The following is a 72,089-nucleotide window of genomic DNA, read 5'->3' on the forward strand; positions in this document are numbered from 1 at the left end:
GAAAATTACAGGCCTCTTTCATCTTTTTAAGTGGGAGAACTTGCACAATTGATGGCTGACTAAATAATTTTTTGCCCCACTTAGGTTGGAGTCATGAAAACTCATTTTCAAACACTCCACAAGTTTCTTGTTAACAAACTATAGTTTTGGCAAGTCGGTTAGGACATCTACTTTGTGCATGACACAAATAATTGTTCCAACAATTGTTTATAGACAGACTATTACACTTATAATCCACTGTATCACAATTCCAGTGGTTCAGAAGTTTACATACACTAAGTTGACTGTGCCTTTAAACAGCTTGGAAAATTCCAGAAAGTTACGTCATGGCTTTAGAAGCGTCTGATAGGCTAATTGACATAATTTGAGTCAATTGGAGGTGTACCTGTATGTATTTCAAGGCCTACCTTCAAACTCAGTGTCTCTTTGCTTGACATCATGGGAAAATCAAAACAAATCAGCCAAGAACTCAGATAAAAAATTGTAGTCCTCCACAAGTCTGGTTCATCCATTGGAACAATTTCCAAATGCCTGAAAGTACCACATTCATCTGTACAAACAATAGCACGCAAGTATAAACACCATGGGACCACGCAGCTGTCATACCGCTCAGGAAGGAGATGTGTTCTGTCTCCTAGAGATGAATGTACTTTGGTGCGAAAAGTGCGAATCAATCCCAGCACAACAGCAAAAGACCTTGTGAAGATGCTGGAGGAAACAGGTATAAAGTATCTACATCCAAAAACGAGTCCTATACTGACATAACCTGAAAGGCTGCTCAGCAAGGAAGAAAGCACTGCTCCAAAACTGCCGTAACAAAGCTAGAGTACAGTTTGCAACTGCACATGGGAACAAAGATTGTACTTTTTGGAAAAATGTCCTCTGGTCTGATGAAACAAAAATAGAACTGTTTGGCCATAATGACCATCGTTATATTTGGAGGAAAAAGGGGGATGCTTGCAAGACGAATAACACGATCCCAACCATGAAGAACTGGGGTGGCAGCATCATGTTGTGGGGGTGCTTTGCTGCAGGAGGGACAGGTGCACTTCAAAAAATAGATGGCGTCATGAGGACAGAAAATTATGTTGATATATTGAAGCAACATCTCAAGACATCAGTCAGGAAGTCAGGAAGTTAAAGCTTGGTCGCAAATGGGTCTTCCAAATGGACAAGCATACTTCCAAAGCAAAATGGCTTAAGGACAACAAAGTCAAGGTATTGGAGTGGCCATCACAAAGTCCTGACGTCAATCCCATAGAAAATGTGTGGGCAGAACACAAAAAGCGTGTGCGAGCAAGGAGGCCTAATAACCTGACTCAGTTACACCAGCTCTGTCAGGAGGAATGGGCCAAAATTCACACAACTTATTGTGGGAAGCTTGTAGAAGACTACCCGAAACGTTTCACCCAAGTTAAACAATTTAATTTCTTAGTGATAAGGTCTAGTTTCCTGAATTTCCGCCTGACTGACGTGCCCAAAGTAAACTGCCTGTCACTCAACCCTGACGCCAGGATATGTTTATAATTGGTAGCATTGGATAGAAAAAATGGTGAAGTTTCTAAAAGTGTTAAAATAATGTCTGCGACTATAACAAAATTGGTATGGCATATATTACTTTTTTCTATGCAAATCCATCTCCCAGATTGCTATTCCTATGGCGTCCACTAGATGTCAACAGTCTTTCTTCAATGTTTCAGGCTTGGTTTTTGAAAAACAAACAAGTATTTGGAGTTTTTGTGAGAAGAGCACCGGAACAATATCAGAGGGAGAGGGTGCGCTCTTACTAATTTTCCTTTCCTGTTGAACATACTACTTTCCGCATGAAATATAATAGTTCATTTAAATTTTAGAGTACCTGAGGATTAAATAGGATTGAATAGAAATTTGTTTGACTTGTTTGGACAAAGTTTAGAGGTAGCTTTTTGGACGAGTGGATTACTGAATTACTGATTACTGATTACTGAAATCGATGGTGCCATCGAAATCGATGGTGCCATCTCAACAGACTCAACAGAATTTGCAGGCTCACCCACTGAAGAACTAGTCCCAGCCAATCAGAATTAGTTTTTCCCCACAAAACAGCTTTATTACAGACAGGAACTGCCTAGTGGTTAAGACTAACCGAAAGGTGACGATGTCAGAGTTCCCAAGTGGCACAGCAGTCTAAGGCAATGTATATCAGTGCGAAAGGCATCACTATAGTTACTGGTTCAAATCCAGGCTGTATCACATCTAGCTGTGCTTGGGAGTCCCATAGGACAGGGCACAACGTGGCCCAGCGTCATCTGAGTTTTCTTGGGTTATGCTGTCATTGTAAATAAGAATTTGTTCTTAACTGACTTGCCTAGTTAAATAAATAAAAATAGTTTTAAATGACACATCACCCTTTTTTGTTCCTTGCTGGCTGAAGACTTGGCTAGTCAGTAACTGGCTAACACCACTAGCTAACACCACTAGCTAACACCACTAGCTAACACCACTAGCTAACACCACACATGTGAAAGTATCTTTGCCATAGATTACAGTTTTTCTCATTTGCTAAAACACTAAAACCCATAATTGGCTGAACAAAGTTCTGTTGCCTGGACTCATTTAGCTAATTATGCAGTATGTTGTCAATACCTTAAACCATTTCACATGGTAAAACACAATTTGCAGATCTCACTTAGACTTTTCAGCAAAACTCTAAACACATTCTCATTCTCAAAACACATTCTGCACTCTAATGCACATGTCATCCATACTGGTAAACACAAGTGGCAGCACAAATAGAGAACACATGTCATTGATTGAACACAACCACTCAAAATGGATTTAACCTGTTTCAAATGATGCGACACAACCAATATAAGCCAGTTCAGAGAGAAAACAGGTTGTTGAAGGTGGGAAGGAGAAAGTCTGAGAATGGATAGAAGAAACCATGTGAGAGGACGATGACGTATGCGAGGTGGGCGATGAGGAGGAAGAGGAGGAGGGGGGAAAGAAAGAGGAAGAGGAAGACAAAGAGTGGAAATATCTGATGCAATTCGAGCAACAGTTATAGACCATGTTCTTGTCCATGGGCTGACAATGAGGGAAGCAGGATTTAGAGTGGAACCCAATTTGAGCCGATTTTCTGTGTCCACCATAGTAAGGACATTCAGAGAAGAGAACAGGTACAGTTTACTACTGTATTTTTGTAATTGCAAATTTACTGTATTACACTATATGCAGCTGTTTCAATAGACATTTGTATGTATTGTACTGCATGAATATGTTTTGTAACTGCACAACTACTTTTTGTAGAATTGCAAGGCTGCCACATGCAGGTGGAAGGACAGCTGTATTCACTCGGGAGCAAGAGGCCGTTATAGTTGGCCTGGTCCTTCAAGATAATGCAATACGACTCAGAGAAATCCAGGAACGAGTGATACAAGAGAACACACACTTCCAGGGAATCGACAGTGTGAGCATTTCCATTGACCGTGTCCTCCATCGTAACAGGATGCGAATGAAACAAGTATACAGAGTACCTTTTGAGCGCAACTCACCAAGGGTGAAAGAACTGCGAGCTCAGTATGTGCAAGTAAATGTACATTCAGAAACATTTACTGTAATTCAGATTGTCTACAGTACCAACACATACTAAGTGAATGACATTACTCTTCAGTACATACAATGTATGTGAATCAGAAGCCTAATTGTACTCTACATTATAGCACTGTCTCTGTTCGACTTACAAAATCCTACATACAGTATATTGTATTTCTACACAGACAATATTTGACTTGGAATCCTTGGACAGACCCCATGAGTTCATCTTTGTCCATGAAACAGGCTTCAATCTATCAAAGAGGAGACGGAGAGGCCGAAACATGATTGGACAGCGTGCCACTGTTGAAGTCCCTGGTCAACGAGGTGGCAATGTCACAATCTGTGCTGCTATCAGCAACCATGGTGTTCTACATCACCATGTTACACTCGGGCCATTTAACACACAGCACCTTCTAAGATTTATTGCCAATCTAAGAGATATTTTATTTGAGCAGCAGGTTCAAGAGCAGCAGGGTCAAGAGCTAGATGAGAATCTCATTCCCGCCTATGTGATAGTGTGGGACAATGTCAGTTTCCACCGAGCTGCTCAGGTAAGGGAATGGTTTAACATCAATGGGCAGTTTATGAACTTGTACCTCCCTCCATACTCGCCTTTCCTGAATCCGATTGAGGAGTTTTTCTCCTCTTGGAGATGGAAAGTATATGATGAACTGTACACCAGAGTAAATCTGCTGCAAGCCATGGATTTAGCCTGTGGTGATATAGGTGGGGAATCATGTCAGGGCTGGATACCGCATGGATATGGATACGGATTCTTCCCCCGTTGCCTCAGGAGGGACAATATTGCTTGTGATGTCGACTAAGTGCTCTGGCCTGACCCAGCCCAAAGACAAGAAGAAGCACATTGATCACATGTTTACTCCTTTGATTTTTGTCCCTTTTAGTATTGTATACTGTAGTACAGTGCATTGTAGGCTGTATACTGTAGTACAGTGCATTGTAGGCTGTATACTGTAGTACAGTGCATTGTAGGCTGTATACTGTAGTACAGTGCATTGTAGGCTGTATACTGTAGTACAGTGCATTGTAGGCTGTATACTGTAGTACAGTGCATTGTAGGCTGTATACTGTAGTACAGTGCATTGTAGGCTGTATACTGTAGTACAGTGCATTGTAGGCTGTATACTGTAGTACAGTGCATTGTAGGCTGTATACTGTAGTACAGTGCATTGTAGGCTGTATACTGTAGTACAGTGCATTGTAGGCTGTATACTGTAGTACAGTGCATTGTAGGCTGTATACTGTAGTACAGTGCATTGTAGGCTGTATACTGTAGTACAGTGCATTGTAGGCTGTATACTGTACAATGGACACATTGTATGGCCCTGAACATTGTGCTTTCCATTTATTAACAGTACTGACTGCTCAATAGATTTTCACTGGTTGCAGGTTCATATCAACAAAGAACAAGATCTACAGTATCACAGAGACAAAGGACAAGTTTGTGAGATGCAGGGTACAGTACTGTAAAAATAGGGGTACAAGGAGGAGGAAGAACAAAAAACTAAAATTGCAAAGAGCAAAGCAGTGTAGTAATTTCTGATCAATTTTGAGCTACTATGATAGAACACGTTTTCGTTCATCAAAAGACAATGACGGAAAAATATGAATATTTTTTTAGATTAAAAATGTATGTTTTGAACAATGTGTTTTCTATTTTTCGGTGTATTGTTTACTGACTGCTTAAGAGTGTATATCATTTTGATCACTTTGTTTATGATTTGAGAGCAGTGTTTGACTTTGAACTTTGAACCGGTAAAACGGTTTTGAGGCGAATGTTTCATTTTGCGAGAGGAGTCAGAGGTTATGTAAATAGTGCTTGAAGATGAGGTTTTGTGTTTAATGTTTTCAGGAAATGGAGCAAGGTTTCAGAAATTGTGTTTTAGCAATTGAGAAAAACTGTAATAGTGTAAACTTGTAATTATATTTGCTCACACCCAACGGTCAAATTTTGACACCCTTAGAGTAGCTATCTAGCTACAGTATAACCCCCCTATATGCAAATATGCCTTCTCCGGTGTTGGTTACAAGGCGGTACTTATTTAAATTAGGTAAGAGAATATCATGTTACCATTGGTGTATTTTAAATTAGAGTTAGAGTGATGTCACCCCATCCCTTAATAATTCCGCCTCCAGAATCCAAGTAATAATAATAATAATATATGATATAATAATATAATATAATAATAATATAATATATGCCATTTAGCTGACGCTTTTATCCAAAGCGACTTACAGTCATGTGTGCATACATTCTACGTATGGGTGGTCCCGGGAATCGAACCCACTACCCTGGCGTTACAAGCGCCATGCTCTACCAACTGAGCCACAGAAGGCACCATCTCAAACAAGTGTTTGAGATGGTGCCAGTAACATTATAATCAAACTTCATCAATGTAGCAACAGTCATTTTTCATAACTTGGTCATTCATACTTTGATCTGGTTTCATCCAAATCTCATCCAAATTCATGATTTTGTCTGTTCATGACACTGAAAAGTGTGAACCCATATAGACAAAGGACCAGTGTTAAATTTAACTCTGTCAGTGTTGATTTAACACTGAGAGATTTGAAAAATAAATATATGGCAAATAGAAATCAAAACTGGATGGTCTTCATAGATAGATGGGAGGGGTTGAGGTGAAGGATGGGACTAAAAACACATAACAGATAACTATTGTAAAATACACTGTGTCTGTGAAATGTATATAGTATGTACAGTACCAGTCAAAATTTGGACACACCTACTCATTCAAGGTTGCTTACCACCGTGAAGTATGGAGGAGGAGGTGTGATGGTGTGGGGGTGCCTTGCTGGTGACACTGTCTATGATTTATTTAGAATTCAAGGCACACTTAACCAGCATGGCTACCACAGCATTCTGCAGCGATACGCCATCCCATCTGGTTTGCAGTCATTTGTTTTTCAACAAGACAATGACCCAAAATGCACCTCTAGGCTGTGTAAGGGCTATTTGACAAAGAAAGAGAGTGATGGAGTTCTGCATCAGGTGACCTGGTTTCCACAATCACCTGACCTCAACCAAATTGAGATGGTGTGGGATGAGTTGAACCGCAGAGTGAAGGAAAAGCAGCCAACAAGTGCTCAGCATATGTGGGAACTCCTTTTGGAAAAGCATTCCTCATGAAGCTGGTTGAGAGAATGCAAAGAGTGTGCAAAGCTGTCATCAAGGCAAAGGGTGGCTACTTTGAAGAATTAAAAATATATAAAATATATTTTGATTTGTTTAACCCTTTTTTGCTTAACACATGATTCCATGTGTTATCTCATAGTTTGTATGTCTTCACAATTATTGTACAATATAGAAAATAGTAAAAATAAGGAAAATACCTTGAATGAGTAGGTGTGTCCAAACTTTTTACTGGTACTGTATACAGTTGAAGTCAGAAGTTTACATCCACCTTAGCCAAATATATTTTAACTGTTTTTCACAATTCCTGACATTTAATCCTAGAAAGAAATCCCCTGTTTTAGGTAAATTAGGATCACCACTTTATTTTAAGAATGTGAAATGTCAGAATAATAGTAGAGAGAATTATTTATTTCAGCTTTTATTTCTTTCATCACATTCCCAGTGGGTCAGAAATTTACATAAACTCAATTGGTATTTGGTAGAATTGCCTTTAAATTGTTTAACTTGGGTCAAATGTTTCAGGTAGCCTTCCACAAACTTCCCACAATAAGTTGAGTGAATTTTGGCCCATTCCTCCTGAAAGAGCTGGTGTAACTGAGTCAGGTTTGTAGGCTTCCTTGCTCGCACAGGCCTTTTCAGTTCTGCCCACACATTTTCTGTAAGTGTGAGGTCAGGGCTTTGTGATGGCCACTCCAATACCTTGACTTTGTTGTCCTTAAGCCAGTTTACCACAACTTTGGAAGCATGCTTGGGGTCACTGTCCATTTGGAAGAACCATTTGCGACCAAGCTTTAACTTCCTGACTGATGTCTTGAAATGTTGCTTGAATATATCCACATCATTTTCGTCCTCACGATGCCATCTATTTTGTGAAGTGCACCAGACTCTCCTGCAGCAAAGCACCCCCACAACATGATCCTTCTGTAGCTCAGTTGGTAGAGCATGGCGCTTGTAACGCCAGGGTAGTGGGTTCGATTCCCGGGACCACCCATACTTAGAATGTATGCACACATGACTGTAAGTCGCTTTGGATAAAAGCGTCTGCTAAATGGCATATATTATTATTATTATTATGCTGCCACCCCTGTGCTTCATGGTTGGGATGGTGTTCTTTGGCTTGTAAGCCTCCCCCTGTTCCCTCCAAACATAATGATGGTCATTATGGCCATCATGGTGGTGTGGGGGCTGTGCTTTGGCAAAGTGGGTGGGGTTATATCCTTCCTGTTTGGCCCTGTCCGGGGGTGTCCTCGGATGGGGCCACAGTGTCTCCTGTCCCCTCCTGTCTCAGCCTCCAGTATTTATGCTGCAGTAGTTTGTGTCGGGGGGCTAGGGTCAGTTTGTTATATCTGGAGTACTTCTCCTGTCCTAATTCGGTGTCCTGTGTGAATCTAAGTGTGCGTTCTCTAATTCTCTCCTTCTTTCTTTCTCTCTTTCGGAGGACCTGAGCCCTAGGACCATGCCCCAGGACTACCTGACATGATGACTCCTTGCTGTCCCCAGTCCACCTGGCCATGCTGCTGCTCCAGTTTCAACTGACCTGAGCCCTAGGACCATGCCCCAGGACTACCTGACATGATGACTCCTTGCTGTCCCCGGTCCACTTGACTGTGCTGCTGCTCCAGTTTCAACTGTTCTGCCTTGTTATTATTCGACCATGCTGGTCATTTATGAACATTTGAACATCTTGGCCATGTTCTGTTATAATCTCCACCCGGCACAGCCAGAAGAGAACGGGCCACCCCACATATGCTCTCTCTAATTCTCTCTTTCTTTCTTTCTCTCTCTCGGAGGACCTGAGCCGTAGGACCGTGCCCCAGGACTACCTGACATGATGACTCCTTGCTGTCCCCGGTCCACTTGACTGTGCTGCTGCTCCAGTTTCAACTGTTCTGCCTTGTTATTATTCGACCATGCTGGTCATTTATGAACATTTGAACATCTTGGCCATGTTCTGTTATAATCTCCACCCGGCACAGCCAGAAGAGAACGGGCCACCCCACATATGCTCTCTCTAATTCTCTCTTTCTTTCTTTCTCTCTCTCGGAGGACCTGAGCCGTAGGACCGTGCCCCAGGACTACCTGACATGATGACTCCTTGCTGTCCCCGGTCCACTTGACTGTGCTGCTGCTCCAGTTTCAACTGTTCTGCCTTGTTATTATTCGACCATGCTGGTCATTTATGAACATTTGAACATCTTGGCCATGTTCTGTTATAATCTCCACCCGGCACAGCCAGAAGAGGACTGGCCACCCCACATAGCCTGGTTCCTCTCTAGGTTTCTTCCTAGGTTTTGGCCTTTCTAGGGAGTTTTTCCTAGCCACCGTGCTTCTACACCTGCATTGCTTGCTGTTTGGGGTTTTAGGCTGGGTTTCTGTACAGCACTTTGAGATATCAGCTGATGTACGAAGGGCTATATAAATAAATTTGATTTGATTTGATTTGATGGCCAAATAGTTCTATTTTTGTTTCATCAGACCAGAGGACATTTTTCCAAACGGTATGACCTTTATCCCCATGTGCAGTTGCAAACCAAAGTCTGCCTTTTTTTAATGGCGGTCTTGGAGCCGTGGCTTCTTCCTTGCTGAGCGGCCTTTCAAGTTATGTCAATATAGGACTTGTTTTACCTCCAGCATCTTCACAAGGTCCTTTGCTGTTGTTCTGGGATTTGCACTTGATTTGCACTTTTCGCACCAAAATACGTTCCATCTCTCAGAGACAGAATGCGTCTCCTTCCTGAGCGGTATGACGGCTGCGTGGTCCCATGGTGTTTATACATGAGTACTATTGTTTGTACAGATGAATGTGGTACCTTCAGGCATTTGGAAATTGCTCCAAAGGATGAATCAGACTTGTGGAGGACTACAATTTCCCTTCTGAGGTCTTGGCTGATTTCTTTTGATTTTGCCATGATTTTGCCATGATTTCAAGCAAAGAGGCACTGAGTTTGAAGGTAGGCCTTGAAATACATGTACACCTCAAATTGACTCAAATGATGTCAATTAGCCTATCAGACGCTTCTAAAGCCATGACATAATTTTCTGGAATTTTCAAAGCTGTTTAAAGGCACAGTCAACTTAGTGTATGTAAACTACTGACCCACTGGAATTGGGATACAGAGAATTATAAGGGAAATAATCTGTCTGTAAACAACTGTTGGAACAATTTCTTGTGTCATGCACAAAGTAGATGTCCTAACCAACATGCCAAAACTATAGTTTGTTAACAAGAAACTTGTGGAGTGGTTAAAAAACAAGTTTTAATGACTCCAATCTAAGTGTATGTAAACTTCTGACTTCAACTGTGTGTATATATATATATATATATATATATATATATATATATATATATATATATATATATATATATATATATATGTGATCGTTTATTTTGTATTTTAACGGCCTGGTTGGTTGGTGGGTGATTTTATTTGCACTAGTCGCATTAGGCCTTATGCCATGGAGACCTTGACATCCATCCTCTTCTACATTCCAGGCCTATGCAAGAAACATAGCATGACTCAAAAAAATGTTTAATTAATTGGATTTTATAAGAAATTTCTTTTCAATCTGCCTTTGATATAATTAGGTCTCAAGACGGTTCTACCAACTCCTGATCCCACTGGTTGACCCTCAGCTCACATGCCATCAGACCTTTTCATGTTTCATATTACCTTTTTTTAACTAGGCAAGTCAGTTACGATCAAATTCTTATTTTCAATGACAGCCTTGTTCAGGGGCAGAACGACAGATTTTTACCTTGTCTGCTCGTGCATTTGATCTTGCAACCTTTTGGCTACTAGTCCAATGTTCTAACCACTAGGCTACCTGCCAGCCCTACATTCTAACCACTAGGCTACCTGCCAGCCCTACATTCTAACCACTAGGCTACCTGCCAGCCCTACAATCTAACCACTAGGCTACCTGCCATCCCTACATTCTAACCACTAGGCTACCTGCCAGCCCTACATTCTAACCACTAGGCTACCTGCCAGCCCTACATTCTAACCACTAGGCTACCTGTCAGCCCTACATTCTAACCATTAGGCTACCTGCCAACCCTACATTCTAACCACTAGGCTACCTGCCAACCCTACATTCTAACCACTAGGCTACCTGCCAGTCCTACATTCTAACCACTAGGCTACCTGCCAGCCCTACATTCTAACCACTAGGCTACCTGACACCCCTACATTCTAACCACTAGGCTACCTGACACCCCTACATTCTAACCACTAGGCTACCTGCCAGCCCACATTCTAACCACTAGGCTACCTGCCAGTCCTACATTCTAACCACTAGGCTACCTGCCAGCCCTACATTCTAACCACTAGGCTACCTGACAACCCTACATTCTAACCACTAGGCTACCTGCCAGCCCTACATTCTAACCACTAGGCTACCTGCCAGCACTACATTCTAACCACTAGGCTACCTGCCAACCCTACATTCTAACCACTAGGCTACCTGACACCCCTACATTCTAACCACTAGGCTGCCTGCCAGCCCTACATTCTAACCACTAGGCTACCTGCCAGCCCTACATTCTAACCACGAGGCTACCTGACACCCGTACATTCTAACCACTAGGCTACCTGCCACCCCTACATTCTAACCACTAGGCTACCTGCCAACCCTACATTCTAACCACTAGGCTACCTGACACCCCTACATTCTAACCACTAGGCTGCCTGCCAGCCCTACATTCTAACCACTAGGCTACCTGCCAGCCCTACATTCTAACCACGAGGCTACCTGACACCCGTACATTCTAACCACTAGGCTACCTGCCAGCCCTACATTCTAACCACTAGGCTACCTGCCAACCCTACATTCTCACCACTAAGCTACCTGCCAGCCCTACATTCTAACCACTAGGCTACCTGCCAGCCCTTCATTCTAACCACTAGGCTACCTGACACCCCTACATTCTTACCACTAGGCTACCTGCCAGCCCTACATTCTAACCACTAGGCTACCTGACACCCCAACATTCTAACCACTAGGCTACCTGCCACCCCTACATTCTAACCACTAGGCTACCTGCCAGCCCTACATTCTTACCACTAGGCTACCTGCCACCCCTACATTCTAACCACTAGGCTACCTGCCACCCCTACATTCTAACCATTAGGCTACCTGCCTCTAACCACTAAGCTACCTGCCTCTAACCACTAGGCTACCTGCCACCCCTACATTCTAACCACTAGGCTACCTGACACCCCTACATTCTAACCACTAGGCTACCTGCCACACAGGTACATTATATATGCTTTATGAGTTCCATCTGTAGAATTATTAATGAATATGATTTGTTTGTGGAGGATTCCTGACAATGTATACAGTTTTTTGTGTATATTTTTGTACATCTCTGATTGTGACTTTTCCTCTGGTTGCTGTACAATATGATATAGTTTGTTAACAGAAAATATTGAAAACGAATTATTTCCATTTGATGACAGTGAATGTGTGTGCTTATGATTATATCAAAGTTAATGATTTCGCAAAAGTATATCTGGAGAGGAGAGGAGTTGACCAACACTGGCCTCAGAATAACTGGCCTGCTCAGCGCAACATGAAGAAAATATAAACAATGCTGCCACCAGTTGGTCAAATAGTGCATTACAGCTCACCTACACTCATTTACAGACCTGTCCAGCGGTTGAACCGGGATCTCGACAAAAAGCTAGGGTTAGGGTTAGGGTTGAGGCTAGGGTTAGGGTTAGGGTTGAGGCTAGGGTTAGGGTTAGGGTTGAGGCTAGGGTTAGGGTTGAGGCTAGGGTTAGGGTTAGGGTTGCTCGTACATTTGTCTCTTACAAATGTCTCTTTAATTCTTTATGCCACTCTGCACTGTCAGAGAAAAAAATCTCTTATAATATTTTTTGTGGCACTGCATTTTCAGAGAATCTGCCAAACACAACTTCAGCACTTCGCTTGTAAACACAGGACCATTTTACTCCAATAGAAAAAGATTAGGGCTAATTCAGTGAATTAAATCGAATAGTTCTTCAGATCTACTTGTAGGAAAAGTACAACATGGTCAACTCCATCACCACCAAAACCCATAGACAGTGATATCTCCCTGAGGGATGTGGTCAATAACAGGCTAGAGACTGCTGAGTCTGGTGTCAGCCATTTTAGCAGCTATCGTTCTCCATGCATTTGTGCTGCGCTGGGGAGCTGCCACATCTGCTCATTACCCTTACACACTAATCTATTCTCATGACTTATTTACACTCTATTCAGTCTACCCCCGAGGGTAAAAGCTTTAGAAATCACATATCTTCATCAGAGAGAGAGGGAGAGAGACAGAGAGAGACAGAGACAGAGAGAGAGAGAGAGAGAGAGAGAGAGAGAGAGAGAGAGAGAGAGAGAGAGAGAGAGAGAGAGAGAGAGAGAGAGAGAGAGAGAGAGAGAGAGAGAGAGAGAGAGAGAGAGAGAGATCTGTCTACAGCAGCACCTAGATCTTATGCACAGATTCTGTCAGACCTGGGCCCTGACAGTAAATCTCAGTAAGACCAAAATAATGGTGTTCCAAAAAAGGTCCAGTCACCAGGACCACAAATACAAATTCCATCTAGACACTGTTGCCCTAGAGCACACACCTACATACCTTGGCCTAAACATCAGCGCCACAGATAACTTCCACAAAGCTGTGAACGATCTGAGAGACAAGGCAAGAAGGGCATTCTATGCCATCAAAAGAACCATACATTTCAACATACCAATTAGGATTTGGCTAAGAATACTTGAATCAGTCATATAGAGCCCATTGCCCTTTATGGTTGTGAGGTCTGGGGTCCGCTCACCAACCAAGACTTCACAAAATGGGACAAACACCAAATTGAGACTCTGCACGCAGAATTCTGCAAAAATATCCTCCGTGTACAACGTAAAACACCAAATAATGCATGCAGAGCAGAATTAGGCCGATACCCACTAATTATCAAAATCCAGAAAAGAGCCATTAAATTCTACAACCACCTAAAAGGAAGCGATTCACAAACCTTCCATAACAAAGCCATCACCTACAGAGAGATGAACCTGGAGAAGAGTCCCTAAGCAAGCTGGTCCTGGGGCTCTGTTCACAAACACAAACACACCCTACAGAGCCCCAGGACAACAGCACAATTAGACCCAACCAAATCATGAGAAAACAAAAAGATAATTACTTAACACATTGGAAAGAATTAACAAAAAAACAGAGCAAACTAGAATGCTATTTGGCCCTACACAGAGAGTACACAGCGGCAGAATACCTGACCACTGTGACTGACCCAAAATTAAGGAAAGCTTTGACTATGTACAGACTCAGTGAGCATAGCCTTGCTATTGAGAAAGGCCGCCGTAGGCAGACATTGTTCTCAAGAGAAGACAGGCTATGTGCTCACTACCCACAAAATGAGGTGGAAACTGAGCTGCACTTCCTAACCTCCTGCCCAATGTATGACCATATTAGAGAGACTTATTTCCCTCAGATTACACAGATCCACAAAGAATTCGAAAACAAATCCAATTTTGAAAAACTCCCATATCTACTGGGTGAAATTCCACAGTGTGCCATCACAGCAGCAATATTTTTGACCTGTTGCCACGAGAAAAGGGCAACCAGTGAAGAACAAACACCATTGTAAATACAACCCATATTTATGCTTATTTATTTTATCTTGTGTCCTTTAACCATTTGTACATTGTTAAAACACTGTATATATATATAATATGACATTTGTAATGTCTTTACTGTTTTGAAAGTTCTGTATGTGTCATGTTTACTGTTAATTTTTGTTGTTTTTCACTTTATATATTCACTTTGTATGTTGTCTACCTCACTTGCTTTGGCAATGTTAACACATGTTTCCCATGCCAATAAAGCCCTTGAATTGAATTGAATTGAATTGAATTGAATTGAGACAGAGAGAGAGAACAGGTACGTACATGGACAGGAGGTGTGCTGGGGTTGAGCCAGGACAGAACAGGCAATTGGCCAGTGTAAAACTCAGAGCTGCTACACCAAACACCGCCACACGATGGCAGCAGACCACCTCTGCATTTAAAAAATATATATATATATTTCACCTTTATTTAACCAGGTAGGCTAGTTGAGAACAAGTTCTCATTTGCAACTGCGCCCTGGCCAAGATAAAGCATAGCAGTGTGAACAGACAACACAGAGTTACACATGGAGTAAACAATTAACAAGTCAATAATACAGTAGAAAAAAGTAGTCTATATACTTTGTGTGCAAAAGGCATGAGGAGGTAGGCAAATAATTACAATTTTGCAGATTAACACTGGAGTGATAAATTATCAGATGGTCATGTACAGGTAGAGATATTGGTGTGCAAAAGAGCAGAAAATAAAATAAATAAAAACAGTATGGGAATGAGGTAGGTAAAAATGGGTGGGCTATGGCACTGTGATAAACTGCATCCAGTTTAGAGTAGAGTGTTGGAAGCAATTTTGTAGATGACATCGCCGAAGTCGAGGATCGGTAGGATAGTCAGTTTTACTAGGGTAAGTTTGGCGGCGTGAGTGAAGGAGGCTTTGTTGCGGAATAGAAAGCCGACTCTTGATTTGATTTTCGATTGGAGATGTTTGATATGAGTCTGGAAGGAGAGTTTACAGTCTAGCCAGACACCTAGGTGCTTATAGATGTCCACATATTCAAGGTCGGAACCATCCAGGGTGGTGATGCTAGTCAGGCGTGCGGGTGCAGGCAGCGATCGGTTGAAAAGCATGCATTTGGTTTTACTAGCGTTTAAGAGCAGTTGGAGGCCACGGAAGGAGTGTTGTATGGCATTAAAGCTCGTTTGGAGGTTAGATAGCACAGTGTCCAAGGACGGGCCGGAAGTATATAGAATGGTGTTGTCTGCGTAGAGGTGGATCAGGGAATCGCCCGCAGCAAGAGCAACATCATTGATATATACAGAGAAAATAACCAGGAGCTGTAAAAATCACTGACGTCTGAAACCCATCTCTGAATGTACTACGTACTATTTAGAACATACTGTTTAGTAAAATGGCATGCAGGTAGAAACAAATATCAACATACTACTTAATCATCCATACTGTTCCCCAACATGTGTTCATTTGTGTAGAGCACGTCCCCATTCCGCTGTTGTCAAACACAGGTGGGTCGCGTCTTTCTTTTTCCCAACGCAGTTAAGCCAAAACCACGCCGTTATTCATAGGGGCGTTCTACTACGATCCCATTGGCTAGCTTTGTGTCACTCACAGGCGATCAGCGCTTCTAGTCAGCTGTTGGCTCGCGAAAGCTATTGCCTCACAGCCTGTTAAAGAGAGACGTGGCTGAACACACACCACTGATGTAATGCAGGCTTACTATTAACATGGTAACATTTGCACATGTATTTATTTTCAGAGTTTCAATGAGTTGTAAAAATGTCTCAGAGAACTCTGCCTAATTCCCCCAATTTGAAGGTCAACTAAGTTAACCTAGGGGTTGCAACAATTTCGGCAGATAGTTTTAGAAAGAAAGGGTCCAGATTGTCTAACCCGGCTGATTTGTAGGGGTCCAGATTTTGCAGCTCTTTCAGAACATCAGCTGACTGGATTTGGGAGAAGGAGAAATGGGGAAGGCTTGGGCGAGTTGCTAGGGGTTGTGGTGCTGTTTACCAGGGTAGAGGTAGCCAGGTGGAAAGAATGGCCAGCCGTAGAAAAATGCTTATTGAAATTCTCAATTATAGTGGATTTATCGGTTGTGACAGAGTTTCCTATTCTCAGTGCAGTGGGCAGCTGGGAGGAGGTGTTCTTATTCGTCTTGGACTTTGCATTGTCCCAGAACATTTTTGAGTTTGTGTTGCTGGAAGCAAATTTCTGCTTGAAAAAGCTGGGCTTGGCTTTTCTAACTGCCTGTGTATATTGGTTTCTAACTTCCCTCAAAAGTTGCATATCACAGGGGCTGTTCGATGCTAATGCAGAACGCCATAGGATGTTTTTGTGTTGGTTATTAAAGGCAGTCAGGTCTGGAGAGAACTATATCTGTTCCTGGTTCTACATTTCTTGAATGGGGCATGCTTATTTAAGATGGTGAGGAAGGCATTTTTTTTTAATAACCAGGCATCCTCTACTGGCGGGATGAGGTCAATATCCTTCCAGGATACCCGGGCCAGGTCAATTAGAAAGGCCTGCTCGCTGAAGTGTTTCAGGGAGCGTTTGACAGTGATGAGGGGTGGTTGATATGGAGGTCCATTACGGATGCATGCTTGTTATTCATAATTTCTCAAATATTTATTGGCTAATCGTTTCTATAAAAAATGGTTTAAGTTGCTCTGACTATAGCACACAACACATCAAGTTACATTTGTTTTCCTATTTAGAGTTGGCTATCCCCTTGGTCGCAAATATCCTATTTGTTCACTTGTGGAGAGACCTACCCAGAGAGACCACTCAACTTTTGAATTGAGTCTACACCAAAGAGTGAATTCTGTTGAGGAGTTTCAACAGTGACTAAAGACTCTGGAGACAGCGGGGCGGCGTAACAAGACCCAGGAAAGGACATACTATTATTTTCAAGGTACTGCTTAAAGTGGGAAAAATTATATTTTGTCTGTGAGAGAGAGAAAAGGTAAGGCATGCAGATAATAAATACAATACCCCTTCTGTTTAGGCTGGATACAGGTGCCGACACAAGATGTCCAGTAGATCCACCCCACTGCGGACAACAAGGGAACATCAAAAAACCCTGGCTGTCCATCTAAAATATGTATGACTCTGATACGCTGTGTCACCGGAAAAGGGAGGCTGAGCAGGTGTGTGATTGGTTTATTTACATCTACAAGCCTGCCCATTGTGATGAATCATTCTCTAACTTTGATCCAAGCGAAGACGATCAAATGATTGTTCTAGGAGCAAGGACCAACATCTTCCTACGTATCCAGCAGTGGTGCGTTTGTCCCCATTGTCCACAACCATAATCTCTTTGTGGCTGATGCACTTAAACACCGGAGATGTTGGGGCCAAAGCCACAGAGACTTTGTCAAGGCTATTTGAGATTGGGCCACTTCCCCTTCATCAGATTTGGACGCGCTAACCAGTGATCTGCAGATGGAACACGGGGAGAATTTGTAACGGTTTTCTAGGTGTGGTGAAGGAGAGTCGGACCAAACTGCAGGGTGTAGATTGCGATCCATGTTTAATGAACAAAAAACGTAACACGACTCTAAAACACAAACACTACAAAACAAAGAACGTAACGAAAACTGAAAACAGCCTCTACTAGTGAAAACTAACACAGACAGGAACAAGGACACTAAGGACAATCACCCACGACAAACTCAAAGAATATGGCTGCCTAAATATGGTTCCCAATCAGAGACAACGATAAACACCTGCCTCTGATTGAGAACCACTCCAGACAGCCATAGACCTTGCTAGATCACCCCACTAGCTACAATCCCAATACATACACACCAAAACCCCAAGACAAAACACACCACAATACAAAAACCGCATGCCACACCCTGGCCTGACCCAATACATGAAGATAAACACAAAATACTTCGACCAGGGCGTGACAGAACCCCCCACCTAAGGTGCGGACTCCCGAACACACCTCAAAACAATAGGGAGGGTCCGGGTGGGCGTCTGTCCATGGTGGCGGCTCCGGCGCGGGACGTGGACCCCACTCAGTTAATGTCTTAGTCCCCTCTCCTTGCGTCCCTGGATAGTCCACCCTCGCCGCCGACCATGGCCTAGTAGTCCTCACCCAGAACCCCACTGGACTGAGGAGCAGATCGGGACTGAAGGACAGCTCGGGACTGAAGGACAGCTCGGGACTGAGAGAAAGATCGGGAGTGAGAGAAAGCTCGGGAGTGAGAGGAAGCTCGGGAGTGAGAGGAAGCTCGGGAGTGAGAGGAAGCTCGGGAGTGGGAGGAAGCTCAGGAGTGAGAGGAAGCTCAGGAGTGAGAGGAAGCTCAGGCAGGTAGATAGATCTACCAGATCCTGGTTGGCTGGTGGTCTCAGCAGATCCTGGCTGACTGGCGGATCTGGCGGATTCTGGCTGACTGGCGGATCCTGGCCGACTGGCAGATCCTGGCCGACTGGCAGTTCTGGCAGATCTGGAAGAGTCTGGTTGACTGGCAGATCTGGAAGATTCTGGTTGACTGGCAGATCTGGAAGATTCTGGCTGACTGGCGGATCCTGGCTGACTGGTAGATCCTGGCTGACTGGCGGATCCTGGCTGACTGGCAGTTCTGGCGGCGCTGGGCAGCGCTGGGCAGACTGGCGGCGCTGGGCAGACTGGGGGCACTGGCAGCGCTGGGCAGACAGGGTGCACTGGCAGCGCTGGGCAGACTGGCGGCGCAGGGCAGACTGGCGGCACTGGCGGCGCTGGGCAGACTGGGGGCACTGGCAGCGCTGGGCAGACTGGCGGCGCTGGGCAGACTGGGGGCTCTGGCGGCGCTGGGTAGAATTGGGGCACTGGCGGCGCTGGGCAGACTGGCGGCGCAGGGCAGACTGGCGGCGCTGGCGGCGCAGGGCAGACTGGCGGTGCTGGGCAGACTGGCGGCACTGGTGGCGCTGGACAGATTGGCGGCGCTGGGCATACTGGCGGCGCTGGGCAGACTGGCGGTGCTGGGCAGACTGGCGGCGCTGGGCAGACTGGCGGCACTGGTGGCGCTGGGCAGACTGAAAGATCTTGCTGCTCCATGCTGACTGTCGGCTCTGGCTGCTCCACGCTGACTGGCGGCTCTGGCTGCTCCACGCTGACTGGCGGCTCTGGCTGCTCCATGTAGACTGACATCTCTGGCTGCTCCATGTGGGCTGACAGCTCTGGCGGCTTCTTACAGACTGGCAGCTCCTTGCAGACTGGCAGCTCCTTGCAGACTGGCAGCTCCTTGCAGACTGGCAGCTCCTTGCAGACTGACAGCTCCTTGCAGACTGGCAGCTCCTTGCAGACGGGCAGCTCCTTGCAGACTGACAGCTCCTTGCAGACTGGCAGCTCCTTGCAGACTGGCAGCTCCTTGCAGACTGGCAGCTCCTTGCAGACTGGCAGCTCCTTGCAGACTGACTGCTCTGGCTGCTTCATGCAGACTGACGTCTCTGGCTGCTTCATGCAGACTAGCAGCTCTGGCTGCTTCATGCAGACTGGCAGCTCCTTGCAGACTGACAGCTCCTTACAGACTGACAGCTCCTTGCAGACTGGCAGCTCCTTGCAGACTGGCAGCTCCTTGCAGACTGACTGCTCTGGCTGCTTCATGCAGACTGACGTCTCTGGCTGCTTCATGCAGACTAGCAGCTCTGGCTGCTTCATGCAGACTGGCAGCTCCTTGCAGACTGACAGCTCCTTACAGACTGACAGCTCCTTGCAGACTGGCAGCTCCTTGCAGACTGGCAGCTCCTTGCAGACTGACAGCTCCTTGCAGACTGACAGCTCCTTGCAGACTGACAGCTCTGGCTGCTTCATGCAGACTGACAGCTCTGGCTGCTTCATGCAGACTGACAGCTCTGGCTGCTTCATGCAGACTGACAGCTCTGGCTGATCCATGCAGACTGACATCTCTGGCTGCTCCATGTGGGCTGACAGCTCTGGCGGCTTCTTACAGACTGGCAGCTCCTTGCAGACTGACAGCTCCTTGCAGACTGACAGCTCCTTGCAGACTGGAAGCTCCTTGCAGACTGGCAGCTCCTTGCAGACTGACAGCTCTGGCTGCTTCGTGCAGACTGACAGCTCTGGCTGCTTCATGCAGACTGACAGCTCTGGCTGCTCCATGCAGACTGACAGCTCTGGCTGGTCCATGCAGACTGACATCTCTGGCTGCTCCATGCAGACTGACAGCTCTGGCTGCGCTGAACAGACAGGAGACTCCTGCAGCGCTGTAGAGGACGAAGGCTCTAGCTGCGCTGAACAGGCGGGAGACTCCGGTAGCGCAGGAGAGGAGAAAGGCTCTGATAGCGCTGAACAGGCGGGAGGCTCCGGCAGCGCAGGAGAGGCGAGGCGCACTGTAAGCCTGATGCGTGGTGCTGGCACTGGTGGTACTGGGCCGAGGACACGCACAGGAAGCCTGGTGCGGGGAGCTGCTACCGGAGGGCTGGTGTGTGGAGGTGGCACAGGATGGGTAGACCGTGAAGGCGTACTGGAGATCTTGAGAGCAGTTTTGGCACAGGACGTGCAAGGCTAGGGATGTGCACAGGAGGCCTGATACGTGAGGCTGGCACCAACTTCACCAGCCGACTAACACGCACCTCAGGACGAGTATGGAGCGCTGACCCAGGTGCCATCAAATCCCCGACACGTTCCGTCGGGCGAATTCCATGCAAAAAGCACCAACACAGCAACTCCCTAATTTCTCTCTCCTCCAATTTCCCCATTAACTCCTTCACGGTCTCTGCTTCGCTCACCTCCAACACCGGCTCTGGTTCTGGTCTCCTCCTTGGCTCCTCACGATAAACAGGGAGAGTTGGCTCAGGTCTGACTCCTGACTCTGCCACACTCTCCCTGAGCCCCCCCCAAGATATTTTTGGGGCTGACTCTCAGGCTTCCTTGCCTGAGAGGACCAAAGCCTTCAACCTGCCGCAGCTGTTTGATCTCCCCACATCCCGCTTGGAGACCTACTCTGAAGCCACGTTGACAGACGTGGCATGTGGATGTTGGGAGTCTTTCCAGAAGTCTAGATTCCTTGCTTTGAAGAGCGATCTTTAATGGGTCAGACATCTGCCAGGTAAATACAAGCATATTACTATCAACCCGCCTTATACATATCTTACCTCATTTTATTGATATCTTCTTATTTACATTTTGATGTAATATCCTAGATTGAATAGAAGATGGTTAGTGTGGAAGGCATCTCTCCAGGCACTGTTTACACAGTTGATATGGAGGTGGAGCTGTGTACCTGCCCAGTAGGCCGTACAGGAGCACCGTGAAAGCACCAGGCTGCAGTTGTGCAGAACTTTGGATGATTCTCCAGCGAACTTCCTGCCCACAACATCGGAGATGCGGGAGATGAGCTCTTTAAAATACCATCAGGATACAGTGCCAACAGACCATTATAAAACACAACATGAAATGAATGTACTGTTAATGTACATAAATACATGCATCAGTGTTCATTGTGTGTACTTTGAATACCTGTTATAGCCATCATTTCCCTGGAGTTCCTGCAACCCCTGAGGGACAAAATTCAGTAATATCAGCCAAGAGGTGAGTCAGACACAGGTAACATGACTGTACTCAACAAGTACTTACACTGTTTCACAGACATACTACAACCCCCCCAAAAAAATGTATATCATGTCATTTGTCATATCATTTAGGAGCATGATTCTAACTATTACCTACAGCTCATTCCAATCAACAACTTGGGGATCCAAGCTCACCAGTAAACGGTATGAAGCTGAAACGTCAATGTTCAGTACATCTACACTTCATGAATGAATACAGGGAAAGTATTTTGACTGGCACTTCTATTCTGTTTGGGTTATCATTTTCCCCTGCTGTTTTCAAGTATTGGTATATTGTGTTGTCATCCATATTAAGTGCAGTTGCACCATCCAAATATACAACCTTCATTGTGCATTGTACCTTAGTAGTCATGTCGTAGTAGTTTCTATGTTCACTTGTAGACAGGGCCACCTGCTTGGAGGAACTAACAGAGTGTTCTCCTCACCAACAGCCTGTGTCCAGTGACCATGATGAGGGTAAGAGACTTCTAAGCAGTTCACATTCAGCACTGACATTATTTTAACAGGGACACATTTTCTGTCATTTCAGTTGTCTGCCCCCTAACAGCGGGATGAATTAGTAGAGTTTTACATTGCACCCAAAAAATGTTTGTTTATTTTACAGACATATCCTCTGAATTATCCCCAACTGACCTGGTTGCTGGATGACCTCGACGGGCTGAGTATTGATGACAACTTTAGTGAGGCACTGGTGGTAATGGCAAAGCAAATAAAGTCAATCCATCAAGGCTTGTGTCAGCCATCCATTACAATCCATCAAGGCCTGTGTCAGCCATCCATTACAATCCATCAAGGCTTGTGTCAGCCATCCATTACAATCCATCAAGGCTTGTGTTAGCCATCTATTACAATCCATCAAGGCCTGTGTCAGCCATCCATTACAATCCATCAAGGCTTGTGTCAGCCATCCATTACAATCCATCAAGGCTTGTGTCAGCCATCCATTACAATCCATCAAGGCTTGTGTTAGCCATCCATTACAATCCATCAAGGCTTGTGTCAGCCATCCATTACAACCCATCAAGGCTTGTGTCAGCCATCCATTACAATCCATCAAGGCTTGTGTCAGCCATCCATTACAACCCATCAAGGCTTGTGTCAGCCATCCATTACAACCCATCAAGGCTTGTGTTAGCCATCCATTACAATCCATCAAGGCTTGTGTCAGCCATCCATTACAATCCATCAAGGCTTGTGTCAGCCATCCATTACAATCCATCAAGGCTTGTGTCAGCCATCCATTACAATCCATCAAGGCTTGTGTTAGCCATCCATTACAATCCATCAAGGCTTGTGTCAGCCATCCATTACAACCCATCAAGGCTTGTGTCAGCCATCCATTACAACCCATCAAGGCTTGTGTTAGCCATCCATTACAATCCATCAAGGCTTGTGTTAGCCGTCCATTACAATCCATCAAGGCTTGTGTCAGTCATCCATTACAGCTGTTGCCCATCGTTCCACCAAGGCTGGTACAAAACAGGGTCTCACGACTGGACGGGCAAAAGGCCAGAACAGTGGCTCTGAGTGCCCATACTGTTCACATGCTAAAAAGAAAAGGCCTTCGGAAATTAGACATCACAAGTTGTCTGACTCAATGTATGCAAATAGTTCTCACCCAAGGTGAATAACGTACAATAAAGCACAAATGATGTTCCCCTTGAAGATGTCTCAATAAAATACAAACTGCTCAAGGGGAGTGGTTAGCCACTGGCATAGACAAAATATGTATGTATTAAGGATTTAGCGAATATGATGTCAAACATAATTAATCAGCCACTGAATCTAATTTGAGCATTAAGGGACCTTAATGGCTAGCTCGGTCCATGACATTATGTTATTATATCTTTCAGTCTTGAAATAAAAGGGCAAATGTTATTAATCAGTTAATCCTTGCATTTAAAGCATACTAAATTGTTGAAATTTCACATACCCAAAAAGCCTAAGAGAGGCAGAGGGAGAGCACAGTAACTACAGAGAGAAAGACAGAGGCATAATATTTGCTGTCTCCGTCTCTAGGTTGGGTCTGGGTTGGAGCGCTCTGATCTACCCAGCACATTCCACTGTGTCCACTGAGAGAGCTTGGCAGGTACACACCATCAAATACCCAGGGGAATTAGAGACACGCCCAATACAAGACAGGCTCACACACACCTAAATGAGCATGCAAGGATACCATTTCTCTCATGCATTCTCTAAACCTCCCTGTCACTCAAACAAACAACAGAGCATTTCTTTGTTGTATTTTTAATGAATATGAACCATATACATTCTCAGATTAATCTTTATATATCAAAACTAATTTTCAAACAATCCATACTGTTATGGCTGCCAGGTCGTCATTGTAAATTAAATGTTGTTCTTAATTGACTAGCCTGAATGAATAAAAAGTTACATTAAAAGAAAGTAAACAGTAAGTAAACAGTAGACAGCTTTCACTGACAGTATGTCAAATATGTACATCTGCAGGCACTAAAACAGTTTCCTGTCATTTCTGCTCTTGGGTAAGTATTTCCTGGCCCTCCTGTCCACATCCTTTTTTACTTCCATTTTAGCTCATTGAAAAGGGTTGGATGACTTTGTCTGGACCCTGTTACCTGTCCAGAAAAATAAGTGAACTAATTAATTAGGAGAGTTTTTTCGAGTTAGGACATGTGATTGGGGAAAAACCCCTGGAGTTTCACTTATACTGAACAAAAATATAAACATATAAACAAGTTTTTTTACATCCCTGTTAGTGAACATTTTTATTATTGGTCAAGATAATCCATCCTCCTGACAGGTGTGGCATATCAAGAAGATGATTAATCAGCATGATCATTACACAGATGCACCTTGTGTTGGGGACAATTAAAGGACACTCTTAAATGTGCAGTTTTGTCACACAACACAATGCTGCAGATGTCTCAAGTTTTGAGGGAGCATGCTGACTGCAGGAATGTCCGCCAGAGCTGTTGCCAGAGATTTCATGTTCAGTTCTCTATCAAAAGCCGCCGACAAACATCCTTTTAGAGAATTTGGCAGTATGTCCCACCAGCCTCTCAACCACAGACCATGTGTCACCATGTTAGCCCAAGACCTCCACATCTGGCTTCTTCACCTGAGGGATCATCTGAGACCAGCCACCAGGAGAGCTGATAAAACTGAGGAGTATTTCTGTCTGAAATAAAGCCCTTTTATAGGGAAAAACTCATTCTGATTGGCTGGACCTGGCTCACCAGTGGGTGGGCCTATGCCCTCCCAGGCCCACCCAATGGCTGCACCCCTGCCCAGTCATGTGAAATCCACAGATTAGGGCCTAATACATTTATTTCAATTGACTGATTTCCTTATATGAACTGTAGAAACATATTTTAAATTGTTGCATGTTACATTTATATTTTTGTTCAGTATAAATTACTTGACCTACAATGACCTGTCATTCAAAAGCAATGAGGGGAAGTCAAGTAGGACCCGTGGATAGGGTGTGAGGGTTTGGTTTTGGAACAAGGCCCAACTAGGACCCATGGATAGGGTGTGAGGGTTTGGTTTTGGAACAAGGCCCAACTAGGACCCATGGATAGGGTGTGAGGGTTTGGTTTTGGAACAAGGCCCAACTAGGACCCATGGATAGGGTGTGAGGGTTTGGTTTTGAAACAAGGCCCAACTAGGACCCATGGATAGGGTGTGAGGGTTTGGTTTTGGAACAAGGCCCAACTAGGACCCATGGATAGGGTGTGAGGGCTTGGTTTTGGAACAAGGCCCAACTAGGACCCATGGATAGGGTGTGAGGGTTTGGTTTTGGAACAAGGCCCAACTAGGACCCGCGGATAGGGTGTGAGGGTTTGGTTTGGAATGGGGCCCTGGCCTTGGAGGCTAATACTGAGCTCTAGGGACTTCTTCATCTGATTGGCTGTCATCAACTTGCATAAACAGAATATTGGGAAACCATCATTGACATACTAAATGACTTGAGGTTTCATGAAAAGTGAATACTGCATTGTGGTACCAACAAAAATATATATATTTATTTTTTGTCAAACTTGATATGATTTTGGCATATATTTTTTTCACCACTGATGTTACACTTGACATTATAATATTTAACAATAATAAAAAGCATATCATTATACTTCAAACACTTTGCAAAATACAATACAATATATACTGTATGGATTGTTTCTTTTATCCAAACAACATCATTTAAAAAGTGAAAGCTCCATGTGTAATTACTGTATGTGTTGGATTTTGCAGCTCATGTTCAGTACAGCTGGTCCTATTGTTGTATTATACATGGTAGGTTACATTCACAATGAAAGAATAGTGCCTGCGCCCTAAATGACACCCTATTCCCTATGTCATGCACTACTTTTTACCACGACCCATAGAGCTCTGGTCAGAAGTAGTGCACTGTCCAAGGAATAGGGTGATATTTGGGATGCAAACCTAAACCTACAGATACAGTTTTCTTACATGGTTTGAATGTTCACAGTCACCAAACAACCAGAATGCAACTATGTGAGTGAATGTACAGATATGCCATGCTTTGTCTAGTTCATATGAAGTCCATTTAAGCACCTGTTGCTTTATCTTGTCTGGGTTCTGTTACTTTATCTAGTCCAGGTCCTGTTGCTTTATCTAGTCCAGGTCCTGTTGCTTTGTCTAGTTCATATGAAGTCCATTTAAGCACCTGTTGCTTTATCTAGTCTGGGTTCTGTTACTGTATCTAGTCCAGGTCCTGTTGCTTTATCTAGTCCAGGTCCTGTTGCTTTGTCTAGTTCATATGAAGTCCATTTAAGCCCCTGTTTCTTTATCTAGTCCAGGTCCTGTTACTTTATCTAGTCCAGGTCCTGTTACTTCATCTAGTCCAGGTCCTGTTACTTTATCTAGTCTAGGTCCTGTTGCTTTATCTAGTCCAGGTCCTGTTGCTTTATCTAGTCCAGGTCCTGTTACTTTATCTAGTCTAGGTCCTGTTGCTCTATCTAGTCCAGGTCCTGTTACTTTATCTAGTCCAGGTCCTGTTACTTTATCTAGTCCAGGTCCTGTTACTTTATCTAGTCCAGGTCCTGTTGCTTTATCTAGTCCAGGTCCTGTTACTTTATCTAGTCTAGTTCCTGTTGCTCTATCTAGTCCAGGTCCTGTTACTTTATCTAGTCCAGGTCCTGTTACTTTATCTAGTCCAGGTCCTGTTACTTTATCTAGTCTAGGTCCTGTTACTTTATCTAGTCCAGGTCCTGTTACTTTATCTAGTCCAGATCCTGTTACTTTATCTAGTCCAGGTTCTGTTACTTTATCTAGTCCAGGTCCTGTTACTTTATCTAGTCCAGGTCCTGTTACTTTATCTAGTCCAGGTCCTGTTACTTTATCTAGTCCAGGTCCTGTTACTTTATCTAGTCTGGGTTCTGTTGCTTTATCTAGTCCAGGTCCTGTTGCTTTATCTATTCCAGGTCCTGTTACTTCATCTAGTCCAGGTCCTGTTACTCTATCTAGTCCAGGTCCTGTTACTTTATCTAGTCCAGGTCCTGTTACTTCATCTAGTCCAGGTCCTGTTACTCTATCTAGTCCAGGTCCTGTTACTTTATCTAGTCCAGGTCCTGTTACTTTATCTAGTCCAGGTCCTGTTACTTTATCTAGTCCAGGTCCTGTTACTTTATCTAGTCCAGGTCCTGTTACTTTATCTAGTCCAGGTCCTGTTACTTTATCTAGTCCAGGTCCTGTTACTTTATCTAGTCCAGGTCCTGTTACTTTATCTAGTCCAGGTCCTGTTACTTTATCTAGTCCAGGTCCTGTTGCTTTATCTAGTCCAGGTCCTGTTACTTTATCTAGTCCAGGTCCTGTTACTCTATCTAGTCCAGGTCCTGTTACTCTATCTAGTCCAGGTCCTGTTACTTTATCTAGTCTAGGTCCTGTTACTCTATCTAGTCCAGGTCCTGTTGCTTTATCTAGTCCAGGTCCTGTTACTTCATCTAGTCTAGGTCCTGTTACTTCATCTAGTCCAGGTCCTGTTACTCTATCTAGTCTAGGTCCTGTTACTTTATCTAGTCTAGGTCCTGTTACTCTATCTAGTCTAGGTCCTGTTACTCTATCTAGTCCAGGTCCTGTTACTTTATCTAGTCTAGGTCCTGTTACTCCATCTAGTCCAGGTCCTGTTACTTTATCTTGTCTGGGTTCTGTTGCTCTATCTAGTCCAGGTCCTGTTACTCTATCTAGTCTAGGTCCTGTTACTTTATCTAGTCTAGGTCCTGTTACTCTATCTAGTCCAGGTCCTGTTACTTCATCTAGTCCAGGTCCTGTTGCTCTATCTAGTCCAGGTCCTGTTGCTTTGTCTAGTTCATATGAAGTCCATTTAAGCACCTGTTGCTTTATCTAGTCCATGTCCTGTTACTTTATCTAGTCCAGGTCCTGTTACTTTATCTAGTCCAGGTCCTGTTACTCTATCTAGTCCAGGTCCTGTTGCTTTATCTAGTCCAGGTCCTGTTACTTCATCTAGTCTAGGTCATTGTCATTGTATGTATGTTTTATGATATCTATGTATACAACTGTTTTACACTGGGGACAATAAAGATCTATTGAGTTAAAATTGACAATAAAGATATATTGACATTTAAATGGATGTGTTTACAGTGTAATATGTCTCATCTATGTCTAACTCAAACAAATATGATCTGTCTCTACATCTGAAAGCTGTGATGTCACGCCCTGACCTTAGTTATCTTTGTTTTCTTTATTATTGTGGTTAGGCCAGTGTGTGACGAGGGAGGTATGTGTAGTTTATGTATTGTCTAGGGGTTTTTGTATGTCTAGGGTTTTTTGTATATCATGGGTTTTTGTATATCTAGCTGTTTATATGTCTATGGTTGCCTAGATTGGTCCCCAATCAGAGGCAGCTGTTTATCATTGTCTCTGATTGGGGACCATATTCATGTAGCCATAGTCTTTGGGTATTTTGTGGGTTATTGTTTATGTGTAGTTGCATGTCAGCACTAGTTTATAGTGTCAAGTTAGTTTGTTTAAGTGTTCTTTGTTTTAATAAAAGAAGACTGTATTCCAATCAAGCTGTGCCTTGGTCTCCTGTTTACGAGGACCGTGACAGAGGAGTGCTCTTAACACATACAGTTTATCTGGGTGCAAAGTTGATATGAATCATAATACTTTGCATCACACAACATACGTGGTTCATAAAGGGTCTGCGTCCCAAATAGCACCATACCGGTATTCCGTATTTAGTGCACCATTTTTTTTTTACCAGAACCTTATGTGTCTAAATAGGGAATGTGGTGCCGTTTGGGATGCAGCCTAAGTGTTGCAGGGAGTCAATGTGGCATTTTTTTGATTTACTGGCCAAAATTGAAAGCAGTGCTGTAAGAATGGTATGGCTGCAAGATGATGCTTCACGCAATCAAGGCACTTAGAACATGGTTAGTGGGCTCCTTGGGACGTCCCTACCCTGAGGATAATTTTTCTCCGCTCTGTTGACAAGTATTTTTCTCCTCTCAGCATAAATAATGGCCTAGAGTGCTCATCATTCAATTTTTTATTTAATTTTATTTATATTATATTGTTTTATTTATCCGGGGGTGCTGCAGCACCACTACTTCCCGGGTGCTATGGGTTGTTGTGGCCATCTTGAACAGTGGCCACCTTGAACAGTGGCCATCTTGAACAGTGGCCATCTTGAACAGTGGCCATCTTGAACAGTGGCCATCTTGAACAGTGGCCATCTTGAACAGTGGCCATCTTGAACAGTGGCCATCTTGAACAGTGGCCACCTTGAACAGTGGCCACCTTGAACAGTGGCCACCTTGAACAGTGGCCATCTTGAATTGTGGCCATCTTGAATTGTGGCCATCTTGAACAGTGGCCATCTTGAATTGTGGCCATCTTGAACAGTGGCCATCTTGAACAGTGGCCATCTTGAACAGTGGCCATCTTGAACAGTGGCCATCTTGAACAGTGGCCATCTTGAACAGTGGCCACCTTGAACAGTGGCCACCTTGAACAGTGGCCACCTTGAACAGTGGCCATCTTGAATTGTGGCCATCTTGAATTGTGGCCATCTTGAACAGTGGCCATCTTGAATTGTGGCCATCTTGAACAGTGGCCATCTTGAACAGTGGCCATCTTGAATTGTGGCCATCTTGAACAGTGGCCATCTTGAACAGTGGCCATCTTGAACAGTGGCCATCTTGAATTGTGGCCATCTTGAACAGTGGCCATCTTGAACAGTGGCCATCTTGAATTGTGGCCATCTTGAACAGTGGCCATCTTGAACAGTGGCCATCTTGAACAGTGGCCATCTTGAATTGTGGCCATCTTGAACAGTGGCCATCTTGAACAGTGGCCATCTTGAATTGTGGCCATCTTGAACAGTGGCCATCTTGAATTGTGGCCATCTTGAACAGTGGCCATCTTGAACAGTGGCCATCTTGAATTGTGGCCATCTTGAATTGTGGCCATCTTGAACAGTGGCCATCTTGAACAGTGGCCATCTTGAATTGTGGCCATCTTGAACAGTGGCCATCTTGAATTGTGGCCACCTTGAACAGTGGCCATCTTGAACAGTGGCCATCTTGAATTGTGGCCATCTTGAACAGTGGCCATCTTGAATTGTGGCCATCTTGAACAGTGGCCATCTTGAACAGTGGCCATCTTGAACAGTGGCCATCTTGAACAGTGGCCATCTTGAATTGATTTCCTGACAAAACCTCCAACCGATCATCAATCTTCATCAGGCTGTGTGTGCAACATGTTTTTGTCAAATTAACAAGTGGCTTGGTTTACTTCTCAAAGTAAGTCAATGTCTCTCTTGGTATCTGGATTAAAATACAATAATAACACACATAAAAAGACACAAAAAGAAAGTTAAGATATTCTTCTATGAACTGGGAACCAATCTTCTTCAGATTTTGGTCTCCTTCTCGCGGCACACTGGTCCATCATACAAGCCCACAACCCCCTTAGAATGCGTCCCAAGTGGGATCCCGTTCCCTATGTAGTGGACTATACAGCTAATAGGGTGCCATTTGGGACACAGCCCCAACCGACCCCTTCCCCCTACCCCTCGCTCTTGGGCTTGATAAGGTGTCCATTGAAGGTGATGTAGGTATCAAAGTCATCGCTGAAGATGGCGTTCTCCCTCTCTCCTTTGAACAGCCGGACCCACACCTGGTCCTCTCTCTCCAGCTCTAGCATCAAGCTCTGGCTCTGCATGATACTCCGGTCACTAGACTGGGCGTACAGGATCACCACCTCCCTCTCATTATGCATCACGTGCACATACGTCTCCTTCTGGTTCCACGTGTGCACGTTCAGGCTGAAGTAGTAGATTCCTGGCACGTAGCAGTAGAACTTGCCGGTGAACATGTTGAAGTGTCCGTAGAGGTTGACGAGCTCAGTGTCGAACACTAAGGTCTGGTAGTAGTCGTTGGAGTGGATGGCCTTCTTGCGGCCCACGGAGAAGGCAGCATACTGGACCTTGCAGGGGTCCCCCGGGGTCCCTATGCTCCCCTTGGTGCCCTTGATGCCATTGGGCCCACGAGGGCCGGACTGGCCGGACTTGCCAGATTTACCGTAGGGCCCTCGCTGGCCGCTGCCCCCCTTCTCACCTAGAGAAGGACAAAGTAGAAATGATTGAAATGACCTCAGGTCAGTGGCTGGTCACTATGGTTTCCACCGCATATCTGTACTCAAGTAACTGACGATTAGGATTTTGCCACATACAATGTGGCAGATGCAAATACCCACAGCTGTTATCCCCTCTCCTAACCCACTGGTTTCAAAACTAGTTTTGGCCCAAAGCCTGTTACATTCTTTTGGAGGGGGTGTTGTTTTAAAACTGCATATTTCCCAGCATGCTTTTCAAATTAATGTGAGCGATACTCACCCATGATTGTGTTTGTCAGTGACAGAGATATGATTGTTGCATTCAATACTTCTCATTGCTTAAGTCTTCACCAAATAACTGCTTTAGTAGTTGAATGAGAAATATACTCTTTATGACCAGTTATGACATATAGTGATCCTCCAAATTGTGGTTTGAAAATCATCACTTATGGGCCACATAAGACTTGTAAATCACAATATGCTGGTTTGAAAAGTGACTAGTATTTCATAGAGATGGGGAAATTAAACTTCCTAAAGCATTGAGCATTTTCAGCCAAATATGTCAAAAATAGGTCAAGTATTCAAGACGTCGATCAAACGCTAACTGCAGACCCGTTTGCTATGTATCTGTGGCACCACCTACCTTTCAGGATGGTTATGTTGATCTGTGGCACCGCCTGGTACTGTGGGTAGTGTTGTGGGTACTGGGGGTTGGCAGACTGAGTACGGACCTCCTCTCCGGGGTCACAGCACCGCTGACACTCTTTACCCCTCACCTCGCTAGCAGAGAAAACAATGTCAACGGACACAACCCCAAATGGCACCCCAACTCCCTATTTAGTGCATCACTCTTGACCAGGGCCAAAAGTAGCGCACCATATAGGGACCCTGGTCAAGAGAAGTGTACTATATAGGGACCCTGGTCAAGAGAAGTGCTCTTTATAGGGACCCTGGTCAAGAGAACTGCACTACATATACATAGGGAATAGGGTGCCACTTGGAGAGGTATTATTAGGTAGTATGTTGTATAGCAGTAATACCTGGCATCTCTGTGGTAGTCCCAGGTGTCTGGCCTGGCATCTCTGTGGTAGTCCCTGGTGTCTGTCCTGGTGTCTGGCCTGGCATCTCTGTGGTAGTCCCTGGTGTCAGTCCTGGAGTCTGTACTCTCTCTGTCCCTGTCTCTGTTCTGGCCTTGTTCCTGGTCGTATGGGGTCCGGTAGGGTTCACCTGACTCCACCAAAATAAGCAGCACCACCCACGCACACAGGGAAGGGGGTGGAGGCCCACCACCCACTTTCATCTTCAGGAAATAGGAAACAGGAAGTGACATCGGTCATGATCAGGAAGTGATTGAGCTCATAGGGTGAGGAATGGTCATCACTAGTTACCACAGCCACAAAGTAATTATGGCTAAACCCCACCTATTTCTAAAACTACTCTTCCTCAAAATCGGATTTTAAACCTACCCTAACCACACTGCTAACCTTATGCCTAACTCTAACTTTTAGCTTTCATGATTTTTACAATATGGCCAATTTTGACTTTGTGGCTGTGGTAACTAGTGAGAAGAGAGGATGCGAGGAATCAATGAAAATACAATTGAGATTCACCCGTAGATGTTGTTAATAATGGTTGTTTTTGGGACTCTAGATTTACTATGAATGGTTCTCTTTCTCTAGGAGAGTGGTTACTACATAACGGGCCAAGTTGGGGAAGGACCCAGTGTCTCTGGAGACAGAGTGGTTTGCCCTGCTGCTGTAATGTATTTGTGGGATAAACCAAATGTCTAGGATGGTGATGACACCTCGTTATGACAACATCAGAGAGTGCGTCTCAAATGTCACCCTACTACCTACAGTATATGTTTCACCAGGGCTCCGGACAAAAGTAGTGCACTATGTAGGGAATAGGGTGCCATTTGAGATGGAGACAGACTCTGAGTAAAACTGTTAATCAGTGTAAAAAACAACACTTTAACTAATTCCTTTCACACATTAGACTAACTCATTTCACACATTAGACTAACTCATTTCACACATTAGACTAACTAATTTCACACATTAGACTAACTAATTTCACACATTAGACTAATTAATTTCACACATCAGACTAACTCATTTCACACATTAGACTAACTCATTTCACACGTTAGACGAACTCATTTCACACATTAGACGAACTCATTTCACACATTAGACGAACTCATTTCACACATTAGACGAACTAATTTCACACATTAGACTAACTAATTTCACATATTAGACTAACTCATTTCACACATTAGACTAACTCATTTCACACATTAGACTAACTCATTTCACACATTAGACTAACTCATTTCACACATTAGACTAACTAATTTCACACATTAGACTAATTAATTTCACACATCAGACTAACTCATTTCACACATTAGACTAACTCATTTCACACATTAGACTAACTCATTTCACACATTAGACGAACTCATTTCGCACATTAGACAAACTCATTTCACACATTAGACAAACTCATTTCACACATTAGACAAACTAATTTCACACATTAGACGAACTCATTTCACACATTAGACTAACTCATTTCACACATTAGACTAACTCATTTCACACATTAGACTAACTCATTTCACACATTAGACGAACTCATTTCGCACATTAGACAAACTCATTTCACACGTTAGACAAACTAATTTCACACATTAGACGAACTCATTTCACACATTAGACGAACTCATTTCACACATTAGACTAACTAATTTCACACATTAGACAAACTCATTTCACACATTAGACGAACTCATTTCACACATTAGACTAACTCATTTCACACATTAGACGAACTCATTTCACACATTAGACGAACTCATTTCACACATTAGACAAACTCATTTCACACATTAGACAAACTCATTTCACACATTAGACGAACTCATTTCACACATTAGACTAACTCATTTCACACATTAGACTAACTCATTTCACACATTAGACGAACTCATTTCACACATTAGACTAACTCATTTCACACATTAGACTAACACCCAGATAGCGGCGGAGGAAATGGCAGCAGTTTTACCGCCGCCTAACCAATTGTGCTATTATGTGTTTTCTTTTCACTTTATTTGTAACTTATTTTGTACATAATGTTTCTGCCACTGTATCTTACGGCAAAAAAAGAGCTTCTGGATATCAGGACAGCGATCACTCACCACGGATTAGACAAAGAGCTTCTGGATATCAGGACAGCGATCACTCACCTCGGATTAGACAAAGAGCTTCTGGATATCAGGACAGCGATCACTCACCTCGGATTAGACAAAGAGCTTCTGGATATCAGGACAGCGATCACTCACCTCGGATTAGACAAAGAGCTTCTGGATATCAGGACAGCGATTACTCACCTCAGATTAGACAAAGATTTTTTATTCAACAAGCAGGACGCACGGGATATACTGCTAACAGCCAAGACAAGGCTGACATCCCCGTTATTCACAAGAGGGACGCAGGTACAAAGGACACAGAGCGGGGTGGGAAAGCTGCCGATACCGTCAATATTACTCGCCAACGTGCAATCATTGGACAATAAATTAGACGAGGTATGATCACAAATATCCTATCAACGGGACATCAAAAACTGTAACATCTTATGTTTCATAGAATCGTGGCTGAATGATGACATGGATATTCAGCTAGCAGGATATACGATATACGAAGTAGAGTATCTTATGATAAACTGTAGACCACACTATTTGCCAAGAGAGATTTCAGCTATACTTTTCGTGGCTGTTTATTTACCACCACAGACGGATGCTGGCACTAAGATCGCACTCAGTCAGCTGTATAAGGAAATAAGCAAACAGAAAACCACCCAGAGGCGGCGCTCCTAGTGGCCGGAGACTTTAATACAGGGAAACTTAAATCAGTTCTACCAAATCTCTATCAACATGTTAAATGCGCAACCAGACGGAAAACAATTCTAGATCACCTGTACTCCACACACAGAGACGTGTACAAAGCTCTCCCTCGCCATCCATTTGGTAAATCTATTATTATTATATTATTATTATTATATAAATCTGACCACAATTCTATCCTCCTGATTCCTGCTTACAAGCAAACATTAAAGCAGGAAGCACCAGTGACTCGGTCTATACAAAAGTGGTTAGATGAAGCAGATACTAAACTACAGGACTGTTTTGCTATAAAAGACTAGAACATGTTCCGGGATTCTTCAGATTGCATTGAGGAGTACACCACATCAGTCACTGCCTTTATCAATAAGTGCATCGAGGACGTCGTCCCCACAGTGACTGTACGTACATACCCCAACCAGTGGCCATGGATTACAGGCAACATTCGCACTAAACTAAAGGGTAGAGCTGCCGCTTTCAAGGTGCAGAACTCTAACCCGGGAGCTCATAAGAAATCCTGCTATGCCCTCCGACGATCCATCAACCAGACAAAGCGCCAATACAGGGCTAAGATTGATTTATACAACACCGGCTCCGCCGCTTGTCTTATGTGGCAGGGCTTGCAAACGATTACAGACTACATAGGGAAGCACAGCCGCGAGCTGCCCAGTGACACAAGCCTACCAGACAAGCTAAATCCATTCTATGCTCGCTTCGAGACAAGCAACACTGAGGCATGCATGAGAGCATCAGCTGTTCCGGATGACTGTATGATTACGCTCTCCATAGCCAATGTGAGTAAGACCTTTAAACAGGTCAATATTCACAAGGCCGCGGGGCCATGCGGATTACCAGGACATGTGCTCCGGGCATGTGCTGACCAACTGGCAGGTGTCTTCACTGACATTTTCAACCTGTCCCTGATTGAGTCTGCAATACCAACATGTTTCAAGCAGACCACCCTAGTCCCTGTGCCCAACAATGCCAAGGTAACCTGCCTAAATCACTATCGCCCAGTAGCACTCACATCTGTAGCCATGAAATGCTTTGAAAGGCTGGTAATGGCTCACATCAACACCAATATCCCAGAAACCCTAGACCCACTCCAATTTCCATACCGCCCAAACAGATCCACAGATGACGCAATCTCTATTGCACTCCACACTGCCCTTTCACATCTGGACAAAAGGAACACCTACGTGAGAATGCTATTAATTGACTACAGCTCAGCATTCAACACCATAGTACCCTCAAAGCTCATCAATAAGCTAAGGATCCCTCTGCAACTGGATCCTAGACTTCCTGAAGGGCCGCCCCCAGGTGGTGAGGGTAGGTAGCAACACATCTGCCACACTAATCCTCAACACTGGAGCCTCTCAGGGGTGCGTGCTCAGCCCCCTCCTGTGCTCCCTGTTCACCCACGACTGTGTGGCCAGGCACGACTCCAACACCATCATTAAGTTTGCAGCTGACACAAAAGTGGTAGGCCATATCACCAACAACTACAAGACAGCCTATAAGGAGGAGGTCAGAGACCTGGCCGGGTGGTGCCAGAATAACAGCCTATCCCTCAATGTAACCAAGACTAAGGAGATGATTGTGGAATACAGGAAAAGGAGGACCAAGCACGCCCCCATCCTCATTGACGGGGCTGTAGTGGAGCAGGTTGAGAGCTTCCAGTTCCTTGGTGTCCACATCACCAACAAACTAGAATGGTCCAAACACACCTAGACAGTCGTGAAGAGGGCACGACAAAACCTATTCCCCCTCAGGAGACTGAAAAGATTTGGCATGGGTCCTCAGATCCTCAAAAGGTTCTACAGCTGCAACATCGAGAGCATCCTGACTGGTTGCATCAATGCCTGGTACAGCTACTGCTCGGCCTCCGACAAGCTTCCCACCATCCAGGACCTCTACACCAGGCGGTATCAGAGGAAGGCCCTAAAAATTGTCAAAGACCCCAGCCACCCCAGTCATAGACTGTTCTCTCTACTACCACATGGCAAGCGGTACCGGAGTGCCAAGTCTAGGACAAAAAGGCTTCTCAACAGTTTTTACCCCCAAGCCATAAGACTTCTGAACAGGTAATCAAATGGCTACCCGGACTATTTGCATTGTGTGCCCCACCAAACCCCTATTTTACGCTGCTGATACTCTCTGTTTATCATACATGCATAGTCACTTTAACCATACCTCATGTAGTACTACCTCAATCAGCCCGACTAACCGGTGCCTGTATATAGCCTCTCTACTGTATATAGCCTCTCTACTGTATACAGCCTCACTACTGTATATAGCCTCACTACTGTATACAGCCTCACTACTGTATATAGCCTCTCTACTGTATACAGCCTCACTACTGTATACAGCCTCACTACTGCATATAGCCTCTGACTTTTTCTTCCGGTTCCGGTTGGAGCGAGCGGTCGCATTCGCACTTCGCTCTGCAGGTTGTATAACTTTTTCATTACATTTCATTATAGTACAACGGTTGATTTGTCTAATCTTAGCAATTCTTCTTAGCTAGCTACATAGCCGTCCTTGTATCAGAGATAATTGCATAATTATCGTATTTCGTCGCCCTAACGTAGCCTTCACTGCTATTCGCCCAGGAGCTAGCAAACGCTAGCTAACGCACACAGATTAGCATCACTGTAGTGCTATTCACTCAACTGTACGACTTGATTAGTTTACTGTTAGCTAGCTACATAATCTTAGCCATTCTTCTTAGCTAGCTACATAGCCGTCCTTGTATCAGAGATAATTGCATTAATTATCGTATTTCGTATTTCGTCGCCCTAACGTAGCCTTCACTGCTATTCGCCCAGGAGCTAGCAACGCTAGCTAACGCACACAGATTAGCATCACTGTAGTGCTATTCACTCAACTGTACGACTTGATTAGTTCAGTGTTAGCTAGCTACATAGCTGTCTTTGTTTCAAGATAATTGTGTAGTTTAGTGTGTGTAGCCTTGGAGTGATTATCTTAATTCACTGAGGTTCGCTAGCCAGCTATTTGTCGTCCTTAACGTAGGAGACTCTGCTAGCTAGCCAACAGCTAACAGCTAACAGCTAGCCAACGTCACCACACGTTTACTGATTCGAATTCAATCACCGGTCAGGGAGTATCACATTTTTCATTTCATTACAGTACAACGGTTTGATTTGTTTGATCGTAGCTAGCTACATAGCTAGCTACATAGCCGTCTTTGTTTCAAAGATAATTGTGTAGTCTAGACCGATTTCCTAGGTTAGCTAGCCAGCTATTGTCGTTCTTTTAACTCAACGTAACGTAAACAACACTGCTAGCTAGCCAGCTAGCCCCGAACAGCAGCACTGTAGAAATTATTACACTCAACGGAACGACTTGATTAGTGTAGTGTCAACAACGCAGCTACTGCCAGCTAGCCTACTTTAGCAGTACTGTATCATTTTAATCATTTTAGTCAATAGATTCTTGCTACGTAAGCTTAACTTTCTGAACATTCGAGACGTGTAGTCCGCTTGTCATTCAATTTCCTTGCATTAGCGTAGCCTTTTCTGTAGCCTGTCAACTATGTGTCTGTCTATCCCTGTTCTCTCCTCTCTGCACAGACCATACAAACGCTCCACACCGCGTGGCCGCGACCACCCTAACCTGGTGGTCCCAGCGCGTACGACCCACGTGGAGTTCCAGGTCTCTGGTAGCCTCTGGAACTGCCAATCTGCGGCCAACAAGGCAGAGTTCATCTCAGCCTATGCCTCCCTCCAGTCCCTTGACTTCTTGGCACTGACGGAAACATGGATCACCACAGATAACACTGCTACTCCTACTGCTCTCTCCTCGTCCGCCCACGTGTTCTCGCACACCCCGAGAGCTTCTGGTCAGCGGGGTGGTGGCACCGGGATCCTCATCTCTCCCAAGTGGTCTTTCTCTCTTTCTCCCCTTACCCATCTGTCTATTGCCTCCTTTGAATTCCATGCTGTCACAGTTACCAGCCCTTTCAAGCTTAACATCCTTATCATTTATCGCCCTCCAGGTTCCCTCGGAGAGTTCATCAATGAGCTTGATGCCTTGATAAGCTCCTTTCCTGAGGACGGCTCACCTCTCACAGTTCTGGGCGACTTTAACCTCCCCACGTCTACCTTTGACTCATTCCTCTCTGCCTCCTTCTTTCCACTCCTCTCCTCTTTTGACCTCACCCTCTCACCTTCCCCCCTACTCACAAGGCAGGCAATACGCTTGACCTCATCTTTACTAGATGCTGTTCTTCCACTAACCTCATTGCAACTCCCCTCCAAGTCTCCGACCACTACCTTGTATCCTTTTCCCTCTCGCTCTCATCCAACACTTCCCACACTGCCCCTACTCGGATGGTATCGCGCCGTCCCAACCTTCGCTCTCTCTCCCCCGCTACTCTCTCCTCTTCCATCCTATCTTCTCTTCCCTCTGCTCAAACTTTCTCCAACCTATCTCCTGATTCTGCCTCCTCAACCCTCCTCTCCTCCCTTACTGCATCCTTTGACTCCCTATGTCCCCTATCCTCCAGGCCGGCTCGGTCCTCCCCTCCCGCTCCGTGGCTCGACGACTCATTGCGAGCTCACAGAACAGGGCTCCGGGCAGCCGAGCGGAAATGGAGGAAAACTCGCCTCCCTGCGGACCTGGCATCCTTTCACTCCCTCCTCTCTACATTTTCCTCCTCTGTCTCTGCTGCTAAAGCCACTTTCTACCACTCTAAATTCCAAGCATCTGCCTCTAACCCTAGGAAGCTCTTTGCCACCTTCTCCTCCCTCCTGAATCCTCCCCCCTCCCTCCTCCCTCTCTGCAGATGACTTCGTCAACCATTTTGAAAAGAAGGTCGATGACATCCGATCCTCGTTTGCTAAGTCAAACGACACTGCTGGTTCTGCCCACACTGCCCTACCCTATGCTCTGACCTCTTTCTCCCCTCTCTCTCCAGATGAAATCTCGCGTCTTGTGACGGCCGGCCGTAACAACCTGCCCGCTTGACCCTATCCCCTCCTCTCTTCTCCAGACCATTTCCGGAGACCTTCTCCCTTACCTCACCTCGCTCATCAACTCATCCCTGACCGCTGGCTACGTCCTCCCGTCTTCAAGAGAGAGCGAGAGTTGCACCCCTTCTGAAAAAACCTACACTCGATCCCTCCGATGTCAACAACTACAGACCAGTATCCCTTCTCTCTTTTCTCTCCAAAACTCTTGAGCGTGCCGTCCTTGGCCAGCTCTACCGCTATCTCTCTCAGAATGACCTTCTTGATCCAAATCAGTCAGGTTTCAAGACTAGTCATTCAACTGAGACTGCTCTTCTCTGTATCACGGAGCGCTCCGCACTGCTAAAGCTAACTCTCTCTCCTCTGCTCTCATCCTTCTAGACCTATCGGCTGCCTTCGATACTGTGAACCATCAGATCCTCCTCTCCACCCTCTCCGAGTTGGGCATCTCCGGCGCGGCCCACGCTTGGATTGCGTCCTACCTGACAGGTCGCTCCTACCAGGTGGCGTGGCGAGAATCTGTCTCCTCACCACGCGCTCTCACCACTGGTGTCCCCCAGGGCTCTGTTCTAGGCCCTCTCTTATTCTCGCTATACACCAAGTCACTTGGCTCTGTCATAACCTCACATGGTCTCTCCTATCATTGCTATGCAGACGACACACAATTAATCTTCTCCTTTCCCCCTTCTGATGACCAGGTGGCGAATCGCATCTCTGCATGTCTGGCAGACATATCAGTGTGGATGACGGATCACCACCTCAAGCTGAACCTCAGCAAGACGGAGCTCCTCTTCCTCCCGGGGAAGGACTGCCCGTTCCATGATCTCGCCATCACGGTTGACAACTCCATTGTGTCCTCCTCCCAGAGCGCTAAGAACCTTGGCGTGATCCTGGACAACACCCTGGCGTTCTCAACTAACATCAAGGCGGTGTCCCGTTCCTGTAGGTTCATGCTCTACAACATCCGCAGAGTACGACCCTGCCTCACACAGGAAGCGGCGCAGGTCCTAATCCAGGCACTTGTCATCTCCCGTCTTGATTACTGCAACTCGCTGTTGGCTGGGCTCCCTGCCTGTGCCATTAAACCCCTACAACTCATCCAGAACGCCGCAGCCCGTCTGGTGTTCAACCTTCCCAAGTTCTCTCACGTCACCCCGCTCCTCCGCTCTCTCCACTGGCTTCCAGTTGAAGCTCGCATCCGCTACAAGACCATGGTGCTCGCCTACGGAGCTGTGAGGGAACGGCACCTCAGTACCTCCAGGCTCTGATCAGGCCCTACACCCAAACAAGGACACTGCGTTCATCCACCTCTGGCCTGCTCGCCTCCCTACCACTGAGGAAGTACAGTTCCCGCTCAGCCCAGTCAAAACTGTTCGCTGCTCTGGCCCCCAATGGTGGAACAAACTCCCTCACGACGCCAGGACAGCGGAGTCAATCACCACCTTCCGGAGACACCTGAAACCCCACCTCTTCAAGGAATACCTAGGATAGGGTAAGTAAGGGTAAGTAATCCTTCTCACCCCCCTTCTCACCCCCAACAAGATTTAGATGCAAGTGGCTGTTCCACTGGTTGTCATAAGGTGTATGCACCAATTTGTAAGTCGCTCTGGATAAGAGCGTCTGCTAAATGACTTAAATGTAATGTAAATGTACTGTATATAGCCTCTCTACTGTATATAGCCTCTCTACTGTATATAGCCTCTCTACTGTATATAGCCTTGCTGCTATTCATTTTTCACTGTATTTTTACTGTTGTTTTTTTTATTTATTTTTACTTATCTATTGTCAACCTAATACCATTTTTTTTTACTTAGAAAATGCACTGTTGGTTAGGGCCTGTAAGTAAGCATTTCACCTGTTGTATCCGGCGCATGTGACAAATAAACGTTGATTTGAGTTGATTTGACTATCTCAAGATAAATTATGCTGGAGAATTTGATGGTCTTTGCACGTCTTTAAGCTATTTATAACATTACTCCCTTGAACCGCCCTGACGATCAGATATGTTTTGAAGATCAAAGGTCAAGTTAAGGGTCACTGCTCTCTCTCCCTGAAGAAGTGTGAGAGGAATGTTATGTTTGGGGTGGCAGCGTCGTGGTTAGAACATTGGACTAGTAACCGGAAGGTTGCAAGTTCAAATCCCCGAGCTGACAAGGTACAAATCTGTTGTTCAGGGGCAGAACAGGCAGTTAACCCACTGTTCCTAGGCCATCATTGAAAATAAGAATTTGTTCTTAACTGACTTGCCTAGTTAAATAAAGGTAAAATAAAAAAATGTTACTCTCAGAACAGGACTATGGTATGAGAGAGAGAGTCAGCTGACTGACGGTGTATGAGATGTTGTTTTCACATAAGGACCAGGAGGAATGTGCAGCACTGGCCCAAAGACCTATATGAACCATGTGATGCTAGGCTGATGTTCTGAAAATACAGGTCATATGTTTTATGGCTCCTGGCGTTGTATTTCATTTTTTGGTCTCTATCAGTATTTGTGTCTTTCTGTCTGCTGCAATTATGAATCTCCTCTGGGTATAATCAAAGTACTTATTAATCTATTGAAAGAAAGGGTAGATCATTACCTTTCAGTGCACTGGTAGGGCTTGATTGTTTTTCTTCTCCAATTAGGAGATCGTATCACCCTAAAGTCTATAATCACCATTAACTCTCCTCTCTCCGTATCAAGGTAATTACTAGCATCACAGCAGTTATTAACCTGTTTTGCTTTTTTGTTTCCTGTGATGCAGATCGGCGTTTAAAGCGAGTGGCTACTTTGGAGCAGAGCTGTGCTGTTGAAGTACAATCATCAGGCTTAGACCAGATAGTGTTCCTGTCAGGTAGACTCCCTCTCTAGCCTCTAGGTCATCAGGCTGAGACCAGATAAAACTGTGTTCCTGTCAGGTAGACTCCCTCTCTAGCCTCTAGGTCATCAGGCTGAGACCAGATAGTGTTCCTGTCAGGTAGACTCCCTCTCTAGCCTCTAGGTCATCAGGCTGAGACCAGATAAAACTGTGTTCCTGTCAGGTAGACTCCCTCTCTAGCCTCTAGGTCATCAGGCTGAGACCAGATAGTGTTCCTGTCAGGTAGACTCCCTCTCCAGCCTCTAGGTCATCAGGCTGAGACCAGATAGTGTTCCTGTCAAGTAGACTCCCTCTCCAGCCTCTAGGTCATCAGGCTGAGACCAGATAGTGTTCCTGTCAGGTAGACTCCCTCTCCAGCCTCTAGGTCATCAGGCTGAGACCAGATAGTGTTCCTGTCAGGTAGACTCCCTCTCCAGCCTCTAGGTCATCAGGCTGAGACCAGATAGTGTTCCTGTCAGGTAGACTCCCTCTAGCCTCTAGGTCATCAGGCTGAGACCAGATAGTGTTCCTGTCAGGTAGACTCCCTCTCCAGCCTCTAGGTCATCAGGCTGAGACCAGATAGTGTTCCTGTCAGGTAGACTCCCTCTCCAGCCTCTAGGTCATCAGGCTGAGACCAGATAGTGTTCCTGTCAGGTAGACTCCCTCTCCAGCCTCTAGGTCATCAGGCTGAGACCAGATAGTGTTCCTGTCAGGTAGACTCCCTCTCCAGCCTCTAGGTCATCAGGCTGAGACCAGATAGTGTTCCTGTCAGGTAGACTCCCTCTCCAGCCTCTAGGTCATCAGGCTGAGACCAGATAGTGTTCCTGTCAGGTAGACTCCCTCTCCAGCCTCTAGGTCATCAGGCTGAGACCAGATAGTGTTCCTGTCAGGTAGACTCCCTCTCCAGCCTCTAGGTCATCAGGCTGAGACCAGATAAAACATTGTCCATGTCAGGTAGACTCCCTCTCCAGCCTCTAGGTCATCAGGCTGAGACCACATAAAACAGCACCCAGACTTGACCATTGAGCAAAAGCCTGTGCTGTCTTGCATATCTGTGAACCAATGTGGTGGTAAATCAAACAAACACTACAGTACGTCCCACATGGCACCCTATTCCCTACATAGTGCACTAGTTTAGATCAGAGCCCTATTCCCTACATAGTGCACAAAATAACAAAGTGAAACAACGAAAATCGAAACAGTCCTGAAAGGTGACACAACACAAAACAGGAAACAACTACCCACAGACACCAGGTGGGAAAAGGTTACCTAAGTTTGGTTCTCAATCAGAGACAACGATAGACAGCTGCCTCTGATTGGGAACCATACCAGGCCAAACACAGAAAAGAAACCATGGAAAAACAACATAGAATGCCCACCCCGGGAGACTCTGGAAGGAGAAGACGCAGAGACAGCCTGGTGCATGGGGCTGCCACAGGGCACACCAGGCTGGGGAGACCTACAGGAGGCCTGGTGCATAGAGGAGGCACCGGATAAACCGGGCTGTGGGGGAACACTGGAGCTCTGGTGTACAGCCTTGGCACCACTCTTCCAGGCTGAATGCCCACTCTTGCCCAGCCCCTCCAGAGTGCAGGCACAGGTAAAACCAGGCTGTGGGGGAGCACTGGAGATCTGGTGCTTACCACTCGCACCTCTCCATTAGGCTCAATACCCACTTTCGCCCGGCACGGGCGGAGCGCAGGCATAGGACGAACAGCACCCTCCCAGCGCCCCGGAGACACGGTACGCAGAGCCGGCACAGGATACCCTGGGCCGAAACGGCGCACCGGAGACCAAACGCACTGGGCTGGCACAATCCGCCCTGGCTGGATGCCTACTCTCACATGGCACTTGCTGGGGCTTGGCCTATAGCGCTCCGGGCTATGCGCGCGCACTTGCGACACCGTGCTCTTCACCGCATAACACGGTGCCTGACCAGTACTACGCTGCTTCCGGTAAGCACGGGGAGTTGGCTCAGGTCTATCGCCTGACTCCGCCAATCTCCCCATCTGCCCCCACCAAAACAATTTTTGGGGGCTGCCTCTCATTTCATTTTTTCATTTAAGTCATTTAGCAGACGCTCTTATCCAGAGCGACTTACAAATTGGTGCATTCACCTTATGACATCCAGTGGAACAGCCACTTTACAATAGTGCATCTAAATCTTTTAAGGGGGGGGGGGTGAGAAGGATTACTTTATCCTATCCTAGGTATTCCTTAAAGAGGTGGGGTTTCAGGTGTCTCCGGAAGGTGGTGATTGACTCCGCTGTCCTGGCGTCGTGAGGGAGTTTGTTCCACCATTGGGGGGCCAGAGCAGCGAACAGTTTTGACTGGGCTGAGCGGGAACTGTACTTCCTCAGTGGTAGGGAGGCGAGCAGGCCAGAGGTGGATGAACGCAGTGCCCTTGTTTGGGTGCAGGGCTTGATCAGAGCCTGGAGGTACTGAGGTGCCGTTCCCCTCACAGCTCCGTAGGCAAGCACCATGGTCTTGTAGCGGATGCGAGCTTCAACTGGAAGCCAGTGGAGAGAGCGGAGGAGCGGGGTGACGTGAGAGAACTTGGGAAGGTTGAACACCAGACGGGCTGCGGCGTTCTGGATGAGTTGTAGGGGTTTAATGGCACAGGCAGGGAGCCCAGCCAACAGCGAGTTGCAGTAATCCAGACGGGAGATGACAAGTGCCTGGATTAGGACCTGCGCCGCTTCCTGTGTGAGGCAGGGTCGTACTCTGCGGATGTTGTAGAGCATGAACCTACAGGAACGGGCCACCGCCTTGATGTTAGTTGAGAACGACAGGGTGTTGTCCAGGATCACGCCAAGGTTCTTAGCGCTCTGGGAGGAGGACACAATGGAGTTGTCAACCGTGATGGCGAGATCATGGAACGGGCAGTCCTTCCCCGGGAGGAAGAGCAGCTCCGTCTTGCCGAGGTTCAGCTTGAGGTGGTGATCCGTCATCCACACTGATATGTCTGCCAGACATGCAGAGATGCGATTCGCCACCTGGTCATCAGAAGGGGGAAAGGAGAAGATTAATTGTGTGTCGTCTGCATAGCAATGATAGGAGAGACCATGTGAGGTTATGACAGAGCCAAGTGACTTGGTGTATAGCGAGAATAGGAGAGGGCCTAGAACAGAGCCCTGGGGGACACCAGTGGTGAGAGCGCGTGGTGAGGAGACAGATTCTCGCCACGCCACCTGGTAGTGGCCCCTCTCATGCCTGCTGCGCTGCCTTACCTCATATCGCTGCCTCTACGCTTTCGCCGCCTCCAGTTCAGCTTTCGGGCGGCGATATTCCCCAGCCTGACTCCAGGGTCCCTTACCGTCTAATATCTCCTCCCAAGTCCAGGAGTCCCGAACCCTCTGCTCCTCCTTACCACGCTGCTTGGTCCGTTGGTGGTGGGTAGTTCTGTAACGGCTGTTGGTGGAAGAAGGTGAGGACCAAAGTGCAGCGTGGTACGTGTTCATCCTTTTAATAAAGGAACTGAACACTGATTAACAAAACAACAACGAGAACAACTGAAACAGTTCTGTCTGGGGCAGAAACAAAAACAGAAAGCAACTACCCTAAGTTTGTTTCTCAATCAGAGATAACGATAGACAGCTGCCTCTGATTGGGAACCATACCAGGCCAAACACAGAAAAGAAAACATGGAAAAACAACATAGAATGACCACCCCAACTCACGCCCCAAACCAAAATAGAGACATAACAAAGGAACTAAGGTCAGGGCGTGACACAGAGAAGGTTTATACACAGTCTAATATGGCAAGAGACAAGCAATAAAGGATCTGAAGAATGAATAAACATGAATATATCGTGTGTGTGTGTGTGTGTGTGTGTGTGTGTGTGTGTGTGTGTGTGTGTGTGTGTGTGTGTGTGTGTGTGTGTGTGTGTGTGTGTGTGTGTGTGTGTGTGTGTGTGTGTGTGCGCGTGCATGACTTTGTCTCCTCATCCGAGAGCATGATAACCGTGATGTCAGGTGCATCTGAAGAAGTTGAAAGGCATTGTGGCCACAGCTGAATCTCTAATCCCCTGGTTAATCTCATGTGTTCACTTTATGAACTCTGACCTCTAACACTGATTCTTCATGCAAGTTGATGCTTCCCAAATGGCACCCTATTCCATTTATGGTGCTCTACTTTTGACGAGGGCCCGTAGGGCTCTGGTGGTCAACAGTAGTGCATTATATAGTGAACAGAATAAAGGCCAGACCAGGTCTACCCTTCACCCTCTGCTCTGTTATTGGTTCTCTCCTCTCTCTAATCTAGACACAGGAGGAACAGGGAAGCTATTGGAGACAGAGGATCCATCCTAAATGGTACCCAATTCAACAACAGTAAAATGGGCTTAAAGAATTCTGGAATTATTTTCCGAGTGGTTTTCCCAGTTGATGTTTTAGAGATGGTATCTAAGTGTTTGTTTTAGAGATGGTATCTAAGTGTTTGTTTTAGAGATGGTATCTAAGTGTTTGTTTTAGAGATGGTAACTAGGTGTTTGTTTTAGAGATGGTAACTAAGTGTTTGTTTTAGAGATGGTAACTAGGTGTTTGTTTTAGAGATGTTCCTAAGTGTTTGTTTTAGAGATGGTAACTAAGTGTTTGTTTTAGAGATGGTATCTAAGTGTTTGTTTTAGAGATGGTAACTAAGTGTTTGTTTTAGAGATGGTAACTAAGTGATTGTTTTAGAGATGGTATCTAAGTGTTTGTTTTAGAGATGGTAACTAAGTGTTTGTTTTAGAGATGGTAACTAAGTGTTTGTTTTAGAGATGGTATCTAAGTGTTTGTTTTAGAGATGGTATCTAAGTGTTTGTTTTAGAGATGGTATCTAAGTGTTTGTTTTAGAGATGGTATCTAAGTGTTTGTTTTAGAGATGGTATCTAAGTGTTTGTTTTAGAGATGGTATCTAAGTGTTTGTTTTAGAGATGGTATCTAAGTGTTTGTTTTAGAGATGGTATCTAAGTGTTTGTTTTGTATACTCTGATATATTTTATCAGAGATGGTATCTAAGTGTTTGTTTTAGAGATGGTAACTAAGTGTTTGTTTTAGAGATGGTATCTAAGTGTTTGTTTTAGAGATGGTATCTAAGTGTTTGTTTTAGAGATGGTATCTAAGTGTTTGTTTTAGAGATGGTATCTAAGTGTTTGTTTTAGAGATGGTATCTAAGTGTTTGTTTTAGAGATGGTATCTAAGTGTTTGTTTTATAGATGGTATCTAAGTGTTTGTTTTAGAGATGGTATCTCAGTGTTTGTTTTGTTTACTCTGATCCATTTTACTCATTGTAGTTTATTTGAAACAGTGGCTGTGACTATTTACAGCAAACAGAGGGCACTTTATCACCCTTTGTATCCCCTTTTTAAGTTATTTTTGCACATTTGTGATATTTCAAGGAGATAACTTACTAAACCAGTGTTCAAATAGTAAAGAATGAACGTTCTGTTTTCTCATAAGACGTGATTTTGAACAAAAGGACGACTCTTAAATGCTTTGTTTTACAATCCCAATCCCTGATGTCTTCCTAACCCTCTCCTCTCTTCCCTCCAGATCCGCTCCAGAGATGTTTACACTACAGTGGCACACACACACACACACACACACACACACACACACACACACACACACACACACACACACACACACACACACACACACACACACACACACACACACACACACACACACACACACACACACACACACACTACGGTATTATATATTCTACAGTATTACGTCAGTCCTCGGACTGGTGAGTTTAGGGAACGGTGAAAGAAATGGTCCATCACCAACCACAGTCCTGACCTTCACAGTCCTGACCTTCACAGTCCTGACCTTCACAGTCCTGACCTTCACAGTCCTGACCTTCACAGTGTTATTGCTTCCCATATCTCCAGGGAACTCTTTGTATGTGTGTGCACGGGAAGCAATGTAAAACACACACCAGCACGCCCACACACACACATACTGGACATACACACTGTACACACACACACACTGTACACACACACACGCACACACACACTGTAAACACACACCCAGTGGTTCTCTTCTGAAGGAGAACATCTGAGAACCCTGCATCAGATACTCTGTCAGGGGCCAGCAGGGGAAAGTCCTCTGTGTGTGTGTGTGTGTGTGTGTGTGTGTGTGTGTGTGTGTGTGTGTGTGTGTGTGTGTGTGTGTGTGTGTGTGTGTGTGTGTGTGTGTGTGTGTGTGTGTGTGTGTGTGTGTGTGTGTGTGTGTGTGTGTGTGTCATCCAGAGCCTCAGAGACTGGAGCAAGTCCCAGTGCTATCACCGCAGTCTCTTTGATACGGGTTGTGTTGTGGGGGAACACTGGAGCTCTGGTGTACCTCTCCACTCCATATAAATCTTTCATAGCCCAAGTTATTGGGACCCTTAATTCGGCAAACAGTGAAATGTACAAAACATTAGGAACACCTTCCTAATGTTGAGATGCACCCCATTTGCCCACAAATACAGTCAAGGGTGGTAAATCTACAATTCATTGGAAAAGCAAGGCACTCTGGGAAATATTTGAATAAGGCTTTACACTAAGCAGTGTTTTAATTTAACAGTGCTCCGGTGTCGATATAAAAAATGAACACAGAAAATGTCTTAACATTGAGTTGCACCCCCCCCCCCCACCCCCCAATTTGTCTGGCTGCCTTTGTGTGGTGGACCTTGATACACGGGAAACTGTTGAGCATGAAAGACCCAGCGGTGTTGCAGTTCTTTAAAACAAGATCCTTCTTCGTCTCCTCACACTTCATCTACACTGATTGAAGTGGATTTAAGGAATTGTAGCTTCCACGTAGATTCACCTGGTCAGTCTATGTCATGGAAAGAGCCGTTCCTGATGACGAGACAAACAGAAACCTAGTTGTACAGCAGACCCATCGCCAGGAGAACTAACTGTACTCATGCAGCGCAGATTGTGCTGGATCTTGTCTGTGGTGGAATGTCTGAAGTCAGAAAAAAAAGCCTGTGTGTGTGCGTGTGCACGTACGTGCGTGTGTGGATGTGTGTGTGTGTGTGTGCGTGTGTGCGTGTGTGTGTGGTTTGTGTGTGTGTGTGTGTGAATTGTGTGTCTGGTGGGCTTGGTTTACAAGGGCTGGGTGGTAGTCCTTTTTTCCCATTCAAATGAATACTTATTCAGCTTTTAAGTGTGTGTGTGTGTGTGTGTGTGTGTGTGTGTGTGTGTGTGTGTGTGTGTGTGTGTGTGTGTGTGTGTGTGTGTGTGTGTGTTCTGTGCACATGTGTGACAATTGCCTAACCTACATGTCTTCATAATTGCGTGTGAGGGTGTGTCTGTCTTCCTGCATATTGGCTGCCAGGACAAAAGGAGACGTAAGGTACAGAAGTCAACAACAACTGTGTGTGTGTGTGTGTGTGTGTGTGTGTGTGTGTGTGTGTGTGTGTGTGTGTGTGTGTGTGTGTGTGTGTGTGTGTGTGTGTGTGTGTGTGTGTGTGTTTGTTGACTGAGTGTTCAATAATACAGACAAGTAGCTTCATGTATCTCTTATAAATTGCGTTATAAATCCCCCCCCACACACACACACTGAGAGGGCGGTAAATATTGGGTCCCAACCTAACCGTTCCCCCCTGATGCCTTTTCCCTGAGAAATAGTTCTGCGTCGCTCCATTGATACAATCTCATATATGTTTCCTCTCTGTTAATCTGACCCGATGAAAGATTAATCTGATCCTAGGTCTGTGGTTAGGGGTAGAGGCTACGTCCCATTTCCCTCCATGGTGCACGAATTTTGACCAGAGCCCTTGAGCACTACATAGGGTTTCCATTTGGGACGTAGCCAGTCGACCTCCAGGCATATTCCCCATCTTGTATTTGTGACGTTGTTTTAGTTGAGCAGTAGCTTCAATAGCGACATTTACGTAGAGTACCAGACACACACACGCATGCACGCACACACACACACGCACACACACACACACACACACACACACACACACACACACGCACGCACACGCACACACACACACACACACACACACACACACACACACACACACACACACACACACACACACACACACACACACACACACACACACACACACACACACTAATGATAAAATGCCAGGAGCATCTTCACCTGTTGCGTGACAGAGCATCACCAATTAAACAAAACACTTAACATGCATCCCAAATGGCACCCTAGTGCACTAGTATAGATCAGAGCCCTATTCCCTACATAGTGCACCAGTTTAGACCAGAGCCCTATTCCCTACATAGTGCACTAGTTTTGATCAGAGCCCTATTCCTCATATAGTGCACTAGTTTAGATCCGAACCCTATTCCACATATACTGTAGTGCACTAGTTTAGATCAGAGCCCTATGTGGTCCTGGCCAAAAGTAGTGCACTAAATAGGTAATAGGGTACTATTTGGGACATAGACATGTTAATGACGTAGTGAAGGCTAAAAACAGACCTGTACTCACCTGGTACAATATGCAGACAAGAACTGAACAAGTGCAGTGCCTTTTCTTCTTCTATAGAAGAACATTCTTATGTAAGGTTGGAGTATTACATTTAGACTTTGTTCTACATATTCTCTGACACTCTCTCTCTCTGTCCCTCCTGCTCTCCCTTTCTCTGCCCCCCCCGTCCGTCCGTCCTTCAATTTAAGGGTCTCTCTCTCCCTGGGCTCTCTCTCCCTCCCTCCCTCTCTCCTTCTCTCACCCTCCCTTCCTCCCTCTCTCTCCCATTCTCTCTCTCCTTCTCTCGCTCCCTTCCTCCCTCTCTCTCCCTCTCATTCTCTCTCTCCCTCCCTCTCTCCTTCTCTCTCCCTGGGCTCTCTCTCCTTCTCTCTCCCCCCCTTCCTCCCTCTCTCTCCCTCTCATTCTCTCTCTTCCTCCCTCTCTCCTTCTCTCCCCCCCTTTCTCCCTCTCTCTCCCTCTCATTCTCTCTCTCCCTCTCTCTCCTTCTCTCTCCCCCCCTTCCTCCCTCTCTCTCCCTCTCATTCTCTCTCTCCTCTCTCCCCCCCTTCCTCCCTCTCTCTCCCTCTCATTCTCTCTCTCCTCTCTCCCCCCCTTCCTCCCTCTCTCTCCCTCTCATTCTCTGTCTCCCATGTCAACACATAAGTTGAGCAGTAACAGCAGGTTTAGCAGCACCCTGAAGTCTTTGTGATGGCATGCCCAAAGAATTCCTATCCCTCATTTCCCATTTCACTGCTTTGCCTCCTCAGGACACTCCAATGCCTCTCAAACACTGCTTCTGTTCACTGATGATATCACTATAATGTCATAATGTCTTCATACCATCCCCATTGTTCTCTGTCTAACAGAGAGACAGGGGATCCGTCCCAAATCACAACCTATTCCCTACAGGCCCTGGTCGAATGTAGTTTACTACAGAGGGAATTGGGAGGTATTTGGGACAAGGCCAAGTGTTTCCATCTCTGTCTACATCGTCACGAGAGCAGGGTTGCAAAATTCCAGGAACTTTCAATAATACTTTTCTGACCTCTTAAATCAGAGAAATCCACTTCTGTTAGCTTTTTCAAACACTTTAAAACTGGCAGCAACGATTTTCAAAACACTCTGACATACACAATAAACCTCACAGATCACTAACTACAGTAGCGTTCTGAGTAACGGTCACAGATTGTTGTTGTTGTTGTTGTTGTTGTTGATATGACTGTGATATGTTGTACTGTAGTTGAATGCACCGACTGTAAGTCACTCCAGATAAGAGCATACATGTGAAAACAAAACACTTGCAACGCATGCTAGGTATTATTCAAATGAGTATGAAATCTAGGAATGGTTTGTCAAGGCTCCACAGAAGTGGCTGTGTCTTGACAGGCTTTGTTAACACATTTAATTGGCAAAAACAATGGAAACTGGATCTGAGTGAATATGAATACAATGCAATATATATCTGCACCTTATTCCTGACGTTCAGATTCAATGCAACAAAATGAGCATTCTAGTTAATATGACAACACTCACCTCTTCTGTGGTTATAGATCCACAACCCTCAAGCTATATGGATAAGATCCTGCTTGTTTCTTTGACTTGGTTGTAGCCTGGTTTAGCCTGGTTTAGCCTGGTCTAGCCCACGTCTATCCCACCGTTAGCTTTAGTTTATCCTGGTTTTATCCCAGTTGGTCTTCCTCAGATCTCTGCAGCCAGTCAGTGTGTGAAAGTCATCCACCTCCAACTCTCCCCCAAACACTGAACACTACTGCCTGCCTGCCTGCCTGCCTGCTGCCTGCGGAAAGACCGAGAGAGAGAGAGAGAGGGGGAGAGAGAGAGAGAGAGAGAGAGAGAGAGAGAGAGAGAGAGAGAGAGAGAGAGAGAGAGAGAGAGAGAGAGAGAGAGAGAGAGAGAGAGAGAGAGAGAGAGAGAGAGAGAGGAGAGAGAGAGAGGGAGAGAGACAGAGAGAGAGAGAGAGAGAGAGAGGGAGACAGAGAGAGAGGAGAGAGAGAGAGAGAGAGAGACAGAGAGAGAGAGAGAGAGAGAGAGAGAGAGAGAGAGAGAGAGAGAGAGAGAGAGAGAGAGAGAGAGAGAGAGAGAGAGAGAGAGAGAGAGAGAGAGAGAGAGAGAGAGAGAGAGAGAGAGACAGAGAGAGAGAGAGACAGAGAGAGAGAGAGAGAGAGAGAGAGAGAGAGAGAGAGAGAGAGAGAGAGAGAGAGAGAGAGAGAGAGAGACAGAGAGAGAGACAGAGAGAGAGAGAGAGAGAGAGAGAGAGAGAGAGAGAGAGAGAGAGAGAGAGAGAGAGAGAGAGAGAGAGAGAGAGAGAGAGAGAGAGAGAGAGAGAGAGAGAGAGAGAGAGAGAGAGACAGAGAGAGAGAGAGAGAGAGAGAGAGAGAGAGAGAGAGAGAGAGAGAGAGAGGGAGAGAGAGAGACAGAGAGAGACAGAGAGAGAGAGAGAGAGAGAGAGAGAGAGAGAGAGAGAGAGAGAGAGAGAGAGAGAGAGAGAGAGAGAGAGAGAGAGAGAGAGAGAGAGAGAGAGAGAGAGAGAGAGAGAGAGAGAGAGAGAGAGAGAGAGAGAGAGAGAGAGAGAGAGAGAGAGAGAGAGACAGAGAGACAGAGAGAGGGAGAGAGAGAGAGAGAGAGAGATTGTTTACTTCACTTTTGTTTATTTTTTGTTCTCACACCGTTTTGTTGAGAATTGTCTATTGTAGGTCAATTGTTTTGAATGATGTACATGTCTAAATGTCTAAGTAATCCAAGCCGAACCTGAGGGCACAAAAGGTCTGATTGGGTTCCGTGATGATAATAACACCTGTGATGTGAGAAGGATTTTAAACAGGACTGACATTTACGTTTGTCGACTTGGAAAGAAGCCAGAATAGTCAAGATGTCAGAAAACAATACCCCTCATGCTGCTACATGTACAGTAATTATCGTAGAGGTCTTAAAAGGACGCTAACATATCAAACTACTTAAACCTTTCTGCTGACGGGAAGATTAAGTTGACAGAGTTATTGTCACAACAACGTCAAGAGCCGTCTACTGTTTGATGGAAATCCTAACTTAGACACACACACACACACACACATTCTGTAACCAGCTCCTTGCCATGATGACAAGGCTCAGTGATTTCTGTCAATCAAAACTCTCCATTCTAAAGAAGAAATGACAGATGATTGCTGCCTCTTAGGGCTCTGGTTAAAAATAGGGCTCTGCACTATATTGTATATTTGCATTATCTCTATGCATAGTCACTTAAATAACTCTTCCTACGTGTACAGTTGTAGTCAGAAGTTTACATACACCTTAGACAAATACAGTTTTTCACAATTCCTGACGTTTAATCCTAGTAAAAATTCCCTGTCTTAGGTCAGTTAGGATCACCACTTTATTTTAAGAATGTGAAATGTCAGAATAATGGTAGAGAGAATGGTTTATTTCAGCTTTTTCAGTTCTGCCCACACATTTTCTATAGGATTGAGGTCAGGGCTTTCTGATGGCCACTCCAATACCTTGACTTTGTTGTCCTTAAGCCATTTTGCTACAACTTTGGAAGTATGCTTGGGGTCATTGTCCATTTGGAAGACCCATTTGTGATCAATCTTTAACTTCCTGACTGCTGTCTTGAGTTGATGCTTCAATATATCCACATCATTTTCATCCCTCATGATGCCATTTATTTTGTGAAGTGCACCAGTCCCTCCTGCAGAAAAGCACCCCCACAACATGATGCTGCCACCCCTGTGCTTCACGGTTGGGATGGTGTTCTTTGGCTTGCAAGCATCCCCCTTTTTCCTCCAAACATAACGATGGTCATTATGGCCAAACAGTTATATTTTTGTTTCATCAGACCAGAGGTACCATCTTTGTTTCCATGTGCAGTTGCTAACCAAAGTCTGGCTTTTTTATGGTGGTTTTGGCTTCTTCCTTGCTGAGCAGCTTTTGAGGTTATGTCGATGAGGGACTCGTTTTACTGTGGATATAGATACTTTTGTACCTGTTTCCTCCAGCATCTTCCAGGTCCTTTGCTGTTGTTCTGGGATTGATTTGCACCTTTCGCACCAAAGTACGTTCATATCTAGGACACAGAACACGTTTCCTTCCTGAGCGGTATGATGGCTGCGTGGTCCCATGGTGTTTATACTTGCGTACGATTGTTTGTACAGATGAATGTGGTACCCTCAGGTGTTTGGGAATTGCTCCCAAGGATTAACCAGACTTGTTGAGGTCTATAATTTTTTTCTAAGGTCTTGGATGATTTCTTTAGATTTTCCCATGATGTTAAGCAAAGAGGCACTGAATTTGAAGGTAGGCCTTGAAATACATCTACAGGTACACCTCCAATTGACTCAAATTATGTAAATAAGCCTATCAGAATCCATGACATAATTTTCTGGAATTTTCGGGTGTATATAGCCTCCACATTGACTCTGTACCAGTACCCCCTGTATATAGCCTCCACACTGACTCTGTACCGGTACCTCCTGTATATAGCCTCTACATTGACTCTGTACCAGTACCCCCTGTATATAGCCTCCACATTGACTCTGTACCAGTACCCCCTGTATATAGCCTCCACATTGACTCTGTACCGTAACATCCTGTATATAGCCTCCACATTGACTATGTACCAGTACCCCCTGTATATAGCCTCCACATTGACTCTGTACCAGTACCTCCTGTATATAGCCTCCACATTGACTCGGTACTGGTACCCCCTGTATATAGCCTCCACATGGACTCTGTACCGATACCCCCTGTATATATCCTCCACATTGACTCTGTACCGGTACCCTCTGTATATAGCCTCCACATTGACTCTGTACCGATACCCCCTGTATATAGCCTCCACATTGCCTCTGTACCGGTACCCCCTGTATATAGCCTACACATTGACTCTATATAGGTAAGGGCTCTCCAACCCTGTATCCTGGACAGCCACCCTCCTGTAGGTCCCTGATCCAACTCCAGTTGTAACTAAACTGATTCAACCAGCTAATTATTAGAATCCATCATCGTAAAAGCACTGCATAAATCTATCATTGTATTTAAGGTTATTGTGTGTGTGTGTGTGCGTGTGTGTGTGTGTGTGTGTGTGTGTGTGTGTGTGTGTGTGTGTGTGTGTGTGTGTGTGTGTGTGTGTGTGTGTGTGTGTGTGTGTGTGTGTGTGTGTGTGTGTGTGTGTGTGTGTGTGTGTGTGTGTGTGTGTGTGTGTGTGTGTGTGTGCCTTTCTCTCACCTCTACAGGCTGTGGGTCAGGGCAGAGTTGGGTTCAGTGGTCCTCTACTGCAGACATACCTCCAGTTTAGAGACATCCCACCACCCTCACATGAACTCTCTCTCCCACAGCCACAGACGCACAGTGACAATGAAGACTATATAGGGGCGGCAGGGTGGCCTAGTGGTTAGAGCGTTGGACTAGTAACCGGAAGGTTGCAAGTTCAAACCCCTGAGCTGACAAGGTACAAATCTGTCGTTCTGCCCCTGAACAGGCAGTTCACCTAATAAGAATTTGTTCTTAACTGACTTGCCTGGTTAAATAAAGGTAAAAAAATAAAAATAGTTGACCGAGACAACATAAACAGACACATCATATGGCCAGCCTGCCAATTCAGAGCTATCAAATTTCATTTATCACATGTGCCAAATACAACAGTTGTAGTCCTTAGAGTGAAATGCTGACTTACAAGCCCTTAACCAACAATGCAGTTTAAAAAAGTAAGAGATAAAAGTAACAAATAATTAAAGAGCAACAGTAAAATAACAATAGCGAGGCTAAATACAGGGGGGTACCGGTCAATGTGCGGGGGCACCGGTGTTGAGGTAATATGTATGTAGAATTATTAAATGGCGGCAGGTGGCCTAGTGGTTAGAGCGTTGGACCAATAACCAACAGGTTCCTAGACCGAATCCCCGAACTGACAAGGTAAAAATCTGTTGTTCTGCCCCTGAACAAGGCAGTTAATGCGTTGTTCTTTGGTTGTAGATATTATTATTATTAACTGACTTGCCTAGTTAAATATAAATCAAAATAAAGTGACTATTAGATAATAACAAAGAGTCTCAAGCTGCTCCACTACAGCCGCGTCGATGACATTTGGGGTTTTGCATTTTCTGCATTGTCCTCACTGTCCTCACTGTCTGCATTGTCTGCATTGCCTGCACTGTCTGCACTGTCTGCATTGTCTTCACTGTCTTCACTGTCTTCACTGTCTGCATTGTCTTCACTGTCTGCATTGTCTGCACTGTCTGCATTGTCTGCATTGCCTGCACTGTCTGCACTGTCTGCATTGTCTTCACTGTCTTCACTGTCTTCACTGTCTGCACTGTCTGCATTGTCTTCACTGTCTTCACTGTCTGCACTGTCTGCACTGTCTGCATTGTCTTCACTGTCTGCATTGTCTGCATTATCTGCATTGTCTGCACTGTCTGCACTGTCTGCATTGTCTTCACTGTCTTCACTGTCTTCACTGTCTGCACTGTCTGCATTGTCTTCACTGTCTTCACTGTCTGCACTGTCTGCATTGTCTGCATTGTCTGCATTATCTGCATTGTCTGCACTGTCTGCATTGTCTGCATTGTCTGCATTGTCTTCACTGTCTGCATTGTCTGCATTGTCTGCATTGTCTGCATTGTCTGCACTGTCTGCATTGTCTGCATTGTCTTCACTGTCTGCATTGTCTGCACTGTCTGCATTGTCTGCATTGTCTGCATTGTCTGCACTGTCTGCATTGTCTGCATTGTCTGCACTGTCTGCATTGTCTGCATTGTCTGCATTGTCTGCACTGTCTGCAATGTCTGCACTGTCTGCATTGTCTGCATTGTCTGCATTGTCTGCACTGTCTGCATTGTCTGCATTGTCTGCATTGTCTGCACTGTCTGCATTGTCTGCATTGCCTGCATTGCCTGCACTGTCTGCACTGTCCTCACTGTCCTCACTGTCTTCATTGTCTTCATTGTCTGCACTGTCTGCATTGTCTGCACTGTCTGCATTGTCTGCATTGTCTGCATTGTCTGCATTGTCTGCACTGTCTGCATTGTCTGCATTGCCTGCATTGCCTGCACTGTCCTCACTGTCCTCACTGTCTTCATTGTCTTCATTGTCTTCATTGTCTGTCTGCACTGTCTGCATTGTCTGCATTGTCTGCATTGTCTGCATTGTCTGCATTGTCTGCATTGTCTGCATTGTCTGCATTGTCTGCATTGTCTGCATTTGATGCTTGTTAAAAGTATCGCCCTGTTTCCAATTCTTCTGACAGACGACACGTTCTGAACGTTCTGTAACGTTGCAGCCTTCTAAACAGATGCCCAGCTTCAGTGACTCTTGGTTGGTCAACGTCACACACTTTGGTCCCGCATTTGATGGCAGAGGGAAAGTACGACATAAAACTGTGGAGCTTAGATTTGGTTTGTTTACATAAAACTGGAGCACAGGGGCCACAAAGCAACACACTTCGTGTCAAACCTACCACCCGTGTCAAACCTACCACCCGTGTCAAACCTACCACCCGTGTCAAACCTACCACCCGTGTCAAACCTACCACCCGTGTCAAACCTACCACCCGTGTCAAACCTACCACCCGTGTCAAACCTACCACCCGTGTCAAACCTACCACCAGTGTCAAACCTACCACCCGTGTCAATCTATTTAGATGACGTTTGGATTAGCGCTGTGAGCATCTGAAAAGTGGCTGTATAAATGCTAGTTTTATTATTAGCGGCCAGGTTCACATCTCACACTGGAGGCTTATCTCTGTGGCCCCTGAGATCAACCAACACAATGGTTAGATCAGTCTTTTCTATCTACCCAGCCAGTCACTCTGCCATTCACTGGTTATGACTGGCTGATTACATAGGATCAATGTCATTATGGTGATTATTAACAACTATGTGGATTCATTAAGCACCAGATTAAAGAACCACAGGAAACTGAAGGGTGAAGACTAGAGCCTGGGAGCCTAAATAGGGGTTAGACATACTTAGATGTGTGTGTGTGCGATTTATACTGTACTGTGTGTGTGTGTGTGTGTGTGTGTGTGTGTGTGTGTGTGTGTGTGTGTGTGTGTGTGTGTGTGTGTGTGTGTGTGTGTGTGTGTGTGTGTGTGTGTGTGTGTGTGTGTGTGTGTGTGTGTGTGTGTGCGCACGTGTGAGTTGGAGCTATTTCCACCCGAGAGAAAGAGACTGTGCCAAGCCTCCATCTGTGGAAGATAACGAGCATGCAGGGTCACAGCTTCCGCAGGTCAGGAGGAATGTCCCAGCATGCTCTACTTCTACTTTAAACGCACCACATTACTTTCATTAACCAGGAAAGACTTTGGATTTCGTCCCAATTCTATTCCCTATATATTACAATACTTTTGGCCAGGGCTCATAGGGTTCCCCATTTGGGAATAGGGTGCCATTTGGGAATAGGGTGCCATTTGGGAATAGGGTGCCATTTGGGAATAGGGGACCAGTATGTCCAATTCAGTATAACGCCTGGGGGATCCTGTTTTCTGGTTACAATTCACTGCGGTCGGCCTTGAACTTCCGTGGCTTCAATGAGAGTGAGCAGTTATTTTCCCTTCTTTCTCTCCCTCTCACACATCACTTGGTTCTGCATGTACACACACATGAACACTTATCATGATGTATTGCTACTCAGCCTGGCCCTCGTCTCTTTCTCTTCAAGTAATTCAGCAATGATAGCCACTTTTACAGAGCCGATACGGTTCTTCATTCTGTTCAAATGTGGATCAGTGGCGCTGTAGTACATCTTTCAAAACAGTGGCATACCCAGACCAGAGCATCAGAACAGAAGCGACTCCAGACCAGAGCAGCAGAACAGGAGCAGCTCTAGACCAGAGCAGCAGAACAGGAGCAGCTCCAGACCAGAGCAGCAGAACTGAAGCGGCTCCAGACCAGAGCATCAGAACAGGAACGACTCCAGACCAGAACAGCAGAACAGGAGCGACTCCAGACCAGAGTAGCAGAACGGGAGAATGCTAACTGGAGAGCAGTGCTTAATTTGTATATTCGGGAGATGCCGGAACAGAGGCACTTACAGAAGTTGCACACATGGGAATTTTTAGTAGCCTATGGTCCGGGAAAATGTTGCCACTTTATAAACGCATTTCATGCAATACTACGTCATTTTACATGACTGGAGACTTTGGCAGAATATTTTTAATACCAGCCAAATGATGGAAATGCCAGGCTACTTTGACACTGACAAAATGAGAATGTGAGATTGATAAAATAATGTATATGTTGAAAGATAATGATAAAATAATTCCACTCTGAAACCTTATAATTGTATGAAATTGATTAGAATCATGAAATTATAGTCTGATGATGTGTGTAGTTTTAGTCAGAATTAGATTAAACAATGTATCTGTATAGTGGAAAAACTCAGACTGTCTAAGCAAGGCTTAGGAGTGAAGGATTTGAACTTGTATGTGGGGGCCAAAGAAAAAAAACGAGAACAGTTCAACTGTGTTTGGACCGACCTGGTTAGGCCTCTGAGGAACCTATGAGAGCATAGGGAGTACTTCTCAACCGACCTGGTTAGGCCTCTGAGGAACCTATGAGAGCATAGGGAGTACTTCTCAACCGACCTGGTTAGGCCTCTGAGGAACCTATGAGAGCATAGGGAGTACTTCTCAACCGACCTGGTTAGGCCTCTGAGGAACCTATGAGAGCATAGGGAGGACTTCTCAACCGACCTGGTTAGGCCTCTGAGGAACCTATGAGAGCATAGGGAGGACTTCTCAACCGACCTGGTTAGGCCTCTGAGGAACCTATGAGAGCAAATTAATTTTAAGAAGCAATTGATCCTCTGTGGCTAAATTATAGGCCTTCTCATGGTGTAGTGGTCTCTTCTGAATTATTCATTTGATTTCTGAACAGACAGTACTAATTCTATAATTTTGGCTGATGGATTTCAATGTATCAGGGGTGCTGCAGGTCCTTCAGAACTCTTCGCACGGCTATGATTCTAAACTATAAATTATGAAGTGCAACGCTGGAGAGATGACAGTTGCAAGCTCATGTCTATCAGAACAGAGAGGGAGAGATATCATAGAAAGTGAATCTCATTCTAGTTATGTGAGAGATACTGGCACAACCAACCTGGTTAGGCCTCTGAGGAACCTATGAGAGCATAGGGAGGACTTCTCAACCAACCTGGTTAGGCCTCTGAGGAACCTATGAGAGCATAGGGAGGACTTCTCAAGGTTTCCTGAATCTCTGGGAATGGAACTGTCGGTTCTCAAACACATACTTCCACACCTACTGTAACCTATGTGCGTAGGATACCTACTGTTTGTGTGGAAGTATGTGCGTAGGATACCTACTGTTTGTGTGGAAGTATGTGAGTAGGATACCTACTGTTTGTGTGGAAGTATGTGCGTAGGATACCTACTGTTTGTGTGGAAATATGTGAGTAGGATACCTACTGTTTGTGTGGAAGTATGTGAGTAGGATACCTACTGTTTGTGTGGAAATATGTGAGTAGGATACCTACTGTTTGTGTGGAAGTATGTGCGTAGGATACCTACTGTTTGTGTGGAAGTATGTGAGTAGGATACCTACTGTTTGTGTGGAAATATGTGAGTAGGATACCTACTGTTTGTGAGGAGATAATAATAAACTGTACTAGCCTTTTGCATAAACTGAGTCTTTGCCTAATTATTATTATACCCATGGTCTTACATACCTGGGGGATTGGTCAAAGCTTCTGATTGATAGTTATTATCATTGGGATTGAAAATTCTCGTGACAGAGATCAATAAAAAAACCACCTGGTCTTGAATCCATCAATAGTCTGGACCAGGTGTGTGGAGAAACACATTGTACAATATGAGGAGGAAATGATAATGCTAAAAATGCTTTCCAGTTTCACTGACTCACCCAATGACACGCAGCTCACTTCCTGGTGATGGCCAATGACACGCAGCTCACTTCCTGGTGATGGCCAATGACACGCAGCTCACTCCCTGGTGATGGCCAATGACACGCAGCTCACTCCCTGGTGATGGCCAATGACACGCAGCTCACTTCCTGATGATGGCCAATGACACGCAGATCACTTCCTGGTGATGGCCAATGACACGCAGCTCACTCCCTGGTGATGGCCAATGACACGCAGCTCACTTCCTGGTGATGGCCAATGACACGCAGCTCACTTCCTGGTGATGTCCAATGACACGCAGCTCACTCCCTGGTGATGGCCAACGACACGCAGCTCACTTCCTGGTGATGTCCAATGACACGCAGCTCACTTCCTGGTGATGGCCAATGACACGCAGCTCACTCCCTGGTGATGTCCAATGACACGCAGCTCACTTCCTGGTGATGGCCAATGACACGCAGCTCACTTCCTGGTGATGGCCAATGACACGCAGCTCACTTCCTGGTTATGGCCAATGACACGCAGTTCACTCCCTGGTGATGGCCAATGACACGCAGCTCACTTCCTGGTGATGGCCAATGACACGCAGATCACTCCCTGGTGATGGCCAATGACACGCAGCTCACTTCCTGGTGATGGCCAATGACACGCAGCTCACTCCCTGGTGATGGCCAATGACACGCAGCTCACTCCCTGGTGATGGCCAATGACACGCAGCTCACTTCCTGGTGATGGCCAATGACACGCAGCTCACTGCCTGGTGATGGCCAATGACACGCAGCTCACTCCTGGTGATGGCCAATGACACGCAGCTCACTTCCTGGTGATGGCCAATGACACGCAGCTCACTGCCTGGTGATGGCCAATGACACGCAGCTCACTCCCTGGTGATGGCCAATGACACGCAGCTCACTTCCTGGTGATGGCCAATGACACGCAGCTCACTTCCTGGTGATGTCCAATGACACGCAGCTCACTCCCTGGTGATGGCCAATGACACGCAGCTCACTTCCTGGTGATGTCCAATGACACGCAGCTCACTCCCTGGTGATGTCCAATGACACGCAGCTCACTCCCTGGTGATGGCCAATGACACGCAGCTCACTCCCTAGTGATGGCCAATGACACGCAGCTCACTCCCTGGTGATGTCCAATGACACGCAGCTCACTCCTGGTGATGGCCAATGACACGCAGCTCACTTCCTGGTGATGTCCAATGACACGCAGCTCACTCCCAGGTGGTGATGTCCACCAATGACACGCAGCTCACTTCCTGGTGATGGCCAATGACACGCAGCTCACTTCCTGGTGATGGCCAATGACACGCAGCTCACTCCCTGGTGATGGCCAATGACACGCAGCTCACTCCCTGGTGATGGCCAATGACACGCAGCTCACTCCCTGGTGATGGCCAATGACACGCAGCTCACTCCCTGGTGATGGCCAATGCGTTCGTGATCTGCGTGTCATTGGCCATCACCAGGGGGTGAGCTGCATCTCTCTGTCTCTCTTTCTTTGTAAAACAATATTTGGAAATTTATCAAATATTTTGGTAGGCTACATACAGTCTTCACTTTTCAGCACGAGCCATTTGCTTTCCAACCTGTGTTTTCCATCGGTTGTATTTGAAATATTGCAAAAGGCCAGTTTTGTCGGCATGCTGTTTTTCACCCACAGATTTGGCACGTTCCCGACTGCATGCTATTCCTTGTTATTTGGCTACACTCCACAACTAGGCTTTTTAAAATTAATTTTAAGAAGCAATTGATCCTCTGTGGCTAAATTATAGGCCTTCTCATGGTGTAGTGGTCTCTTCTGAATTATTTATTTGATTTCTGAACAGACAGTACTAATTCTATAATTTTGGCTGATGGATTTCAATGTATCAGGGGTGCTGCAGGTCCTTCAGAACCCTTCGCACGGCTATGATTCTAAACTATAAATTATGAAGTGCAACGCTGGAGAGATGACAGTTGCAAGCTCATGTCTATCAGAACAGAGAGGGAGAGATATCATAGAAAGTGAATCTCATTCTAGTTATGTGAGAGATACTGGCACTTTTCTCACACAGACACGGACAGGCTTTGGTCTCAAACATCGGTTACAATGTTGTACAAACCATAAACCTGGGCCGGCTCAACCCAAATCAACTCTTATAATAATGGGGCCGAGCTGAAAATGTTTTTTGTTTTTTCAAATAATGTTTTTTTTTGTGGGGGCAGGAGAATAAACGAAGAGGCAACTCGAGTGAACTTTGGTCGCTTTTATTATAGTTGTTGCATCGCAAAAAGTGAGAGAAAAAAATGTCATGCCAGGGGTAACGAGGTAACAGATCCGGCCGAAATAGGTTCCGGAACAAAACAGTCCAAAACGAAGAGGTGACAGATCCTGTTCCAGCAGCATCCGGCTGAAATGATGTGTTGCTGTGTGAGGCGATCAGTGTGGTGAACTGCGCCTCCTACTGGCTATCCCCGCTACTACAAGCAGGGCTGGAGCCCTCCGTACTGCTGAATCCAAAATCTACATGATCCACCAAAATACCAAAGAAAATGTCTAATTTGTGTAACATGTCATCCCAGTCTTTAATGCTGTAGTTTAACGAAGTGGAATGGAAACAATCAGGAAGTAGTTGATTCCACTAGTTACCACAGCCACAAAGTAAACATGTGTGGTCTTCATTCAAGGTTAGGGTTAGGCATACATGTATCCGTGTGGTAAAGGTTGGAGCTTGGTTAAACATTACATTTCTAGAAGCGAAATTGTAGAAATGGGCGGGGCTTGTGACTTTGTGGCTGTGGTAACTATTGACGACCGAAGTAGTGGATACTATATTACCCAGGGTCCCTTTCGCGTTGTCTATATACACTTTATATAAACGCTATTTTAATATTTGCCGTAATTCCACCAAAAACACTGACATATAAAGCGACAGGAACATGGCCGTGAAAACCTTACTTATGCGTCTCTGACCAGACCATATTATTGGGCACAAAAATATTTAGTTTATACCCGTTACCGAGATTTATAGTGCTGTGAATGTGGTGGGTGTCAACCCCTCCAATCGGTAGTACACTCTGGTTTCTCTTCAGATCGCATAAATCTTTCGCCTTTTACTAAAGATTTCCGTGGAGAGGAACATTATGAGTATCAACTAATTTTTTGATGCCCGGCTTCACGGCTGGGCTTCCTACACTTGTGGAAAGTAATGTTAATGCAGCGCATATCTGTGTGGCATTGTCCATTTTGAAACATCTAATTTGCTTGTGTTTTAGACCTATGCAGCATTGATACAGTATCTTGAGAATGAAAGTAGAGGGAGTGCTCAAACAGCACCTCCAGTTTCCAAATCCACAGAGTGTACAAGTCAAGTGGATCGTTCTGCAGCCCATCAATTTCAACTCCTCTGCCTCCATCTAAGCAAGCTTTCAACCTTGAAGAGTACAACTTTTCACAATCTACCTTAGAGCAGGTGAGCACTCACTTGTGAACCTTACCTTGGACGTCATGTGATGTTGCACTTCCTGTTTGAACCTTACCTTGAACCTCATGTGATGTTACACTCGCTGTTTGAACCTCATGTGATGTTACACTTCCTGTTTGAACCTTACCTTGAACCTCATGTGATGTTACACTTCCTGTTTGAACCTTACCTTGAACCTCATGTGATGTTACATCAACTGCAATGCGAACCCCATCAACTTCCTATTTCTCTAAAGTAGTTGTCCTTTCTGTCTGTCTTTCTCCCCCTCTCTCAGGTGTTCATGGAGTTTGCTAAGGAGCAGGAGAAAGAGGAGGAGGAAGTGGGTTCCCTCAGCACCACGTTTCAGTGGCAGCGTCTCCGCCATGGAGGCCCTGCGCCTGTCGACCAAACAGACAGCATTGTGCACCAGCTCTGCTGAGGGGGAGGGGCTGACTGTCTGTGGGGCACAGTGTCTAGGCACCCAGGCTGCCTGACTACATGGCACTAACCTCATCCCCAGTGACTGGGAACATTTGACTAGTGCACTCAACCCTCGCCTCACCAGCTCAAACCCCCACCTGTCACCAGCCCAAACGAGTGAGACGAGATGGTTGTCACAGGACGGATAGTAATATATGCCATTTAGCAGACGCTTTTATCCAAAGCGACTTACAGTCATGTGTGCATACATTCTACGTATGGGTGGTCCCGGGAATCGAACCCACTACCCTGGCGTTACAAGCGCCATGCTCTACCAACTGAGCTACAGAAGGACGCATAGACTCCTCTTTGCCCTGGAAGGATGGAAGCCTTGCACTCACACTGAAAGTCTGTGTGTGGGATGGTTCTTCCCCTCTCTTTGAGTTGTGTGTTTTAGGACTTGCGTTGGTATATATATACAGTATTATAGTATATAGTATTTTTTGATTCCTTATCTTTTCCATCCATTTCTCTTTCTGGGGTAACCTTGTCCCACCCTGGGGTAGCCTTGTCCCACCCTGGGGTAGCCTTGTCCCACCCTGGGGTAGCCTTGTCCCACCCTGGGGTAGCCTTGTCCCACCCTGGGGTAGCCTTGTCCCACCCTGGGGTAGCCTTGTCCCACCCTGGGGTAGCCTTGTCCCACCCTGGGGTAGCCTTGTCCCACCCTGGGGTAGCCTTGTCCCTCCTTGGGGTAACCTTATCCCACCCTGGGGTAGCCTTGTCCCTCCTTGGGGTAACCTTATCCCACCCTGGGGTAGCCTTGTCCCTCCTTGGGTTAACCTTGTCCACCCTGGGGTAGCCTTGTCCCTCCTTGGGTTAACCTTGTCCCACCCTGGGGTAGCCTTGTTCCTCCTTGGGTTAACCTTGTCCCACCCTGGGGTAGCCTTGTCCCTCCTTGGGGTAACCTTGTACCACCCTGGGGTAACCTTGTCCCACCCTGGGGTAGCCTTGTCCCTCCTTGGGTTAACCTTGTCCCAGCCTGGGGTAGCCTTGTCCCTCCTTGGGGTAACCTTGTCCCACCCTGGGGTAGCCTTGTCCCACCCTGGGGTAGCCTTGTCCCTCCTTGGGGTAGCCTTGTCCCACCCTGGGGTAGCCTTGTCCCTCCTTGGGGTAGCCTTGTCCCTCCTTGGGGTAACCTTGTCCCACCCTGGGGTAGCCTTGTCCCTCCTTGGGGTAACCTTGTCCCACCCTGGGGTAGCCTTGTCCCGGTCCTTGGGTTAACCTTGTCCCACCCTGGGGTAGCCTTGTCCCTCCTTGGGTTAACCTTGTACCACCCTGGGGTAGCCTTGTTCCTCCTTGGGTTAACCTTGTCCCACCCTGGGGTAACCTTGTCCCACCCTGGGGTAGCCTTGTCCCTCCTTGGGTTAACCTTGTCCCACCCTGGGGTAGCCTTGTCCCTCCTTGGGTTAACCTTGTACCACCCTGGGGTAGCCTTGTTCCTCCTTGGGTTAACCTTGTCCCACCCTGGGGTAGCCTTGTCCCTCATTGGGTATCCTTGTCCCTCCTTGGGGTAACCTTGTCCCACCCTGAGGTAACCTTGTCCCTCCTTAGGGTAACCTTGTCCCACCCTGAGGTAACCTTGTCTCTCGTCCCTCCCTGGGAGAAATAAATAAATAATTAGACAGAGCATACTTAAGTTTGCACAGGACACTGGATAAGACAGGAGAAGTATTCCAGTTATAACAGACTGACCCTAGCCCCCCAACACATAAACTACTGCAGCATAAATACTGGAGGCTGAGACAGGAGGGGTCAGGAGACTCTGTGGCCCCATCCGATGATACCCCCAGACAGGGCCAAACAAGCAGGATATAACCCCACCCACTTTGCCAAAGCACAGCCCCCACACCACTAGAGGGATATCTTCAACCACCAACTTACCATCCTGAGACAAGGCTGAGTATATCGCACAAAGATCTCCGCCACAGCACAACTTAGGGGAGGGGGGGTAAGAAGATCACATCAGTGACTCAACCCACTCAAGTGACGCACCCCTCCTAGGGAAGGCATGGAAGAGCACCAGTAAGCCAGTGACTCAGCCCCTGTAATAGGATTAGAGGCAGAGAATCCCAGTGGAAAGAGGGGAACCGGCCAGGCAGAGACCGCAAGGGCGGTTCGTTGCTCCAGTGCCTTTCGTTCACCTTCACACTCCTGGGCCAGACTACACTCAATCATTGGACCTACTGAAGAGATGAGTCTTCAATAAAGATTTAAAAGTTGAGACCGAGTCTGCGTCTCTCACATGGGTAGGCAGACCATTCCATAAAAATGGAGCTCTATAGGAGAAAGCCCTGCCTTCAGCTGTTTGCTTAGAAATTCTAGGGACAATTAGGAGGCCTGCGTCTTGTGACCGTAGCATACGTGTAGGTATTTACGGCAGGACCAAGTCAGAGAGATAGGTAGGAGCAAGCCCATGTAATGCTTTGTAGGTTAGCAGTAAAACCTTGAAATCACCTCTTGCCTTGACAGGAAGCCAGTGTAGGGAGGCTAGCACTGGAGTAATATGATCAAAGTTTATTTAGTGCTTTATCCAGGTAGATGGAAAGTACAGCATTGCAGTAGTCTAACCTAGAAGTAACCAAAGCATGGATTTTTGCAATATTACGTAGATGGAAAAACGCTGTCCTTGAAACAGTCTTGATATGTTCCTCAAAAGAGAGATCAGGGTCCAGAGTAACGCTGAGGTCCTTCACAGTTTTATTTGAGACTGTACAACCATCAAGATTATTTGTCAGATTCAACAGAAGATCTCTTTGTTTCTTGGGACCTAGAACAAGCATCTGCTTTGTCCGAGTTTAAAAGTAGAACGTTTTCAGCCATCCACTTCCTTATGTCTGAAACACAGGCCTCCAGCGAGCTGTCTGTCATCCACATAGCAGTGAAAGTTAACATTATGTTTTCGAATGACATCCCCATGAGGTAGAATATATAGTGAAAACAATAGTGGTCCTAAAACGGAACCTTGAGGAACTTGGTTAACCAGCTAACTTTCCAGAATCTCTGGAAGTAACTCCATCTTTTAAGAAATATTGACTTGAAGTTGGCGTGGTATTATTGACTCTATAACAGCAACCAATACACAAATTAAGCTTTTAATTAACCAACTAGTAGTTGTATGTGGCTGTTTATCCAAGTAAGCTGCCTACTTTAATAATCCTGCTTTCTGGAACACCCCACTGACTGTATGCTTTGTTGTGTTGACATACTATAACACCTTGGTGTGAGTGAGAGGGGGACCCTGAGACATGACCCTCTACTCGGTCTTCCTGTGTCCTACCTTCAGCCTCCTGGTAGAGGTAACCAGGGAGGGAGGGAGCCCTGAGACATGACCCTCTACTCTGTCTTCCTGTCTCCTACCTTCAGCCTCCTGGTAGAGGTAACCAGGGAGGGAGGGACCCCTACGACATGACCCTCTACTCTGTCTTCCTGTGTCCTACCTTCAGCCTCCTGGTAGAGGTAACCAGGGAGGGAGGGAGCCCTGAGACATGACCCTCTACTCTGTCTCCTACCTTCAGCCTCCTGGTAGAGGTAACCAGGGAGGGAGGGAGCCCTGAAGAATGACCCTCTACTCTGTCTCCTACCTTCAGCCTCCTGGTAGAGGTAACCAGGAAGGGAGGGAGCCCTGAGACATGACCCTCTACTCTGTCTCCTACCTTCAGCCTCCTGGTAGAGGTAACCAGGGAGGGAGGGAGCCCTGAAGCATGACCCTCTACTCTGTCTCCTACCTTCAGCCTCCTGGTAGAGGTAACCAGGGAGGGAGGGAGCCCTGAGACATGACCCTCTACTCTGTCTCCTACCTTCAGCCTCCTGGTAGAGGTAACCAGGGACGGAGGGAGCCCTGAAGCATGACCCTCTACTCTGTCTCCTACCTTCAGCCTCCTGGTAGAGGTAACCAGGGACGGAGGGAGCCCTGAAGCATGACCCTCTACTCGGTCTCCTACCTTCAGCCTCCTGGTAGAGGTAACCAGGGAGGGAGGGAGGCCTGAGACATGACCCTCTACTCTGTCTCCCTGTCTTCTACCTTCAGCCTCCTGGTAGAGGTAACCAGGGAGGGAGGGAGCCCTGAGACATGACCCTCTACTCTGTCTTCTACCTTCAGCCTCCTGGTAGAGGTAACCAGGGAGGGAGGGAGCCCTGAGACATGACCCTGTACCCTGTCTCCCTGTCTCCTACCTTCAGCCTCCTGGTAGAGGTAACCAGGGAGGGAGGGAGCCCTGAGACATGACCCTCTACTCTGTCTTCCTGTCTCCTACCTTCAGCTACAATGTCTCTCTTTTCTTCTGCTTCATGTGTCTCTCTCTCTTTCATTCACTGTTTCTTTCCTGCCACTTCTCCTCATCTCCTTCTCTCCTCAGCCAGTATCCATCCCTCTACTCGTTGTCTCCTCCTTCATCTCCTTCTAACTCAGGGACAGGGAGCCAGTATCCATCCCCTCCTTGTCCTCCCCTCATCTCCCTTCTTCTCCTCAGCCTCCTGGTAGTATCCATCCCTGAGACATGACCTTGTCCTCCTCATCCTCCTTCTAGAGGTCACCAGTATCCATCCTCGTTGTCCCTGTACCCTGTCTCCCTTCTCCTCAGCCTCCTGTATCCATCCCCTGAGACAATCCTCTACTCTATCTCCTATCTCTCAGCCTCCTGTATAACCATCCCCTCCTTGTCCTCCTCTGTCTCCCTTCTCTCCTTCAGCCTCCTGTATAACCATCCCCTGAGACATGACCCTCCTCTGTCTCCTTCTCTCTCAGCCTCCTGTATCCATCCCCTCGTTGTCCTCCTGATCTCCCTTCTCTCTCACCAGCCTCCATCCCCTCCTTGTCCTCCTCATCTCCCTTCTCTTCAGCCTCCTGGTAGAGGTCCAGGGAGGGAGGGAGCCCTGAGACATGACCTCCTCTGTCTCCTTCAGCCTCTCACCAGTATCCATCCCCTCCTTGTCTCCTACCTTCAGCTCCTGGTCTAACCAGGGACACCAGTATCCATCCCTATCTTCAGCCTCCTGTCCTCCCATCTCCCTCTACTCTGTCTCCTCCTACCTTCAGCCTCCATCCCCTGAGACATGTCCTCTACTCTGTCTTCCTGTCTCCTACCTTCAGCTACAATGTCTCCATCCTTCTGCTTCATTGTCCTCCTCAAAATCTCCTTCTTTTCCCTCTTTCACCAGTATCCATCCCCTCCATTCACTCCTTTCCTGCCACTTCTCCTCATCTCCCTTCTCTCTCACCAGTATCCATCCCCTCCTTGTCCTCCTCATCTCCCTTCTCTCTCACCAGTATCCATCCCCTCCTTGTCCTCCTCATCTCCCTTCTCTCTCACCAGTATCCATCCCCTCCTTGTCCTCCTCCCTTCTCCTCATCTCCCTTCTCTCTCACCAGTATCCATCCCCTCCTTGTCCTCCTCCCCCCTCCTCTCTGCCTTGCCATAACAGTTTACTGTACGTTAAAAACATTGATGTACTTGCGTGGTCTACTGAAAGCCACTCAGGGTGGCTGTGTTTCTATAACACTTGTAATGTCCCAGGACCATTGGCCAGACCTCTCAGTAAAACATATAGAGGGCTTCCACGA

The 72,089-nt window shown here is 45.9% G+C and overlaps 1 protein-coding gene, 2 long non-coding RNA genes and 1 other non-coding gene across 42 annotated transcripts; 2 read left to right on the forward strand and 2 right to left on the reverse strand.

Moving 5' to 3' along the window:
- Positions 1 to 26,808: 26,808 nt before the first annotated feature.
- On the reverse strand, positions 26,809 to 53,477 carry LOC118402712 (complement C1q tumor necrosis factor-related protein 1-like). Of its 36 annotated transcripts, XM_052477746.1 has the most exons (8): positions 53,233 to 53,477; positions 46,589 to 46,683; positions 32,575 to 32,834; positions 32,178 to 32,314; positions 30,469 to 31,536; positions 29,941 to 30,148; positions 29,733 to 29,892; positions 28,295 to 29,684 (listed from the first exon to the last, which is right to left on the reverse strand). In XM_052477746.1, exons 3-5 carry the CDS (start codon positions 32,832 to 32,834, stop codon positions 30,986 to 30,988), a joined length of 948 nt encoding a protein of 315 aa, XP_052333706.1. In that variant the 5' UTR covers positions 46,589 to 46,683; positions 53,233 to 53,477; the 3' UTR covers positions 28,295 to 29,684; positions 29,733 to 29,892; positions 29,941 to 30,148; positions 30,469 to 30,985. The 36 variants fall into 36 exon arrangements, with proteins under 36 accessions (XP_052333682.1, XP_052333706.1, XP_052333705.1 ...); XM_052477722.1 differs by lacking the exons at positions 46,589 to 46,683; positions 53,233 to 53,477 and adding an exon at positions 26,809 to 27,045 and having other exon boundaries at positions 28,286 to 29,684; positions 32,575 to 32,879; XM_052477745.1 differs by lacking the exon at positions 46,589 to 46,683.
- LOC127911376 (uncharacterized) lies at positions 42,092 to 46,682 on the forward strand. 4 transcript variants are annotated; one of them, XR_008078151.1, is made up of 4 exons: positions 42,092 to 43,269; positions 43,334 to 43,456; positions 43,634 to 43,716; positions 43,774 to 46,682. It is a non-coding gene; the product is annotated as an uncharacterized LOC127911376 (long non-coding RNA). The 4 variants fall into 4 exon arrangements; XR_008078150.1 differs by having other exon boundaries at positions 43,334 to 43,416; positions 43,599 to 43,716; XR_008078153.1 differs by having other exon boundaries at positions 42,092 to 43,357; positions 43,599 to 43,716.
- A 12,181-nt stretch (positions 53,478 to 65,658) lies between the features above and the next one.
- Positions 65,659 to 65,774, forward strand: LOC118357786 (U5 spliceosomal RNA). Its single transcript, XR_004820366.1, has one exon. It is a non-coding gene; the product is annotated as a U5 spliceosomal RNA (small nuclear RNA).
- Positions 65,775 to 67,320: 1,546 nt separating this feature from the next.
- On the reverse strand, positions 67,321 to 70,662 carry LOC127911377 (uncharacterized). The gene is made up of 3 exons (XR_008078154.1): positions 70,551 to 70,662; positions 67,666 to 70,326; positions 67,321 to 67,497 (listed from the first exon to the last, which is right to left on the reverse strand). It is a non-coding gene; the product is annotated as an uncharacterized LOC127911377 (long non-coding RNA).
- Positions 70,663 to 72,089: the final 1,427 nt, after the last annotated feature.

This window comes from Oncorhynchus keta, chromosome 24 (genome assembly GCF_023373465.1).
Source record: "Oncorhynchus keta strain PuntledgeMale-10-30-2019 chromosome 24, Oket_V2, whole genome shotgun sequence".
NCBI lineage: Eukaryota > Metazoa > Chordata > Actinopteri > Salmoniformes > Salmonidae > Oncorhynchus > Oncorhynchus keta.

Bases quoted from the DNA above. Each gene is read 5' to 3' on its own strand.
- LOC118402712 (XM_052477722.1), bottom strand. From the start codon at position 32,864: ATGTCACTTCCTGTTTCCTATTTCCTGAAGATGAAAGTGGGTGGTGGG. The intron at 32,315-32,574 runs GTATTACTGCTA...TTTCTCTGCTAG, and splicing joins GACTACCACAGAGATGCCAG to CGAGGTGAGGGGTAAAGAGT. The intron at 31,537-32,177 runs GTAGGTGGTGCC...GTCCTTCTCTAG, and splicing joins CAACATAACCATCCTGAAAG to GTGAGAAGGGGGGCAGCGGC.